The 70557-nt window shown below is 48.6% G+C and overlaps 4 protein-coding genes across 4 annotated transcripts; all 4 read left to right on the top strand.

Annotated features, from left to right (window-relative positions):
* The first annotated feature begins 29890 nt into the window (after positions 1 to 29890).
* LOC134363392 (melanoma inhibitory activity protein 2-like) lies at positions 29891 to 32727 on the top strand. Its single transcript, XM_063078993.1, is given in 4 exon segments — positions 29891 to 31406; positions 31518 to 31612; positions 32075 to 32699; positions 32702 to 32727. Coding segments are annotated over 4 exon segments (2262 nt in total).
* A 9757-nt stretch (positions 32728 to 42484) lies between these two features.
* Positions 42485 to 45321, top strand: LOC134363393 (melanoma inhibitory activity protein 2-like). Its single transcript, XM_063078994.1, is given in 4 exon segments — positions 42485 to 44000; positions 44112 to 44206; positions 44669 to 45293; positions 45296 to 45321. Coding segments are annotated over 4 exon segments (2262 nt in total).
* A 9708-nt stretch (positions 45322 to 55029) lies between these two features.
* Positions 55030 to 57866, top strand: LOC134363394 (melanoma inhibitory activity protein 2-like). Its single transcript, XM_063078995.1, is given in 4 exon segments — positions 55030 to 56545; positions 56657 to 56751; positions 57214 to 57838; positions 57841 to 57866. Coding segments are annotated over 4 exon segments (2262 nt in total).
* Positions 57867 to 67731: 9865 nt separating this feature from the next.
* On the top strand, positions 67732 to 69708 carry LOC134362713 (melanoma inhibitory activity protein 2-like; the record flags this gene model as incomplete). The annotated part of the gene is made up of 1 exon (XM_063077923.1): positions 67732 to 69708. A coding segment is annotated over one exon (1977 nt), but the record flags the coding sequence as incomplete, so codon positions are not given.
* Positions 69709 to 70557: the final 849 nt, after the last annotated feature.

Here is a 70557-nt window from a genome sequence, read left to right as displayed (position 1 = left end):
TGTCCAGAAGGATAGACAGCCAGCCCTCAGAGTCTTAATTACTAGTGGCTATTTCTGCTGAAATGAAAAGGAGGGGATGATTGACCAGGCTAGCGTGGCACTTGGCTTTCTTTCTATTAATTGGAAAGTCTCAATCAAATAATGGCATTGCTTTTGTTTTTCAGTGTTAATGAATATGCTACACTGTCTGCGTCTTCTGCATTTGTGAGTGTGAAATGCTTACAAGGCAGGAGAGCATCTGCAGGGCACCTCCCAACAGTAAGTGCGTTTTCATGTCTTCATGTTACTGACCAGATTCATGTTACTGATCAGGAGCTGGTTGCTTTCTGATTCTGTGGGAAATTGCTTTCAAGGTATGTGTTATGATGTTGTTTTATTCAAAGCATGGTGGAGGCTTTGGGTTGGGGGAAAGTATTGTTGACATAAGTTTTCATTCAGCAGAGTGAATTAAAAGAGAGCCGCATTAAAATTGCTGTGGGAGAATTAATGGTGGCATACTCGTATTGGCTGGTGCTAAAAGCACCGAGAACTTTTCAGTCCTCAACAGCTGCATGTTGGAAAGGGAAAGGCTTTTTAGCTTTATGAGTTTATGAGGGAAAGGTATGTAGATGGAAGGGAGGAGGTGTGAGGAGAAGGGGGAAAAGATCCAGAGTATTAATAATGTCCACAAAACCCAGTGAGTTGAATGCCGTGTCACGATTGTGAACTGACGTGGTGTGGTTAAATGTATTTGTTTTTATTTATATCTTGCTCCAGAAAGAATTTAAGGCAAATGTTTACTATCCAGGTTAGCCTATTGAGGTAACGAAACAGTTATGGATGTGGGCAGCTGCTGTCTTTACATTGTATTAGCTAAGAAAAGTCAGTGAGGATATCACCTTATTTGCTAGATTTGGGAACCACTAATCACTAAGAGAATAACAAGGTTTGTCAAGTGTTTTTTTAAAAAATTTAATTGGTTTTCATGCTTTTTGTTTTTTAAAGCAGAGTGAAAAATTCTCGTGTTCTGGGCTTAAATTCTTTAGTTTTCTTTTGGTCTTCCTAGTAAAGGCCCTTTGTCTGTTATGCAGACTCTGAATTCACGTGAGCAGTGCTGGGGAATAAGTAACTGCTTAAACACAGCAAAGGGAAAGCCTGGCCCATGTTCTTGCTCCTTTCATACTTGTTATTTCCCACCCCGAGGCCATGTCTCCGGTTATCCCTGACCCCAAAAGAAATTCTTCTGGAAGAAATCTTTACTGAAATTGGTGTGTGGAATGAGACAACTTTTGAAGGAACAGAAATTCCAGAAAATGATACTTTGAGTTTCATTTCTGTGTCTGATTAGAAGTTTTTGTTCTCTTTGTGTGTGCCCTACCCTCTCCACCCCCTGCTTTTTTTCCCCCTTTTTTGTGTTAATCCCAGCTGCTTCTCATGTGCCTCTTACATTTCTCCACTAAAGAGCTGTCCGTACTGTCCTTGGCATCGGTAGCTAATGTAGGTCGGCCCCGCCCTGTTGAATGCACTTGTCTTATGCGCTTTGTGCTGCTGCAGAGGGCAGTTTGTACAAACAGGTACTTGTGTTTCCTGCCTGTCTTTTCTTTCATTAAGTGACTTCAGTAAGTGCATATCTGACCGTAGTAACTTTACCACACTTTTGTGCAGGTAAGGAAAATTTATTCATAGTGTGAATTCTCGTGTGACGTGTTCTCTGAGTTAGTTTTCTTTTTTCTTGGCCAGTCTTTGCAAGTTGTACATTAGCTGCCTGTTGCTCCAGGACCACCATTCAGCTTATGCATTTTCCAGACACATTTTCTTTGCATCACCCTTCCATTTTTCCTTCTAAACAGTTTCAGATAAAGTGTTTATTTCTAATATAGTCTCTCTTATAAATCAATTTGCATTTTTGAGGGGGCCTTTAAAAATCACGTGAAGAATATGAAAGGGCTTAAAACTGACTTTTATACCTTAAATCAGATAGTAAATCTCTGAGCTTTGTCACTGATTTTTGAGAAGGATTTGTTTGCAGCATACTCTTACTTTACATCCCTTTTCTATGATGGGAAAGAGGTATTAAAATACAAGTCAGCCTTTTTATTGAAAGCAAAAATTTTTGCCATTATGAACACTGGAGCTTTCAACCATGAGCACATGCATGAAATAACTGTTCTTGGCCCTTTTCCTTAGCTTGTTGACTGAGGTAGACACAGTGATTCCAAGTAGTATTACTTTTCACGTTGCTTCACTGTAAAGTGGATTTAGTAATGTGCCATCTCAGCTTCAGTGCTAGGTACACTTTGTGGGTGGGGATTTGCCAGCTGTTGGACTTTGTTTGTCTTATAGGTTTTGTTTTGTTTTTGGTGGGAGTGGGTGAGAAGAGGCAGTTACATTGTGTTGATGAGGTTAACGTAAGCTCAATAAAGTAAATAGTTTTGAGTAGAAAGTTATATTCTCTTTCAGCCTATGGTATAAGCAGAATAACGAATACGCCTCTTTCTATTTCTGAGTTAGCTGTGTTTCAGGAAGTCACAAAGGCACCTTGATCTTAATGAACTCATGGGGTCCAAGTGTTGCTTCTCAAACCCTCCTACAAGATTTCAGTATGAATATTGATGGAAACCTTATTAAGCTAGGAGGGTGTCTGGAAGCACAGTAGGTGCCATCTAATCTAACCTGTTCCTGTTTTGCAGCTGGGAATACCAGTACCTGATCTGTGGTGGTTGAAAAATGCTCTTGAAGTAGCTTTGAAGGGCAGGATTGGAATCTGTTTCATCTTTACCACCGGTGCGTTTTATTACCAGAATGTCCTCCATCACTTAGAAAAAAATAACCCACTCAGCTATGAAAAGCTTTCAGCTAAGAATTCACCTGGGGGTTGTGTTTGGGTAAGGTCCTCAATGCCATGGTTACTGATTCTTCCATTTTACTTCATGCAGAGCACAGCGGTACTGGGTTTGTTGGACTTCTAAGGTCTCATTCAACTCTTGAGATCTCTTCCGAAGTATCTATGTGTAGCATTGAGGTTAGGGATTAGCAGGAGGGAAACATCTTTCATGTGGAAAGCTCAGGGCATAAAAGCCTTGGAACTTTGTTTTATGCAGTTACAGTTCCATTAGAAACTCATTGAAATAATGACAGTTGACCAGTGCTTTTTGGAATAATGACATGTTAACTTTATTCTTTTGGATCATCCTCTGTTGGTAACCCTGGAAGACTTGTTACAGGTTTCAAAAAAAAAAAAAAAAAACACTATACACATCTGTGCTTCTGTCTCTGTCTCTCTTTCTACAAAATTTGAGAACACCTTCCCAGCAAGTAATATAGCAAATTGATTGGATCTACCAAAAAATAATCTGTAGCTTAAAAATGGTAAAAATGAAGATTCAAACCCAGTCCAAAATTTCTTTCAGTTAATCCGACATACAGTAGTAGTGAGAAATCATTGAATACAAATTCTATGGTAAAGCAGTATTTTTAAAATAGTCTGTCTTATAGTAATGAATGTAGTCATGGAACCCTCCATTCTTGGAAGATGGTAAATCAGAGGTATCTGTGTGTCAGAAGTTGTGGTTACAATAGCTATTTTACATCCTTTATTTGAAAAGGGATGCTCCAGAGGCATTTAAGTCCACATTGAAAATTGTCAGTGACATCTTACTCTGCACTTATATGTGGCTCAGGTCAGGTCCGTGACCAAGGGCAATACGGTATACTGAAATTCTCCCAGGTTTTAGGTTTTCCAGCCACTCACCTTTGATAACCTTAACCCTGACTGATCCTATAGGGTTGCTTGTAGGAGGAAGCATGTAGTCTGAAGAAAGGAAAGAAAACACTTGAGAAGTTCGGCGGGAGTCAGGAATACAGGCATTAGCAATAATCACACTCCCAACTCAGGCGGCATGCCCTCTGGGAGTTAAAAAGAATTTTACAGTATAAACAAGGATTGTCGTTATATTTCTGGGTTCTTATTTTAGTTTTTAATAGACTGTAAAGGCTCATTAAATTAGTTTAGGCTTTTCTCTGTGTGCACAAAGTTTGCTTCCTTTGCTGTCCTTGGGCACATTTTCCCTAGAACCGGCTCTTACCTATTCTCTTGTTCTTTGAGGAGTCTTGCATGACACCATGTCCTTGGCATTTCCTCTGCATTTGCTGTTCCAAATTTCCCAGCCAAGCAGAGGGGGGGGTTGCTTGTGAAAGGGAACTGTAATATAAGCGAAAATTATCTTGCCTTTTCTTTAATTACCTTTTATTTTCTTTGTTTTTCTGAGATGTAGGCTACATTTAAATTAAGTCTTTTAAATATTTTCGTGTTTTTGTACTGTTTTGGTTCTTAAGCTGGTTCCCAGTTATACTGAGACATCTATGTATGAACATTAATAGGATGTTCTTTTGCTTAAAAAATATAAGGCAGTGGAGATGCAGAGGTCAAATATTATTTGTTAGGATAATATTAAACACTTTTAAAGGTCAGAACTGAGGGTTATAACAGTTAGATAAAAAAAGACCAAATTGAATCCAAAGAACCAATTTTTTACCTTCCGAATTGTAGGTCCTGTGGGAACAAAATGTTAGTCAATAGCAACTAGAGTTTTAAAGTGAAGCATTTGCCTTTGATGAACTTTGTGTCTAAGTTAAAGGTGTTCTCAATGGAATACTATGCTGCCATAAAAGAATGAAATTCTGCCATTTGCAGCCACATAGATGAACTTAGAGAAATGTACACTGAGTGAAATAAGCCAGGCACAGGAGGAGGAATACTACATGTCCTCACTCATAAGTGGGAGCTAATAAATAAATAGAAATGGGAAGAAAGATGCAAGCCAAAATAATTCATTCAACTTTCAAAAGGAGAGAACAGACTGAGGCCCCCAGAGGTGGCAAAGGGGGAGGGCTAAGGGGGTAGTGAGAAAGCGGTAAAGGGCCACAAAAAGTGATTGCACCGTGTAATGTCGAATGTACTAATGATATCGACATGAGCATCACATTGCACACTGCTGTGGATATTCAATGCTGTAACTCACAGATACGTACAATCAACCACGTTTCTTTCTTTTTTTAAAATTTTTATTTTGTCAATATACAGTGTGGTTGATTATTGTGGCCCATTACCGAAACCTCCCTCCCTCCTCCCTCCCACCCAACAATGTCCTTTCTGTTTGCTTGTCGTATCATCTTCAAGGAATTGTAGTTGTTATATCTTCTCCCCCCCACGTTTTGTGTGTGTGTGTGTGTCTGTGTGTGAATTTATTTATTTTTAGCTTCCACCAATAAGTGAGAACATGTGGTATTTCTCTTTCTGTGCCTGACTCATTTCACTTAATATAATTCTCTCAAGGTCCATCCATGTTGTTGCAAATGACAGTATTTCATTCGTTTTCATAGGTGAATGGTATTTCATTGTGTAGATATACCACATTTTCCGTATCCACTCATCCGATGATGGACATTTGGGCTGGTTCCAACTCTTGGCTATTGTAAAGAGTGCTGCAATGAACATTGGGGAACCAGGTATACCTTTGACTTGATGATTTCCATTCCTCTGGGTATATTCCCAACAGTGGGATAGCTGGGTCATATGGTAGATCTATCTTCAATTGTTTTATCTATCTTCAATTGTTTGAGGAACCTCCATACCATTTTCCATAGAGGCTGCACCATTTTGCAGTCCCACCAACAATATATGAGAGTTCCTTTTTCTCTGCAACCTCGCCAGCATTTATCGTTCAGAGTCTTTTGGAATTTAGCCATCCTAACTTGGGTGAGATGGTATCTCAGTGTAGTTTTGAATTGCATTTCCCAGATGCTGAGTGATGTTGAGCATTTTTTCATATGTCTGTTGGCCATTTGTATATTTTCCTTAGAGAAATGCCTACTTAGCTCTTTTGCCCATTTTTTAATTGAGTTGCTTGTTTTTTTCTTGTAAAGTTGTTTGAATTCCTTGTATGTTCTGGATATTAATCCTTTGTCAGATGTATATTTTGCAGATATTTTCTCCCACTCTGTTGGTTGTCTTTTAACTCTGTTAGTTGTTTCTTTTGCTGTGCAGAAGCTTTTTAGTTTGATATAATCCCATTTGTTTATTTTTCCTTTGGTTACCCGTGCCTTTGGGGTCGTATTCATGAAGTCTGTGTCCAGTCCTATTTCCTGAAGTTCAACCATGTTTCAATAAAAAAAAGTTAAAGCTGTTCTTGTGGCAGTGTAGTTTTTTTGGTTTTTTTTTTCCCACTTAGTTCTGGAGGTGCTTTTGTCCAAGTTGTAACTTGAGTTTCTGAGCAGCCTCTTCAGAGTAAGTGGAGAGGTATCCTAAAGTTTGACATTCTGATGTTTATTGCTCTTTTCATCATAACACCACAGAGGGACAGGCTCTTGGAAAATATGGGGATGTTCTTCCTGTTTTAAATTTGTTGCAGAAGAACCGTTTCCCACAAAGTCTGTAAGTAGATCAAGCTCAGGATGTCTGGGTGGCTCTTTGTTACTGGCCAGAGAAATGACCAGCAAGGTATTGCAAAGAGTGATTAAAGGGAAACAAGATTGACAGTCATTAAAGCTAATACTCCTCATCTGGGTGAGAGGAGAATGATAGCAAATTTTTTTGAAATGCCTAGTGATATGAATGGGCTGCAAATTTTTAGGTCCTATGTCAGGAATTAGAATATAGCTGTAATAGAGCTATCTACTCTTTCCCCCAAATCTCTTTCTGTACTCCCTTTATTCTGGATGATTCTCCAATCTCCCTCCACTGGGACTGCAAGAAAGCTCAAATAAGACTTTTAATGTGTAACTCTTGTGAAATCCAGTAATAGGTATTGGGAGCACACCAGGCAAAAATTACTGTTATCTGTGCATATCTAGAGTGTTTTCTTGTTGTTTAGTTTTTGCATGTGGAGTGTTAAGAAGGAAAGGGTGGTCAACCTGATGTGTAGAAGGAGACCTTATGTTGCTTGGAGGTAATGTCATGTAAATTAAACCTGTGAAAGAAAGAAGGAATTGTTGCTTTATCAAAACGTATTTGTTCTAATTGCTTTGTTTATTAAGTGGGGTTTATTGGTATTACAAACCATATTATTCTATTGGAAAGCACAGGACTATGTCAGGATCACTTTTGGTTAGTAAGAGAAAAGTATAAAAGAGACATGATTCGTTGGAACCTTCAACCATTCTGTTGTAATGATTGTGCAACACATTGGTGCTGATTGATCTTTTTTCCCCTCTGTTTTTCAGGGTAGACATGTTAAAACGGGTCAGCTGGCAGCTATCAAAGTTAAGGATGTCACTGAGGTAAGGTTGGATCGCACATGTCTTTAAAGAAATTGTTAAGTAAAAGACAGGGATCTTCTTCCCCAACTGCGCGCCCCCCCCCAATACAATGTGAGAGTCATTACTCTGGAGAATCTGTTCACTTGAACAAGTTGCCATCCTGTGACATCGTATGTTCAGAGGTCCAGCAGACTAGTTGGCTTAAATCGTTGCAGATGGCTCCCAAGTAACAAAGAATCATTAGCATTTTCTTGATGTCATCCTTGGCCACATAGTGGGCCATAATTTTAAACATCTTCTCTAATGGAAAAGATTTGAGAAGGGATCATGGAGGTCACACGAATAGAGACACTGAGGGGAGGGGGGTGGGGAAAGTTTTTATGCCCATTTGTGCCATTTCTTTTCTTTTTAACATGGGGGAAGAAAACAGATTCAGCCGAGTTCCCAGAGGTTGGAAATCAGAAACATTTGCTAGAATGCTGAGCAGGTTGTTGGCCAAATTTAGCAGCAAAAAAGTTCCTGAAATGGTCACATGAGGATTTACTGTGCAGCTTTAGATGGGAGAGAGGAGAATTTAACCCAAACAAAAAGTAATTGCATGTATGCTCATGTGCGTGTACGTACATATGTGCATGGGTCCATATTTAAATTTTAAAAACTAGCCATAGATTATAATGAACTAAGTCCTTTTTATTTTAATTTATTGTATTTTTATCCAAAATTTTACTTTAGGATCTGCTGATTGCTTCTGACTTGCCTAATTATGAGTAGGATTCAACATCATACTTTACAGATGCTAGAAAGTGAACCAGCAGCCTTGGGAATTTGTGATATCCTTAAGTCAAGCATAATTTCTGCAAATCAATGGTCCATCAAGGGAGATAACGGCTAAACCAATTTCATTTGTGCCAGCTAATAATCTAGTGAGAGTTCCTCCTCTGCCCTGCTCTCTGTACTTGGTCTCTAACAACACAGTCATCTCTAGTATGTATATTTTGTCAGTAAGAATGAGAAAGCATTGTTGTCTCTGGACTGCAGGACAAATGATAGAGCTTTATACAAGTATTTGCAGATGTGACATTTTATGAGGTGACCACTCTCTTTTCTCTTTCAAAGAGGATACAGGAGACTTTAAAATGAAAAAATATCATTGCTTGGTTGAATGCCCAAAAGATTCTCGTATTGTATTGTGACATGGACTCTGTTGTGTTATAGTGATCCTATATTCATGTACAGCTCAGTGGGATATTGGATGCTTTCCAGTTAAAATTGTTTAAAGATTATTTTAAAGAGTGGGGAATGAGCAGCAAATTCTAGCTTATTGTAATTTAAATACAGTAGTCTAGCTATGCATGAAGTGCTCTCTCTGTGAATGGAATGAGGAGTGGCACATTCCTTCCAAAATCAGTCTACCGTGCATCTTGCCAGGGCTGTGTCAGGAAACGCTGTTGCTGGAGCAGACTTGTTGGTACCATTTTAAATGTAATTTTTGGAATTTTTTGAACCAAGAGTTCACTTTCTTTCCTTGCGGTGCCCTTCAGCTTGTGCTTCCTCACCTGACAAAGGTGTTGTGGCCAGCCAGAGTATGCCTCCTTTCACATCTCAAATGGAATCTAAATGGGGTTCGTCTTTTCTGTAGAGGTCCTCTTCACTTAAGCCTGGCTCTGGTGATAAACGTACAGTACATGATCACTGCAAAAAATAAAGTCTAAAATACCGGAAACCATAAAGAAAAAGTGAAATCATTCTACTCCCACCACTTTACCGTGGCCATTATTGGTTCTTTGGAGTATTTCCTTTCAGTCATGTCTCTATGGGCAGAGGTATAAAAGACATACCTATGTGTGTAATCAGTGCTTTCGTATTCCACTTTTGTTGAGTTGTATACAAAAGGCATTTCTTTACCTGAAAAAATCAGACAGTGTTGGACAAATGCATGATATAAGTATTTTCAGGCCTCCTTAAATAATTAATGCAAACCCCACATATCCAGATAAAATTGAAAACTAGATGGTGGCAAGTCTTTGAAAAAATAGAAACCCAATCAGCCCTTTACCATATTGGCCTCTCAGTAATGTTTCCTGTGTGCTGTCTTCATGCAGTGACCTCTGCTGTAGCTTGGGGCACAGTCAGGACCAAGAGTAAGTGTTGATTATAGATAGAGGACTGTGTGCAGCTGGCAGCCCGGAAAACATGCCCTTGCCTACCCTCCATGTCAAGGGCCTCGGCTCTTGTGAAGTTGAAGGCATTGGCCTGGCTGGGACCTAGTGGCAGAAGGGAGTAGGTGAGTGAGAGAGATTTTGCAGCTGTTGCAACTCCAGTAGGAGGGGCTGTTGGAAAGGGTTCTCTTGAGCGCAGAATTCTGCATGGTTTCTGACTTCCACTCAGTTTTGTCCCAGCAGCAAAAAGGTACAAATGCTTATTCTTGGGAAAAATCACAGACTTGACCTGATCCTTACGTGAAATTGAGATGCAGTTATCAAGCTACTAGTCATTCCTCAGTCTGAGCAAGCAGGAACAGCAGAAGGTGTGGGCAGTTGCATGGTGTGGCTGCTCTTTGAATGAGTCAAGCTTTGGAGCTGGCTGCAGTGAGTGAGAAAATGTATTTAGAAACCAATATCTGGATACTAAGTGTGCTTATTGCTACCAAGATGTTATTGCTTCTCTATGTCCTTTTAGTAAACAGAGCATATTTTTTCAAGACTCAGAGTTTTCCTTTAATTTCTTCTATCTGTGTATCTTATATTTCTTTGTCTTTTCTCCTAGACCGAAGATGTTGTTTCCTAATAAAACAATACATTTGCTTCCTTGCCTGATCTTTTAATGAACATAAAATAATTTAACAGTTACATAATGTTATAACAGACATGGAGTGACGTTTAAGTTTTCCCTGAAGTTCTTTTTTTCCTTACAATATATCTGTTAAGGATTTATAGTCAGGGTTCTGTGTTCAGAAGTTATATGAAGTAATTATTTTCTCTGTATGGTTTATCAATTTGTTATATAGCCAGGTTCAGTTTCTATTTAGATTCAATTTTAGGGTTTGCTTTTTCTCTTGATTTAATTTAAATTTTGAATGTGTAAGCCATGTACATAGTTTAAAGTCAAAACTATATAAAATGGTATGCATTTTGAACACTACATTATATCCAAGTACTGTCGTGCAGTTTCAGTGACTGCATTTCTGTTTGTTGTTGCTTTAGGCACAGCAGAGCTAAACACGTCTTGGATTAGTGCAGAGAGAACAGAGGAAAACTTCATATGTTTTGTTTGATGTCAAATGGAGATGAAATGGTGTCTGTGGAATGGTCTGTCACTGCTGTTCATCACCTCTGAGTGAGAGACCTACATCTAATCTAATCTTTTATTCAGTCCAGTGGTCTTTCCTCCACTCGGCCCTTCTCTGCCATTCCAGTGTAAGATGATGTTAAAGCAGTTGGGTTCTTGAAGTGTGGTTGTTGGACCAGCAGCAGCAGCAGACACCTGGGAACTTGTTAGAAATGCATTCTCAGGCTGGCCCGTGGCTCACTCGGGAGAGTGTGGTGCTGATAACACCAAGGCCATGGGTTCGGATCCCATATAGGGATGGCCTATTAGCTCACTTCATAGTGTGTGGTGCCGACAACACCGAGACAAGGGTTAAGATCCCCTTACCAGTCATCTTTATATGGTAATTTTTAAAAAAAGAAAGAAAGAAATGCATTCTCAAGTTCTGTCCCAGACACTGCATCAGAAACTCTGGGTGGAGCCCTCCAGGGGATTCTGATGCACCCTCAAATTTGAAAACCATTGCTTTAATGGAACCTTAGGAAAGAGGCCACTTCCTCCTATCTACGAGTGAAGAACTCCAGCTCAGAGACACTAGTACCTCTTGCTCAGGAGTGCATTGCTAGTTAGAAATTGCAGGCCTTAGAACCCAAATCTTTGACTCCCAACTTACTGTACTTGTGTAAATATTAAGTTTCAAACATTGGGTTCTTTTATTATTATTATTTTACTTTAACTTCTTAGTATACATTGTAGTTGACTTTCATGACCCTTTACCCATTCCTCTTCCCCTCTCCCTCCCCCCCATCATATCTGTTCACTTGTCTTAACAAGTTCAAGGAATCAAACATTGGGTTCTGAGTAGGATTGTTGAGTGAGCAAATTTGAAATTTTCCTTAAAGGATAGATAGATCGTGCCCATTTTTCTCCTTTTTAGTTTATTTTTAGCAGATCACTCAGAGCATCTTGGGATGCTTGCTTTTGTACCCAACCACCATGCTGCGAGGAAGCCAAGCAGCCCACTAAAAATCCTAGTATGGAATTTTGATCCCTTCCCACAACTCCTATTGAATTCCTACCTGACAGCTCACACCAACTTGCCAGCCATCTCGAAAGCAGGTCTTCTAGCCTTCAATCAGACTGCTCCAGGTGACATTGTGTGGAGCAGAGATAAGCCATTTCCACCAGGCTCTGACTGAATTTCAGATTCAAGAGCAAAATAAATGATTGTTGTTTAAACTATCAACTTTTGGACTGGTTTATTATGAACAATATCTAAAGGTAAAGAGGTATGAAGCAGCCTGGTGGTTTTTTCTTTTTTGGTTTGGTTTGGGATTTTTTTGGCAGCTGGCCTGTATGAGGATCTGAACCCACAATCTTGGTGTTCTAAGGCTGTGCTCCAACCAACTGAGTTAACTGGCCACCCTGCCTGATGTTTGAAAATAGGACACAAATAAGGACATGTTTATGTATATCTCATTATGCATAACTCAGCTATTAGAAATAGAAACATAAAAATACGGGGCATGTTGAATTTGTGTTGTGGAAGGAAAAAAACTTAGTGTACATGTTATGAAGTTGTACTGTGTGGTCAACCCTGCCTGGGTTAATTATTATTCATGACTTTAATTAAATGTTCTAGATATAAATGTAAATATACTTACATAACAAAGTTTTCTTCCTGTAAAAAGTAAATTTTAATTGAAAAGAAAATACTAATAATCTGCTATTGTGTGTACTCAGGTAGACAATTTCCAAAAGAAATCAATTTATTGTTTTTACTATCAAAGTGGAAACGATATTATTTCAGAAACAAATAAAAAACCCAACCCAATTCTTCTACGGGAGATAAATTCGCATATTCTTGGGATAAAAGTACATAATTCTGACCTGTCATCAATCCCTTGTCTTTCCTCCTAAACACACATTTCTAAGGGAAGCAACCAGCACTTTCTGAAAAAGATAACATTTATTATTTTTTAAAGCTGACAACTTTAATTTCTACAACCCTTAGGAGTGTGCGTGTGTGCGGTGGGGGGGGGGTGCATGATAATTTAAGAGAGAGATTTAGAATGAAGGGAATTGACAGATTCGCCAAGATTATTTCCTGGGCTTGTGGGTTTCTTGAATTTATTTTTTAATCCTTTTGACCCTATTTTAACATGTGGTTGAAAAGCAGAATCTCCATGCAGCACAGGAATTCCTATTCCATAGAGCTTTGGGGCATCGAAGGTTCCTGGGATGGTGACAGCAGGTGACAACTCGCTTCCTCCCGCCCTGCGCTGAGCTGACTCCTGGAAACCCGCGCTTGGGTCCTGAACCCGCGTGTTAAGGGAGGGGCGGGGTGGGGGAGGGGGCCGCGGCCGACGTGGGGTCGCGCACGCGCGGACGGACCGGCAGAGGCGGCGGCGGCTCCGGAGGTGGTGGAGGTGGTGGCTTCTCTTTCCAGGACTCAGGAGCGGCCACAGTGGCAGCCGCGCGGGCAGCGGTCTCGGGAGTCGGAGCTAGAACGGCCGGGCGCGGGGGCGGCGGCTCTGAGGGTGAGTCGGGGCGGGCGCGGGTGCATTGGGGAGAGGCGTGGCGGGGCGCTCGGGTGCGGTGTGCGTGGGTCCGGCTGCGCCGCGTCCCAGTGGCCGGCCCAGGGAAGACCTTGCGGGGTCTATTTATATATGTCCTGGTGTGTGTGTGTGGGGGGGGGGTTGTGTTGGTCTTTTGTGATGCCTGGCGCTTGTGACAGTTGGGAACCGAAGCCCATTTCTCTCTGGTCTCTTCCCTGCAGCCCCCTCCGGCCTCGTTTGAAACCGGATTCTGTCTGTTCTCTGCCTCCCCCGCCCCCCTCCTCTCCTAACGTTTTGATCCCTTTGACCGTTACTATTTCTAACGAAGATAAAGCGCGGCTTCGCGTGTGGGTGTGGGTGTGGGTGTGGGTGTTCGTGTTCTCCCCACGACCAGCCGCAAATGTCCGATTCATCTTCTCTCCATGAAGCTAAGCCCGCCTGAGAAAGACCATCCCGTGGTCGCTGGCTGTTGTTCCTAGTTGCGTGTTTTCAGGATTCTTCGTTTTGTGCTGTGTTTCCTGGAGAGTTTACTCAGATGTTTTTATACGAAAGGAAGTGCTAGGAGTTACCCCCACATGATCTCGCGGTTCGGAAAGATTTTTAGCTCTTCTTAAGTTTTAATCCCTGACCCTTTAAAACGTATGTTTCTGAGTATGTGATGATTCAGCCTGGACCTTGGGAATCTAAATATTTGTCTTTCCTCAGACGGTTTGGATACTCCGTGGCTCTGGAGCTTTGTATGCGGGAGGATGCAGAAGATGAAGGCTTTCATATGTAATGCCTATCCCATGCTGTCTCCCCCAGGACACAGCGCCCTTTCCTCCCAAATCTGGTGTTTCACTGTTATTTCCCGCATAAATAGCTTTACAGTTAAAAGCTGAATATTGCTGGATGTTGTGCACATAAGTTGTTTTGCTTTACGTTTTAGAGATTAGAAAAGTGAGGAGGAAGACAGCAAGATACAGATGACAGAGTCAAAAGTTTTCCTGTTATAAAAGCCCAAACGAGCACTTCCTTTTGCAGTTTTATATGATCTAAGGCTTATCTGCATCGTAATCTGGATTTATGGAGTGACTATATTTGCTTTTATGTCATCAGTGATATTTATGGCCAGGGCATTTCATTTTTATGGAACATGTGAGTTTCATTCATTCTGTGTGGCTGATTTCTGGGACTGTAATTACAACATAGAGTACATAGCTAATACAGCTTAGACAATTCGTGTTGAAGGAACAGTATTTGAACTCATACCTTACTATTTTATGTTTAGAAACTAGGTTTTACTTTGAATATGAAGTAAAAACATTAATTTATATATCTCAGTATCTTTCAAACTATCATTGGAGAGTGGCCCTGTGTTTATAATCCTGAGATTTGTTTATCTTCCCTCTATATTAGATAATTACTGTTTAGGAATTAATTTTAAAATGTTAATTTAGAAGATAACGTTTAAAGAGTTTTAATTCAGGAACTTTTCTTCATTTATATTTTCGAGAAAACACCCAGTTTGTACTTATAACTAATTAAAATTATTTATAGGCTACTTTTTCTTCATAATAATCTGTCGCTCTGGAGTGGTACAATCATTTTTTTTCACACTTTTTCTGTAATTGGGCATTCAAAAAACAAAACCACAAATTCCCTTTGTTTTTGATATTTGAAAAATACATATGAAAACTTTATTTCTAAAAGCTTCTATAGGGGTTATCAGCGGCCTCAGATGAATCTATCATTTGTAGGTGAAGATTTGGATGAGATAAGTCATCTTAGGTTAAGAGTGGTAATACGTTTTTCTTGATTTTGAAACTATCGAAATTATGCTTCCATGTGGGCATTTTTAATAGTATTTTTAGTAGTTCTGTAGTGAGACTAATTTTTACTTTATTCTTCCTCTGGTGCTCTGGAATAGTTTATGAAATTGGGTTTCAGATTATGGTTCACATTACATCATTGGGTAGTCTGTTAAGTAATTGTGTCAGCACAGCGTTTTTAGATTGTTTGAGGATGTAAATGCACATTTATAATGAGAAGAATGTGTAACTTTATAACTAATGGGACACAAAGCTGAAGCTCTAGGCATAGTTTATTAAATTATGGAGTATTAAACTGAAGCTGCAACCTCAGTATAAAAAAACTTTATTTCATTTAAGCTCCTATATATTTGTCATGTAATGGATTGCTTCTGGTTTAAGATGTACACAATGATTCCTCAGTCATTTCACATTTCTTAAACTATTGCTGGCAGCATTTTGCTGTATATGAGAACCTTTCCCTGAGAATTGTTCTTTCTCACTCTCACGCACATGTGCTTTAGTTTAACACAGTTTGAGGTACATACCTACATGGTTTTAAACCTCTGGTAAATTTTAACTGAAAGGAGTAAGGTGAGAAAAACCAATGTTGAATCCTGGAATGAGAATTTAAAGTGAAATAGAAATGAAAAAAAAAAAAAAAAGCAAAAAATATGTTAGGACTTTTAGAGCTAAATGTGAAACGTACCGATATTAAATTTCAGTATTCTATGAAGTGACTTTCGTGCTCATAAAAGATGTCGCAGCTGTGGAGACTGATGCTGTCCATTCGCAGCATAGGTAGAAACGTCTTCAGATTTCCCATCAGTGTGTTTCAGAGCTGTTTGGGGCCGACCTATTTTTGTCTGGCATGGGGGAAGGGAGCCGTAGGGGTTTAGAGGGTGTTGGTGTGCGTGGTGTCTCGGTGAAGGCATTCAGTATTTGCTGTTGACTCTTCACCTCTCTGAGCTTCCTGATTCTTCCATTCCTTTGCAGTGCTTTTTGATTTGTCTTACCGCAAAAATTTCAATCCACTAAAGGTCTGTATTACAAAAATAGCTTTCTTTGGTTTAGAGCAAGCGGTGAGTTAAATGTTTAGTGATGATGATTTTTATCACTGTCAACTAGGCATTCATTTGGACTAAATTATGAAAAACTGTGCTTTAATTGAGGTGTCTTCATTTTACCTATTATTTCTTATTCTTGGTTGTATCAAAAACAGTTTCATTTCAAGTACTAATTTGATTAAGAGTAATCAAGAGTATCGTTTTCAAAAGGAATTTGTTCCATTTATCTATGATTTGTAAAGGTATATTTTGTATTGTTAATGGTACTTCTTAAACCTAGGTAGTTTTGCTTTTTAAGGAAGGAGCGTCTGAGAAGGTAACTTGATAGTGCTCAAAGTGATTATTAGGTGACAGTACCATGGTGAGCACAGGCTCTTCAAAGTCTGGGCATCGATTTTGTCCATTCAGTTCTGGATTTGTGACAACACTCTAAGCTAATTGGGTCATAAGGGCGGTATTCGTAATAATAAAACTGAGAAATTGATTATGATAGAATGACAGTTGAGAGGGGATATCCCTTTTCATTTACTGGAATTTTTGTGTCTGTTATCGAGGTTCTCACAGCTTCTGAGGTATCAAGGTATTGAGAAAATTGAGTTGTAATCAGAGCTGCTTGGGGACCATGAACTCTCAGAGCGAACGGAATTTGAAAGGCTTGAGGGATATTTCACCCAGACTATGAAAGAAATTCTTCAGTGGCTTAATACAGTCAATATCTGTTGTGAAACATGGTTCTTTCATGTATAGTTGGATCAATGTGCATACCATCATATGGTTCAGTTTTTATTTAGAATCATGCAGACCTCTGTGTTCTTCTGTTATTACAAAGGTGACTTAAATCGTTTTACTAGTTTAGAGGATTTTTAACCTTAGCCTAGCCATGAGGATATGTTAATTGGATATGGATGTGGAAATGTTGCCCCATTTCTTTGTTCCTGTTGCTATTCATACTAACCTCTGGCGTTTAGCAAGCTGGCTTAACATTTTCATCATCCCAAAAGGAAACTTCTTACCCATTAAACGTCATTCCCCACTCTAGCCTCACTCCTAGCCCCTGGCAACCACTTCTCAACTTTTATGTCTCTATGGATTTGCCTATTCTGGACATTTGCTATAATTAGAATCATATAGTTTGTGATCCTTTGTGACCGGCTTCTTTCATTTAGCATGATTCAAGGTTCATCCGTGTTGTTGCATGTAGTGACTGTACTTCTTTACTTTTTATGGCTGAGTAATGATCCATTGTGTAGATATACCTACCATGTTTTGTTTATTCATTCATATGTTAGTGGACATTTGAGTTGTTTCCACTTTTTGGCTATTATGAATAATGTTGCTTGGTAATAGCGTTTCCTGTATATGTTTTGGATGTTTTCATTTCTTAAAACATTTAAATGAGTGAAAGGAAAGTTTTGGCCAACTTACCCATTTTATATTGAATTTTACTTTTTCTACTTTGAGGCTCACTTTCTGTACCTTATTGTAGTCCTGTCCACAGCTGAATAAATTATTTTTGATTCTTCAATGCAGGATCTAAAATGTCCACCTAGGCACAAAGAGTTGATGACAGTCCAAGCACTCGTGGAGGAAGTTCTGATGGAGACCAGTGTGAAAGTGTTCAGCAAGAACCAGAAAGAGAGCAAGTTCAGCCCAAGAAAAAGGAGGGAAAAATATCCGGGAAAACAGCTGCTAAATTGTCAACTAGTGCTAAAAGGTACCTCGGCTATTACATTTAACCTCTTCATTTTTGGTGTCAATTTATTGCTTAAATTCTGTTTTTCTATTGCATTTATTCTTTTTTTCTGAGAGATGGGCCATGAAGTTCATGGACTTTTCTTTCCCCTTCAAAATGATCTCTTTGACATGGTTTTAATTGCAGGCAACTTTTGGTATTTAAAGTCAGTTAAACGGCATGACAAATTCATAAAATACATATCCGCAGTGTGTTTGCGTATGTTTATATACTGTGAGGAGAGGCATATGCAAGACATGCATGTGAAAGTATGATGGTTTGATTTATGGTTACTTGATCATAAGTATTTTTCTCTGTTCAGTAACACAGAATAGAGATTAGGAGGAACCTGTGGAAATAGTTATTGAGTTATTGTTTGTTTTCTATTACTCCATGTTGGTTAAGTCAGAAATGCTGGGGGTAGCAACAAATGCATCTTGGTTTCATGACATTATACAGTGGACAGTCTTGATACAGAATGTCTCTTTCCATAGAGAATAGATAGATTTGGAATATAGATATTTGAAAGATTCTCTATTGTTACATCAATCTTTTATGATGATTGGCATTTTAAATGGTCATTGGACTTGGAATCTGCTTTGATATTGTTACATGATAGAGTATCTCTTAGAAAATAATTTGAAAGGTAAATTTAGTTGAGTCTTTCCTGATCCTGTGATTTTATGTTCTTGCTTTGTTTTAATATCTTTTTAATCTCAAATAAGAAATGTAAGTAAAAGCAGTCTGTAACTTTTAGGCATAGCGGAATGTCTGAATGTTGAATGATAGCTTTATATATTATTGGATGATGTATGTTAGGGGAAACTCTTCTCCCAAATATCAGAAACCATTATGGACTAGTAGACTTTGTTTCCCTCTGTCTTAGTCAATTCATAGCATTGGGAAGAACGTTCTTCCAGGCCCCTTGGTGAGAGGTGCTGGAGTGATGGTGAGTGTAAGCATCCCATCCCATGGGACTAGAGTAGTTGATTTTTTCTTCCCAGGGGTGTGTTGCTAATGCTTGATCTCTGTTGAAGGAGTGGTGTGAAAGTTAGATAGCCCTGAACTTTAAACCTCTGAGCGTCTGTACTACAACGTGCTAGAGTATGGGGGAAAGGGTTCAGTTTGCTTTTTGCTATCACACTGCAAGACCAGGGCGACTCAGCTGGCTGACTGCCTGGCCATAACACAAAATGACCTGCTGCTGGGAGATGGGCGTGAGGTGAGGATGGATAAGAAAGTGGGAAGTGGAGAAAATATGCTATTTGGGTGAAAGAAAGGAGGTTTTGGGTGAGGAGTAGGAGACGTTCAAGTACAGGTTGTAGCTCCATGTAGATGAGGAAACTTGAATTCATTCCTCAGCTTCAGATAGCGAGGATTTTTACAGGACCTCTCCAGATCGTCAGAAAAAGGGAATGGGGGGCTGGCCAGGTCTGTGGGGTGTAGGGTTCAGCTTTGCCCGTGCTCTGCTATCCTGTGACTGCTAGTTAACAAGACTTCTGTCTACCTTGGTGAGGCCCTGTCTTTTTCCCTAGCTGGGAGCACCACTACAAAATACCTCAAAATCATGTTTTTAGAATGATATATCATTGCTTTTTTTTTTTTTGGGTGGCTGGCCGGTATGGGGATACAAACCCTTGACCTTGGGGTTATAAGGTTGCTCTTTAACCAGCTGATCTAATTGTCCAGCCCAATTTGGTGGTATATAAAAGACCAAATTCTGCTTATGAAAGAGGGTGCACAGTTAAATGCGTGAATGTGAATTTTTCAAATACGTGGGTCATCTGTCACTTCATTTTGTTACAGTGTATATAGAAAGTACAGGTTATACATTCAAACGTAGTGACAGATTTCATGAGGTAAAAATGTAGAAAGAAGATTTTTATTCACATGAGAAGTCTTTCCCAAATAGTGCCATTTTATGAGATAGTAGCAGTGAAGAGTTGGAACTCTTGAGACAGAATCTGGGTTTGAATCTGCATTCTAGTACTTGGTAGCTCTGTGATCTTGGGTACGTAATTTAAGGTCTCTAAGTCTTAGTTTTCTCTTTGTAAAATGATGATAATAATAATGAAACATAAAATAATAATAAAAGAGCCTTTTCACAGGCTGTTGTGGGGACTAAATGTAATAAATGTAATAAAACACTTATTTCTCATAAACTGAAGCTGTCAATTTTAGACTTTGTGCCGGTTAAAGTCTATGATGATATATTTCAAGTTCCTCTGGTACAGACTTTGGGAAAATGAGGTATATGTTAACCTCAGAGGACTTAGTGCTAGTATTGAGGCTATTGTTAAATTAGAAAAACTCAGATGGTGTAATAAGATACATTTTCTAGTAACTCAGGAAAACTTTGCACATAGGTGCTCAGTTATATGACACGTGCTATAATTGTAGAATGAACAGTTGTTAATTATAGAATTAGTAATTTGGTGTAGAAACATTTTCTTGAAAATTCTCATTTTTGAGGTATTACAGAATAGTGACGTGTGATGTCGAAGATATTTAAGTGAATATTTAAACAGTCGTATAAATTAATTTCTACCTTTTTTAGAGGTAGGAGGGAAGATTGTAAGTACACCTTTGATTCATTTTTGCTTTTCTTTGGCGAGAGTTTGTTTCTTGTTATGGCCTGTTCTCTTTATATGTCTGTATCACTCTTGTTATATTTGCAAGTACATAGTTAAACCATATCTGTGGTGACAAATTTAGATGATTTAGATTAAGTTGACTAGTCAGTTCAATAAGACATCTATTTTGAGATCTTCATTGAATCAATTCTGCTGCCATTTTCACGTGTTGACACATCTGTAAATGTGAATTTTGAATCACATTTATTCCAAGTTAACTTTGCTCAGAGTAGACATTGTGATTTGATTGGATACTCAGTATGATATTGTTCTAGGAATAGTATTTGATTGCAGACTTTAAATTTTTGTCAGGCTGAAAGGTTGATTCTAGTGTGTTCCATTGTGAATTCTTATTGTATAGGCTCATCTAAGTTTGTTTCCACATGAGAATGAAGTAGTACTGTTTATAGATAATTAATGGAGTTTGGATGTGTTGTCCCCTCCAAAACTTATGTGGAAATTTGATCCCCAGCGTGGCAGTGTTGGAAACTGATTGAGTCATGGGGGCGGATCCCTCATGAATGGATTCATGCTCTCCCTGGGGGAGGGGGGAGTAATGAGTGATTTCTCGCTCCATTAGTTCCCACGAAAGCTTGTTGTTTATAAGACCCTGGCACCTCCTCTCTGTCTCTCTTGCTTGCTCTCACCATGTGATCTGCTTGTACCCGCCAGCTGCCTGCCACTTTCTGCCATGAGTAGAAGCAGCCTGAGGCACGTGCCAGATGCAGGTGTCCCAGACTCGTAAGCCAAATAAACCTCTTTTCCTTATAAATTACCTAGTCTCGGGTATTTCTGTTATAGCAACACAAAACGGACTAATAACAGTAATCTTTGGTGATTACTGTGTTTTCTTGATTCTAAACATACATTTTAAAACTTTTTAATGTTTTTGAAATCGGGATGCATCTTTGCATAATTGATGGTGTGTCTTCGAATCACAGATATATAACATATATCACTGTTCAGAATTAAACTCTAGGCTTATTATTTGCAATGGCACTGTGTATCCTAGAGACTGTTTTGACATTTAAAAAAGTTAATAATTAGTTGCATGATGCTTTCTTGAGAATAATAAGTTCATTTTGGAAGGTTTTGGCCAATTGATTGAACTGGTTAGAGTAGATTCAATTCAACTAGTTCTTAGGTGATTGAGGAATGCAGTCCATACAGGAATATAGAAAGTAATCTAGATGGGATGTAGGGTTTAAAAAAACAAAAACTGCTAAGAAATCAACTTTGTGAATCTCCATGTCTACATAGTCATGTTCTACTTGGCTCTGAGTGAGTTATTGAATTTTCTTTAACCGAAGTTATGTGTTTTAAATATGTCAGTACATATCATATGCACTGCTTCATTTTTCTGAACCATTAATCCAATATGTTGATATTAAAATGAGTGCTTCAGATCTTCTTCATTCTGTATAATTTCAGTACCATATTTTTCAGTTTAGTCTGAATGAATCATGGTTGTTATTATCACCCCTGGCTCCCCTCCGCCCCCCCTTCATTTAGCAGATAAAAGTCCTGGACAGTTAAGGTATTAGGTGAAGTCAAACAAACTGAAATTTAGTGTATATTTTTTGCTCCTGACTTGTCTCAGTAGCTATGTGCAGATGCTGACTTCTGTATCATAATAACCTAAGAAGTAACATGGCCTGATGGACATTGGATATTCAGGCAGTTGTCTAGTTGATTTACGTCTAAAATACATCTGTCTTAAAAGTTCTGATAAGAGAGAGGTCTTTTTGTTTGTTTCACTTAGCAAGACAATTGCCTATGCAATTCCCTATGCAGCCGCTGCCCCTTTCCAGCCTCTGCCCCTTTCCAGCCGCTGCCTGTGCGCACCCGCTCCCGAAGCAGCCGCTGCCCCGCTGCAGCCGCTGCATGCACGCTCCCGCTCCCGATCGCGCTGCAGCCTCTGCCTGGCTCGAGCTGCTGCCCTGGCGCTCCCGATCCCGCTGCAGCCTCTGCCACTCTCCCGCCACTGCCCCTCTCCCACCCCTGCCCCCACGCTCACGCTCCCGCTCCCGCCTCCCCCTTTGCCCAGCTCCAGCTGTTGCCCGCGCCCTCCTGCTCCCGCTCCAGCCTCTGCTCGGCTAGAGCTGCTGCCCGCTTGCTCCCGATCCCGCTGCAGCTTTTGCCCTGCTGGAGCCGCTGCCCGTGCTCACTATCCCGCTGCAGCCCCTGCCTCGCTCCAGCGACTGCCCGCACGCTCCTGATCGCGCTGCAGCCTCTGCCCGGCTGGAGCCACTGACCCTGCGCTCCGATCCCGCTGCAGCCTCTGTCGCGCTTGAGCCGCTGCCTGCGCGCTCCCGATCACGCTGCAGCCTCTGCCCTGCTCGAGCCACTGCCTGCGCGCTCCCGATCCCGCTGCAGCCTCTGCCACTCTCCCGCCATTGCCCCTCTCCCGCCCCTGCCCCCACGCTCACGCTCCCGCTCCCGCCTCCGCCTTTGCCCAGCTCCAGCTGTTGCCCGCGCCCTCCTGCTCCCGCTCCAGCCTCTGCTCCGCTAGAGCTGCTGCCCACTTGCTCCTGATCCCGCTGCAGCTTTTGCCCTGCTGGAGCGAAGGCCCGCGCTCACGATCCTGCTGCAGCTTCTGCCCCGCTCCAACAGCTGCCTGCACGCTCCTGATCTGGCTGCAGCCTCTGCCCTGCTCTAGGCGCTGCCCGCGTGTTCCCGATCCCGCCGCAGCCTCTGCCCCGCTCGAGCTTCTGCCCGCACGCTAGCGCTCCAGCTCCCGCCGCAGTCTTTGCCCAGCTCGAGCTGTTTCCCACCCCCTCCTGCTCCCGTCCCACCGCAGCCTTTGCCCAGCTCCAGCTGTTGCCCACGCCCTCCCGCTCCCGCTGCAGCCTCTGCCCTGCTGCAGCCGCTGCCCTGGCTCTCCCGATCACGCTGCAGCCTCTGCCTGGCTGGAGCTGCTGCCCTGGCGCTCCCGATCCTGCTGCAGCCTCTGCCCCTCTCCCGCCGCTGCCCCCACACTCACGCTCCAGCTCCCGCCTCCGCCTTGGCCCAGCTCCAGCTGTTGCCCGAGCCCTCCTGCTCCCGCTCCAGCCTCTGCTCCGCTAGAGCTGCTGCCCGCTTGCTCCCGATCCCGCTGCAGCTTTTGCCCTCCTGGAGCCGCTGCCCGTGCTCACGATCCCACTGCAGCCCCTGCCTCGCTCCAGCGGCTGCCCGCACGCTCCCGATCTCGCTGCAGCCTCTGCCCGCCTGGAGCCGCTGCCCGCGCGCTCCAGAACCCGCTGCAGCCTCTGCCTCACTGGAGCCACTGCCCGCGCGCTCCCGATCTCGCTGCAGCCTCTGCCCTGCTCGAGCCGCTGCCTGCGCGCTCCCGATCCTGCTGCAGCCTCTGCCCGGCTGGAGCCGCTGCCCGTGTGCTCCCGCTCCCCCTGCAGGCTCTGCCCGGCTCGAGCTGATCCCCACCCGCTCCTGATCCCACAGCAGCCTCTGCCCCGCTCGAGCCGCTGCCTGCGCGTTCCCGATCCCGCCGCAACCTCTGCCCCGCTCGAGCTTCTGCCCGCACGCTAGCGCTCCAGCTCACGCAGCAGTCTTTGCCCAGCTCCAGCTGTTTCCCACTCCCTCCTGCTCCCGCCCCACCGCAGCCTTTGCCCAGCTCCAGCTGTTGCCCACGCCCTCCCGCTCCCGCTGCAGCCTCTGCCCCGCTAGAGCCGCTGCCCGCCCACTCCCGATCTAGCTGCAGCCTCTGCCCCTCTCGAGCCTCTGCCCCTCTCCCGCCGCTGCCCCGACGCTCACGCTCCCGCTCCCGCCTCCGCCTTTGCCCAGCTCCAGCTGTTGCCTGCGCCCTCCTGCTCCCGCTCCAGCCTCTGTCCCGCTCGATCCGCTGCCTGCGCGCTCCCGATCCCCCTGCAGGCTCTGCCCGGCTCCGGCCGCTGCCCGCCCGCTCCTGATCCCGCTGCAGCCTCTGCCCCGCTTGAGCCGCTGCCCGCGTGCTCCCGCTCCCGCCACAGCCTCTCCCCAGCCAGTGCACCTAAAAGGAGGGCGGAGGTTCTGGATCCCAGGGAAAGAGAGCGAGAAAGCGGAATGACACGGGGTCTTGAGGCTGCACTTTCCTGTCCCTCAGCTCAGGTCCCGTTGCGCTGTCCGAACACCTGTGTTTAAATCTGCTCTGATATCTAGAAACCTGCAGACCTCTATTTCCATGTCAGGGTAGAGAGGACCGTCTCATTCTTTTTTAAAGCTGCATCCATTATGATTTTACCATCATGTATTTACCCCGTGCCCCACGGGTGGACACTCAGGTTGTGTCCAGGTTGTGCTGTCCTACACAATGCTGCAGTGAGCATCCTGGTGTCCTTCAGAGATTTCTCTGGGTTTGGGCCTAGAGGTGACACTGATGGGACAAAGAATATCCACATGGAAAATACTGAAAGATAGGACCAGATTATCTTCCAAAGGCTGCAGTTTTATTGCTACCAAGAGTATGTGAGGCAATTTTAAATTGAGTTGAATTGTGGATGTGTTGAGTCTAATCAAAATTCTAGTGTTGGTCTCTTCATTGTCTGAGGTATTGCGTCAGGCCTCTGGAGACAGGTGCGTGCATGAGATGACTCCTGGCTTCCAGCTGTCTACACCATGTGTAACATGGCTGTCGGATGACTCTGGCGGCCTGCGGTCCCACAGTCAACTTTGTCATTCTCTTCTCCCCATTAAAATACAGATTGAGTACCCCTTATCCAAAATGCTTGGAAAGTATTTTGGATTTAGGATGTTTTCAGATTTGGGAATATTTGGAGAATACATTTGCAGAATGCTCCAATGAGCATTTCCTTTGAGTGTCATGTTAGCACTCAAAAAGTTTAGGAGTTTGGATTTTTGGATTAGAGACTCTTAACCTGTATATAAATATCCCAGACATTCTGTTTTCTACTATTCTTGGAGTTTCAGGTCCTCAAAGGAGCACAAAAATATTTTGCCAAACCACAGTTCTAATTTGTGATGTTTAAGATGTGGCTTTTGTATTTGCAAACTCGAATTGTTGTGCCGGACGCTCCAGCCTTGCCACCCAGCAAAAGGCCCCATGGAAGATTCTGCCAAAGAAATGCCAGATGGGCCAAGGCATCCAAGGTCTCAGGTGACTGGCCAGGGCAGCTCCAGTTGGCCGAGTTGTGCTAAGAGAGGGTCGCCTGGTGGGCGAGAGCCTGCCCATGCTACCCGAAGGGACAAGCAGTGTGAGTTAACATTTATTTATCGAGCTATGAGTATCAACGGGGAAGCGTGTTATACGCTTTACAAGGATCAACCAAGAGACAGGACTTGTTGCTTATCTACCTGAGGGCTGAGAAACTAGGATGCAGAGACTGGATGTGGGCTGCATAGCAAAGGCAATACTTACCCAAAGGAGTCAACGTATGATGGTGGCATTTCAGGACATAACTGAGTTCCCTGGAGTCAGCCTGAGGCCCTGCTCTGGGTGGTGGTGGCCAGTGTCCCTCCCCACCCTCTGGGCCTCCCATCTTACCTCCTAGCACCCTGTCTCTCTGAGCCTAAATGCCAGGGACCAAACCAGGAGGCTGGCAGCCAGCCTGGTCCACACCATGGGCCCCTCCTCCAAGGTCCCAAATGCTTCCTTGCACTTTCTGGACAAGCATGGAGCAGTTAGCTTCCAACCCTCGTACAAACACTGATGATCACAGCCCCATGTGGGGAGGGAGGCCGGTGTGTGCCGTGAGATGACCCCGCCCAGCCCCTGACCCCTGCCCACATTGATGCCGCATTTAGAGAAGAGATGGCCTGACCCCTCACCCACACCAAGGGTACCAAGGAGTCAAGTGTTGAGGTTAGAGGCGGGGATATCAGGGAGGTGAGCTGAGACCAGAGGGTGAGGTGAGATGCCCTCGTTCACATCAAGCCAGAGGAAGAGGGCTTTAAAGAGAGCTTTAGGCTTTGAGGTGTCCTCCGCAGGTGGAGAAATCCAGTGGACTGATGCCTCACCCCCACCCCCACCCCAAAGTCTAGAGGGCAAGAGACAGGCTGGCTGCTTTGATGGCGGAGCTGAGGAGAGGGCCGACGGCCCAGGTGAGGGCCTCGTGTGAGAGAGTCGGCGTGGAATCTCACAGGCCCAGTCCCAGGAGGCAGCCTGGGCAGTGAACAGACGCAGGCCAAGAGAAGGTGGGGCTGCCGCTACCCGTCAGGGGCTCCTTGGTTCTCTGAGGCCCACACAAAATATTCTAGTCAGGGGGACAGTGGGGACCATGTCCGGGCTCTGAAGACCCTTGGAGATGCCGATGAGAGAAAGAGGCGTAGCTTTCAACCTCCGCCAAGCCCAGAGCACAGTTCAGCTGGAGGCTGACCACGCCTGCTGCCCGGCCGAGGCTTCCCACCCCACCAGGCCGGGGCAGCAGGAGCGGCCTCCACTTCAAAGCAGGGGACTTGACGATGACGTCAGGCCCTTTTTATTGTTGGGCCTGGACGTGAGCCGAGCGGTGCTGTGTGACGTGAAGTGGTGGAGACCACGGGTATTTCCCTACCAAGAAGCAGCCTGGGCCTGTCAGGTTTCCATCTGGCCGTGGGAGGACTGGCCAGCAGAAGAGGTTTCAAGGGCCAGAGGTGGACACAAATAAAGCTGCTTTAAGTGGTTTCCAGTTCCACAGCTGTGCTGGCTCAGTGTCCTGGTGACATCCCTGAGTTCTGTGGCAACCAGAGGAGGGCTTTGGGGGGGCAACAGGTGTTTATTGACCTTCTTTAAAGAGCGGGCACCACATGCATGGTGAGACGCACCCCCCTCCCAGAGGGGCCTTGGTCTCAGGCAGGGGCTCTTGGTGGGGCAGGGCCCAAACCCCGAGGGGGAATTTCTCTGTCTCTGCCCCTCAGCCAGGCCCAAGAGTAGAAAGGGCCTGAGGGAAAGGTACGGAAGAGCTCCACCTGCCGGCTTGGGGTCCTGGGGAGGAGGGATTGAACTTGGGCCTGGAGTGGAGGGGGTCATGAGGAAGGTCCAGGAGACCCCAAGACTTGTGGGTGGGGCTTGCCAAGCCCCTCCCCTGCCTGGGATGAGAGTAAGAGACCCTGGTCAGCTAACGCGTCTCATCACCGCCGCCTCCAGTGTGAAGTGCTCAGTAACTGCAACATAAGGAAACGCAGCCTTCATCCAGACTTGAAACGATTCCTTCCCTTTCCACTTCCAAACTGCCCTGCCCTCGGGCTCCTGCCACCGTGGGAGGAAAAGCACAGTTCCAACCCATCAGGCTCAAGCTCGTAGCTAACAGGGCAGGCACTCCTGCAGCCTTCCGCCCCTTTTCTGGGTCTGATAGCTGCCAGAGACTCTTGCAAAACTGACTCTCTCTTGGGGAGTTTGCTAATGGCCACGTGCCCACAGCACGGCCACCGCTGAGGCCCATGCAAGGAGCCAACTCAGGCGTCCTCGGTCCCCATTCCCTCCTGCCTGGGGAAGGACCCAGTGGCAGAGGGGGGTCGTGGCAGCGGGCAGGAACATTCACATCTGTGTTGCATGAGGGGAACCCTCCAGGTTGGCTGCTGCAGTGGGAGGTTCCCAAGGCCCCGGGGCCTGGGGGGCCCAGTGGGCAGGGCAGTCGTCCTGACCTGTTTGGTTGCACAGCTTGTTAACTTCGAAGAAAGCACCTCTGAGCAGTGGGAGGGTGACTCACCAGAGGGCAGCACTGGTTTGGGGGTGGGCTTCTCTGGTCCTACCTTTTCAGTTCACACAGTAAGGAAGGCCAGGCCTGTCCTGGGCAGTGTGATCAGCAAGTCTCCAAGCTGACGTATGAAACATGGGTGTGTCATCGGTTGGGGTGCATCTTGACCGCCATGCTCGCTTTGGGATGAAAGGAACAGGCTTTATGTCCCGGCTTTGTCACTTTCTAGCCTGTGACTTGGGCAAACCCTTTTACTTTTCTGGGTCTCACTGTCATCATCCATAGAGTGAGATAAAGACACCTTCCTCCCAAGTCCACCGTGAAGACTCAAAACGCTCAGCGCGTCCCTGCTCCTGGAAGTGTGCTGGGAGCCAAAGGAGCAGGGCTGTCCTGGCCTTGAAAGGCCGAGGGGCTCCTGGGGAGCTGTGCCCTGACCTGAGGCTTGCCCCCCCTTTCCCCAGGGGGCAGGGTGGGCTGGGAGCTTGGGCCAGACACCTGGGCAGCTGCCTCCCCTCTGGAACAGTCCTCATTTTATTCCCCTGGGGTCCTGAAAGTTGGAACTAACTGGCTGGCTAAAAAAACAAAAAAGAAAAGGCAAAGGGCGAGCAAGCGCTTTGTGCGTGCTGCAAGGCAGGGTGTGTCTCAGGGATCTGTTTCCATGGGAACCAGCGGCACAGGCTGGCTCCTATGGGCACCAAAAAGAGAAACTTGGCAGAGGTTTCAGGCACCTGAAGTGGGATTCATGCCAGGGATACAAGGATGGTTCAACATATGAAAGTCAATAAGGGTGATACAATAAAATGTAACGGTCATGTGGCCAGTATGAATCTGGCCATCACAGCTTGGGTATGAACGGTGACAATCAGCCTTGCATCCCGTGAATATTCATAACCAATAAAATTGGGGGGGAAAAAGAATAAATGGGTACAGGAGATCTTATTGGTGTGGTGAAAATGTTCTAAAACTGATTTGTGGTGATGGCTGCACAACTTGATGAACTTACTAGAACTCATTGAATTGCATACCTGAAATGGGTGGATTACAAGGTATCTAAAATATTCCTCAATAAAGTGTTTTTTAAACAAAGAGCATTTCACTGACATCCAGCAGATCCCGAAATACAACACACTTCTGCCACTAAATAGCTAAACAGCCCTGGACAAGTAGTGCACTTACTGTAGACCTTTGCTTCATTACCTATAAAGAAAGCGTTGGGCCAGCTGAAGCCCAGAGTGTCTCAGGCCTCTTCCCATTGCCACATTCTACGGCTATTTTGGCAAAGTTAGTCCAAAGAAAACACTTTTGTTCCTTGGCAGATATCTAAGGAAGGATGCTCCTCTGAAAGAAATTAAAATCGCAAAATTTCCTTTAAAAAATTGCCAAAGGAAAAGTTGATCTCCTAGAAGTAGCAGAATAGTGGTCACTAGAGGCTGGGAAGGGTAGGGCGAGGAGGGGAAAGGCAGAGGTTACAGATACAAAGTTGCAGCTGGACAGGAGGAACTATTTGTACTGATCTACAGCTTTGTAAGGTGGCTAGAGTCAGCACGCATTTATTAGATAATTTCAAATAGCTAAAAGAGAGGATTTTGAATTTTCCCAGCACAAAGAAATGACAAATATTTGAGTGATGAGTATGCTGATTACCCAGATTTGATCATTATAAACATGGATTCAAATCCAGCGGTGGCCCGGCCAAAACCAAGCCGAGGTGGGGGTGGCTAGGACAGCGTGTGTCACAGGCTGGCGCGGGGCAGGCTCCGGAACCGCGTGGCGGAAGTGACGTCACAAAGGGGCCTGGTTACCATGGTGCGCGGTGGGGGACGCTTGAGGCCGGTGGGCGCCAGTGCTCCCCGGCTCCCCTCAAGGCCGGCTGCGCTGTGTCTGCTGCTGTCGCCGGGGCCGGTTCGCGTTCCCGACAGAACGCAGAGCTGTCTCAGCTGCTGGTGGTGGCCCGGCCAGGCCGTGGCTACTGTGGCCACAGCCGGAGCAGCCTCGGCGCCATGGAGGTGCCCGGGGCTGCCCCTCAGCCGTACTTGGGGTTGGTCCTGGGAAAGCTGTGCAGGACTGTGGCAGCATTGCCTGAAGACCTGAGACCGGGCCCTGGTTTTCCGTGGGAACTGGTGACATGTGCGGCTCTTACTGGATTTTTGATTCTCTTGTTTTTGTGGAGAAGTGTTCGATCGGTGAGAAGCCGGCTTTATGTAAGAAGAGAGAAAAAGCTTGCTGAAAAGCTTTCTGGACTAATTGAAGAAAAATGTAAACTACTTGACAAACTTTGCGTTGTTCAAGAGGAGTATGAAGGCTTGGAGTCAGCTGTGAAGGATGCCAGCTTTGAGAAGGGGTCAACAGAAGCACAAAGCTTGGAGGCAACCTATGAAAAGCTGAGCAGCTCCAAATCTAAACTTGAGGATGAAATAGTCTTTCTAGCAAAAGAATTAAAGGAACAGAAATCTAAACATTGTGAGCAAGATGAATTGATGGCGGATATTTCAAAAAGGATACAGTCCCTAGAAGATGAATCGAAATCCATCCAGTCACAAGTAGCTGAAGCCAAACTAATCTGCAAAATATTTCAAATGAATGAAGAACGTCTGAAGGTGGCAATAAAAGACGCCTTGAATGAAAATTCCCAACTTCAGGAAAGCCAGAAACAGCTTTTACAAGAAGCGGAAGTATTGAAAGAACAAGTGAGTGAACTTAATAAACAGAAAATAATATTTGAAAACTCCAAAGTCCAGGCAGAACGAGTTCTGAGTGATAAAGAAAATCACATCAAGTCTCTGGCTGAACGCTTGCTCAAGATGACAGACTGGGCTGCTGTGCTTAGAGAAGACATGATGGCTGATGACTTGGAATTGGAGATGAAGAGCGAATCACAAAATGGTGCTCGCTTAGATGATCCGCCAGAAGGAGCTTTGAAGAAACTGATTCACACTGCTAAGTTAAATGCTTCTTTCAAAACCCTAGAAGGAGAAAGAAACCAAATTTACACTGAGTTGTCTGAAGTAGATAAAACAAAGGAAGAGCTTATAGAGCATATTACAAATCTCCAGACTGAACAAGCATCTTTACAGTCAGAAAACACACAGTTGGAAAGTGAAAATCAGAAGCTTCGGCAGAAACTTAAAGGAATGACTGAACTGTATCAAGAAAATGGAATGAAACTCCACAGGAAGTTAATAGCAGAGGAAAAGGACCGGTTAGAGAAGGAGGAGAAACTTTCCAAAGTAGAAGAGAAGATGAGCCATGCAGCTGAGGAACTGGAGACCTACAGAAGGAGAGCCAGAGATGCAGAAGAAGAATTGGAGAGAAGCGTTCGTTCTTATCAAGGGCAGATGACTTCCTATGAGAAAGAAGCGCATGGCAGCTGGGTGGCAGCTGAGACTGCTGAAAGACACCTCAGGTATTTAAGGAAAGTAAATGTTTCCAAGAGACAAAAATTAGCTGAAAAAGAGTTTAAATTTGAACTTTTCAAAAAAGATCCATATGTAGTTGATGTTCCAAAGACAGCATTTGGCGGAGAGCATTCCCCATGTGGTGCCTCACCAGTGGGTCGACCTTCATCCGAAACGAGAGCTTTTCTCTCTCCACTCAGACTCGCACCTTTGACTCCAGGGCGAGGAGGAGGAAGAGGCTCAAGAGGCCCAGAGAATACTCTGGATCACCAGATGACCAATGAAAGAGGAGAATCGGGCTGTGATAGGTTAACCGATTCTCATGGAGCACCATGTGGGTACCTGTCACCTCCGTGGGAACAGCACCGGAGGATGAGGATCCCTCCACCAGGCCACCCATGTTCTGATCCAGCTCTTCTTCCACAAAGGCAAGACGGATTTGATCCTGATCCTGGTGGACCGTCTGGCCCAGCAGAGCTCAGAAGTTTTAACCTGGCTTCTTTGGATAAAGTGGATGGGCCAAAGCCCTCACAAACGGAATCCAGCAGAAATGATACCAAAGACGACCTTGGTAATGTAAATGTGCCTCATTCATCTGTGCCTGCTGAAAGGGAAGCAAGTGGCCCTGGCTTTGCTCCTCCACCTTTTCCTGCAATCAGAGGTCCATTGTTTCCAGTGGATAGGAGGGGTCCATTCATGAGAAGAGAACCTCCTTTTCCTCCACCTCCTCCAGGAAGCATGTATGGAGCTCCTCAAAATTATTATCTCCCAAGGGATTTCCCTGTGCAGCCACCACCTCCATCTGGGTTCCTGTCACCTCCGTGGGAACAACACCGAAGGATGATGATTCCTCCACCAGGCCACCCATGTTCTGATCCAGCTCTTCTTCCACAAAGGCAAGACGGCTTTGATCCTAATCCTGGTGGACCGTCTGGCCCAGCAGAACTGAGAAGTTTTCACCTGGCTTCTTTGGATAAAGTGGATGGGCCAAAGCCCTCACAAACGGAATCCAGCAGAAATGATACCAAAGACGACCTTGGTAATGTAAATGTGCCTCATTCATCTGTGCCTGCTGAAAGGGAAGCAAGTGGCCCTGGCTTTGCTCCTCCACCTTTTCCTGCAATCAGAGGTCCATTGTTTCCAGTGGATAGGAGGGGTCCATTCATGAGAAGAGAACCTCCTTTTCCTCCACCTCCTCCAGGAAGCATGTATGGAGCTCCTCAAAATTATTTTCTACCAAGGGATTTCTCTGTCCAGCCACCACCTCCATTTGCAATGAGAAATGTCTATTCACTGAGGGGATTTCCTCCTTATGTTCCTCTAGGAGCTGGATTGTCACCTCCACCCCCACATTCTGAAAGTAGGGGTGAGTTCCCTTCAGGGTCGATTCCGTGCTCAAATGAGCCTGCTCCTGAAATCCAGAAGCACAGCAAGAAACCTGATGATATTTTTGGTCTCTCTTCATAAATAGTTTTGACTTATCTTTCATTTTCAGTTTAAGTAACTACAATTTTTGCTCAAATTGAAGCTTAATGGAATTATAATTCTCAGGATACTATTTTGTAAATAAAGATGATTTAAATATGAATTTCGTGAGTAAATTATTTCCATTTTATTTTATCCTAGATTGTATAATTATTTTAATTTGATTAACTAACCCACTATTACATAAACAATAATGGGAAATTTATTTAGGTTATCTTGCAGTTGGGGATGTTTTAAACTCCAAGGGCTGTGTCTTTATGCCAAGAACTGTATTTACTACGGTTGTAGACAAATGTGAAAGTAACTTTATGCTTAATTAAATTTTCATTGATTTAAAGACTTGCTTGGTATTGATAATAATAATAAAATCAGCTAGGTTTTTAATTAAAAAAATCACAATGTACCCCATAAATATGTACAGTTATTAGGTGTCCGTTAAAAATAATAATAATCTTTTAAAATTACCAAAAGAAATTGTGGATCTAAGACCCTTCAAGACCCTCTATTTATAAAAACTTGCTGTCGATGGATATTTTTATGCTCTTAAAACATGAAATCTAAGCCTCTGTCCATGCTGCAATGAAAAAGTCTGTGGTGAGAAGATATGATAAGAAGATGAAGCATATTATTAACCAGTGTTTGTGTGTTTCATAGACCTTTACTATCTAGAAAGAAACCTGTAAGGAGGGTATAATGATGCTTCTATGGTTCTAATTTAAATTTTTTATGAATAGAAAACAGTGAGCACTGTATACAGGTAAAAAGCCATATAACATCCTGCATATATGGGTATCTGAGAACTTCAAAATGTTTGTGGAAAAATAGAATTGAAAGATAATATGAATCTTCCCTGAGCTTTGTGAAGTGCCGCCGTACATGGAGATGTGTGTATTATATAATTATGCATGTGTGTGTGTAATTGACAGTTAACGTTTTTCTGATGATAAAAATAATACATTACTGCTAAGTTTTGCTTGAAATATCTGAAGAATATGCACCAGTCAATCTTTAGGTTAAAATTAAGGATGATTTCCATGTGACCGCAACGTTAAGAACTTTAATCCTTGGGGGAAAAAAAATCATTCAACTCTATAGCGCCTATATGGGTGGTATGCATTAACAAAATAAATGAGATTTTCTTCTCAGTTTTTGCAAAAAAAAAAAATTCTTTTTTTGTAAAATAGGGGAAATTCTCTAGAAAATTCTTTGATATTTCTTATCTAGAAAATAATTTGGTAAGTCTCATATTTATGCCTTAGAAAAAAGACAGTATGTGGCATTACACTCTGGTGCTTTGTACTCTGTCAGTGCAGCTAAGCTGGGAATTAATTACATTTTCCACAGTTTCCTTCCGTCTCTTCTTCCAGATTAGAATTGGCCAAGAAAGAAACTTGCAGAATATTGGAAACTGGAAATGAGGCAGTGGCCATAACCATCTGCAGATCTTTTCTCAGGCAGATTCAGAGACAGACAGAAGAAGAGGCCGGGCCCATGTGGGTAAAAACCTCCAGCCGCGTCTGTGAAGTGACGTATCCCGAGGTTGTCCTGAGGGGAGTGCTTCCGTTTTTCTTTGTTCACGGGTGTTCTCCTCAAACCAAAGCCATTTTTCTGGAAATTTTCTTCTCTAAAGCTTCTTGGCCTTTAAAAACCTAGTATTTGTCAGTTGAGTTTTGGTGCAGCATCAAAGACCCTCCACAGTCATCTGAAGTGGCTGCTGAAGCACTTCTTCTGCAGTTAGTGTCTCTGTGAAGCTCAACTTGCTTCACATTCTTCCACCAAAGCAACGTGTTGCCACAGATTCCTGCAGCAGCAGGTAGGAGAGTCCAGCTGCTTCTGAGGAGCGTCAGCGCTGCAGCGGCCTCCTCAGCGCTCCAGCGCTCCCGCTCAGCTGCAGCCTCTGCCCCGCTAGAGCCGCTGCCCGCGTGCTCCCGATCTCACTGCAGCGTCGGCCCATTGGAGCTGCTGCCGCCAGCTCCCGCTCCCTATGCAGCCCCCCTTTCCAGCCTCTGCCCCTTTCCAGCCGCTGCCCCGCTGCAGCCGCTGCATGCACGCTCCCGCTCCTGCTCCCGCTGCAGCCTCTGCCCCGTTCGAGCTGCTGCCGTGCGCTCCCGATCGCGCTGCAGCCTCTGCCTGGCTCGAGCCGCTGCCCTGGCGCTCCCGATCCCGCTGCAGCCTCTGCCCTGTTTGAGTCGCTGCCCGCGCCCTCCCGATCCCGCTGCAGCCCGTGCCCCTCTCGAGCTTCTGCCCCTCTCGAGCAGCTTCCCCCCCGCTCACGCGCCCGCTCCCGCCTCCGCCTTTGCCCAGCTCCAGCTATTGCCCGCGCCCTCCTGCTCCGGCTCCAGCCTCTGCTCCGCTACAGCTGCTGCCCGCTTGCTTCCGATCCCGCTGCAGCGTTTGCCCTGCTGGAGCCGCTGCCCGCGCTCACGATCCCGCTGCAGCCTCTGCCTCTCTAGAGCGGCTGCCCGCGCGCTCCCGCTCAGGCTGCAGCCTCTGCCCAGCTGGAGCCACTGCCCGCGCGTTCCCGATCCCGCTGCAGCCTCTGCCCCGCTCGAGCAGCTGCCCGCACGCTCCCGATCTGGCTGCAGCCTCTGCACCGCTTGAGCCGCTGCCCCCGCGCTCCCGATCTGGCTGCAGCCTCTGCCCTGCTCGAGCCGCTGCCTGCGCGCTCCCGATCCCGCTGCAGCCTCTGCCTGGCTGGAGCCGCCGCCCGTGCGCTCCCGCTCCCCCTGCAGGCTCTGCCCGGCTCGAGCCGCTGCCCACCCGCTCCTGATCCCGCAGCAGCCTCTGCCCCGCTCGAGCCGCTGCCTGCGCGCTCCCGATCGCGCTGCAGCCTCTGCCCCGCTCGAGCTTCTGCCCGCACGCTAGCGCTCCAGCTCCCGCTGCAGTCTTTGCCCAGCTCGAGCTGTTTCCCACCCCCTCCTGCTCCCGCCCCACCGCAGCCTTTGCCCAGCTCCAGCTGTTGCCCACGCCCTCCCGCTCCCGCTGCATCCTCTGCCCTGCTGCAGCCGCTGCCCTGGCTCTCCCGATCACGCTGCAGCCTCTGCCCCTCTCGAGCCTCTGCCCCTCTCCCGCCGCTGCCCCCACACTCACGCTCCCGCTCCCGCCTCCGCCTTGGCCCAGCTCCAGCTGTTGCCCGAGCCCTCCTGCTCCCGCTCCAGCCTCTGCTCCGCTAGAGCTGCTGCCCGCTTGCTCCCGATCCCGCTGCAGCTTTTGCCCTGCTGGAGCCGCTGCCCGTGCTCACGATCCCACTGCAGCCCCTGCCTCACTCCAGCGGCTGCCCGCACGCTCCCGATCTCGCTGCAGCCTCTGCCCGCCTGGAGCCGCTGCCCGCGCGCTCCCGATCTGGCTGCAGCCTCTGCCCTGCTCGAGCCGCTGCCTGCGCGCTCCCGATCCCGCTGCAGCCTCTGCCTGGCTGGAGCCGCCGCCCGTGCGCTCCCGCTCCCCCTGCAGGCTCTGCCGGGCTCGAGCCGCTCCCCACCCGCTCCTGATCCCACAGCAGCCTCTGCCCCGCTCGAGCCGCTGCCTGCGCGCTCCCGATCACGCTGCAGCCTCTGCACCGCTCGAGGCGCTGCCTGCGCGTTCCCGATCCCGCCGCAACCTCTGCCCCGCTGGAGCTTCTGCCCGCACGCTAGCGCTCCAGCTCACGCAGCAGTCTTTGCCCAGCTCCAGCTGTTTCCCACTCCCTCCTGCTCCCGCCCCACCGCAGCCTTTGCCCAGCTCCAGCTGTTGCCCACGCCCTCCCGCTCCCGCTGCAGCCTCTGCCCGGCTAGAGCCGCTGCCCGCCCACTCCCGATCTAGCTGCAGCCTCTGCCCCTCTCGAGCCTCTGCCCCTCTCCCGCCGCTGCCCCGACGCTCACGCTCCCGCTCCCGCCTCCGCCTTTGCCCAGCTCCAGCTGTTGCCTGCGCCCTCCTGCTCCCGCTCCAGCCTCTGTCCCGCTCGATCCGCTGCCTGCGCGCTCCCGATCCCCCTGCAGGCTCTGCCCGGCTCAGGCCGCTGCCCGCCCGCTCCTGATCCCGCTGCAGCCTCTGCCCCGCTTGAGCCGCTGCCCGCGTGCTCCCGCTCCCGCCACAGCCTCTCCCCAGCCAGTGCACCTAAAAGGAGGGCGGAGGTTCTGGATCCCAGGGAAAGAGAGCGAGAAAGCGGAATGACACGGGGTCTTGAGGCTGCACTTTCCTGTCCCTCAGCTCAGGTCCCGTTGCGCTGTCCGAACACCTGTGTTTAAATCTGCTCTGATATCTAGAAACCTGCAGACCTCTATTTCCATGTCAGGGTAGAGAGGACCGTCTCATTCTTTTTTAAAGCTGCATCCATTATGATTTTACCATCATGTATTTACCCCGTGCCCCACGGGTGGACACTCAGGTTGTGTCCAGGTTGTGCTGTCCTACACAATGCTGCAGTGAGCATCCTGGTGTCCTTCAGAGATTTCTCTGGGTTTGGGCCTAGAGGTGACACTGATGGGACAAAGAATATCCACATGGAAAATACTGAAAGATAGGACCAGATTATCTTCCAAAGGCTGCAGTTTTATTGCTACCAAGAGTATGTGAGGCAATTTTAAATTGAGTTGAATTGTGGATGTGTTGAGTCTAATCAAAATTCTAGTGTTGGTCTCTTCATTGTCTGAGGTATTGCGTCAGGCCTCTGGAGACAGGTGCGTGCATGAGATGACTCCTGGCTTCCAGCTGTCTACACCATGTGTAACATGGCTGTCGGATGACTCTGGCGGCCTGCGGTCCCACAGTCAACTTTGTCATTCTCTTCTCCCCATTAAAATACAGATTGAGTACCCCTTATCCAAAATGCTTGGAAAGTATTTTGGATTTAGGATGTTTTCAGATTTGGGAATATTTGGAGAATACATTTGCAGAATGCTCCAATGAGCATTTCCTTTGAGTGTCATGTTAGCACTCAAAAAGTTTAGGAGTTTGGATTTTTGGATTAGAGACTCTTAACCTGTATATAAATATCCCAGACATTCTGTTTTCTACTATTCTTGGAGTTTCAGGTCCTCAAAGGAGCACAAAAATATTTTGCCAAACCACAGTTCTAATTTGTGATGTTTAAGATGTGGCTTTTGTATTTGCAAACTCGAATTGTTGTGCCGGACGCTCCAGCCTTGCCACCCAGCAAAAGGCCCCATGGAAGATTCTGCCAAAGAAATGCCAGATGGGCCAAGGCATCCAAGGTCTCAGGTGACTGGCCAGGGCAGCTCCAGTTGGCCGAGTTGTGCTAAGAGAGGGTCGCCTGGTGGGCGAGAGCCTGCCCATGCTACCCGAAGGGACAAGCAGTGTGAGTTAACATTTATTTATCGAGCTATGAGTATCAACGGGGAAGCGTGTTATACGCTTTACAAGGATCAACCAAGAGACAGGACTTGTTGCTTATCTACCTGAGGGCTGAGAAACTAGGATGCAGAGACTGGATGTGGGCTGCATAGCAAAGGCAATACTTACCCAAAGGAGTCAACGTATGATGGTGGCATTTCAGGACATAACTGAGTTCCCTGGAGTCAGCCTGAGGCCCTGCTCTGGGTGGTGGTGGCCAGTGTCCCTCCCCACCCTCTGGGCCTCCCATCTTACCTCCTAGCACCCTGTCTCTCTGAGCCTAAATGCCAGGGACCAAACCAGGAGGCTGGCAGCCAGCCTGGTCCACACCATGGGCCCCTCCTCCAAGGTCCCAAATGCTTCCTTGCACTTTCTGGACAAGCATGGAGCAGTTAGCTTCCAACCCTCGTACAAACACTGATGATCACAGCCCCATGTGGGGAGGGAGGCCGGTGTGTGCCGTGAGATGACCCCGCCCAGCCCCTGACCCCTGCCCACATTGATGCCGCATTTAGAGAAGAGATGGCCTGACCCCTCACCCACACCAAGGGTACCAAGGAGTCAAGTGTTGAGGTTAGAGGCGGGGATATCAGGGAGGTGAGCTGAGACCAGAGGGTGAGGTGAGATGCCCTCGTTCACATCAAGCCAGAGGAAGAGGGCTTTAAAGAGAGCTTTAGGCTTTGAGGTGTCCTCCGCAGGTGGAGAAATCCAGTGGACTGATGCCTCACCCCCACCCCCACCCCAAAGTCTAGAGGGCAAGAGACAGGCTGGCTGCTTTGATGGCGGAGCTGAGGAGAGGGCCGACGGCCCAGGTGAGGGCCTCGTGTGAGAGAGTCGGCGTGGAATCTCACAGGCCCAGTCCCAGGAGGCAGCCTGGGCAGTGAACAGACGCAGGCCAAGAGAAGGTGGGGCTGCCGCTACCCGTCAGGGGCTCCTTGGTTCTCTGAGGCCCACACAAAATATTCTAGTCAGGGGGACAGTGGGGACCATGTCCGGGCTCTGAAGACCCTTGGAGATGCCGATGAGAGAAAGAGGCGTAGCTTTCAACCTCCGCCAAGCCCAGAGCACAGTTCAGCTGGAGGCTGACCACGCCTGCTGCCCGGCCGAGGCTTCCCACCCCACCAGGCCGGGGCAGCAGGAGCGGCCTCCACTTCAAAGCAGGGGACTTGACGATGACGTCAGGCCCTTTTTATTGTTGGGCCTGGACGTGAGCCGAGCGGTGCTGTGTGACGTGAAGTGGTGGAGACCACGGGTATTTCCCTACCAAGAAGCAGCCTGGGCCTGTCAGGTTTCCATCTGGCCGTGGGAGGACTGGCCAGCAGAAGAGGTTTCAAGGGCCAGAGGTGGACACAAATAAAGCTGCTTTAAGTGGTTTCCAGTTCCACAGCTGTGCTGGCTCAGTGTCCTGGTGACATCCCTGAGTTCTGTGGCAACCAGAGGAGGGCTTTGGGGGGGCAACAGGTGTTTATTGACCTTCTTTAAAGAGCGGGCACCACATGCATGGTGAGACGCACCCCCCTCCCAGAGGGGCCTTGGTCTCAGGCAGGGGCTCTTGGTGGGGCAGGGCCCAAACCCCGAGGGGGAATTTCTCTGTCTCTGCCCCTCAGCCAGGCCCAACAGTAGAAAGGGCCTGAGGGAAAGGTACGGAAGAGCTCCACCTGCCGGCTTGGGGTCCTGGGGAGGAGGGATTGAACTTGGGCCTGGAGTGGAGGGGGTCATGAGGAAGGTCCAGGAGACCCCAAGACTTGTGGGTGGGGCTTGCCAAGCCCCTCCCCTGCCTGGGATGAGAGTAAGAGACCCTGGTCAGCTAACGCGTCTCATCACCGCCGCCTCCAGTGTGAAGTGCTCAGTAACTGCAACATAAGGAAACGCAGCCTTCATCCAGACTTGAAACGATTCCTTCCCTTTCCACTTCCAAACTGCCCTGCCCTCGGGCTCCTGCCACCGTGGGAGGAAAAGCACAGTTCCAACCCATCAGGCTCAAGCTCGTAGCTAACAGGGCAGGCACTCCTGCAGCCTTCCGCCCCTTTTCTGGGTCTGATAGCTGCCAGAGACTCTTGCAAAACTGACTCTCTCTTGGGGAGTTTGCTAATGGCCACGTGCCCACAGCACGGCCACCGCTGAGGCCCATGCAAGGAGCCAACTCAGGCGTCCTCGGTCCCCATTCCCTCCTGCCTGGGGAAGGACCCAGTGGCAGAGGGGGGTCGTGGCAGGGGGCAGGAACATTCACATCTGTGTTGCATGAGGGGAACCCTCCAGGTTGGCTGCTGCAGTGGGAGGTTCCCAAGGCCCCGGGGCCTGGGGGGCCCAGTGGGCAGGGCAGTCGTCCTGACCTGTTTGGTTGCACAGCTTGTTAACTTCGAAGAAAGCACCTCTGAGCAGTGGGAGGGTGACTCACCAGAGGGCAGCACTGGTTTGGGGGTGGGCTTCTCTGGTCCTACCTTTTCAGTTCACACAGTAAGGAAGGCCAGGCCTGTCCTGGGCAGTGTGATCAGCAAGTCTCCAAGCTGACGTATGAAACATGGGTGTGTCATCGGTTGGGGTGCATCTTGACCGCCATGCTCGCTTTGGGATGAAAGGAACAGGCTTTATGTCCCGGCTTTGTCACTTTCTAGCCTGTGACTTGGGCAAACCCTTTTACTTTTCTGGGTCTCACTGTCATCATCCATAGAGTGAGATAAAGACACCTTCCTCCCAAGTCCACCGTGAAGACTCAAAACGCTCAGCGCGTCCCTGCTCCTGGAAGTGTGCTGGGAGCCAAAGGAGCAGGGCTGTCCTGGCCTTGAAAGGCCGAGGGGCTCCTGGGGAGCTGTGCCCTGACCTGAGGCTTGCCCCCCCTTTCCCCAGGGGGCAGGGTGGGCTGGGAGCTTGGGCCAGACACCTGGGCAGCTGCCTCCCCTCTGGAACAGTCCTCATTTTATTCCCCTGGGGTCCTGAAAGTTGGAACTAACTGGCTGGCTAAAAAAACAAAAAAGAAAAGGCAAAGGGCGAGCAAGCGCTTTGTGCGTGCTGCAAGGCAGGGTGTGTCTCAGGGATCTGTTTCCATGGGAACCAGCGGCACAGGCTGGCTCCTATGGGCACCAAAAAGAGAAACTTGGCAGAGGTTTCAGGCACCTGAAGTGGGATTCATGCCAGGGATACAAGGATGGTTCAACATATGAAAGTCAATAAGGGTGATACAATAAAATGTAACGGTCATGTGGCCAGTATGAATCTGGCCATCACAGCTTGGGTATGAACGGTGACAATCAGCCTTGCATCCCGTGAATATTCATAACCAATAAAATTGGGGGGGAAAAAGAATAAATGGGTACAGGAGATCTTATTGGTGTGGTGAAAATGTTCTAAAACTGATTTGTGGTGATGGCTGCACAACTTGATGAACTTACTAGAACTCATTGAATTGCATACCTGAAATGGGTGGATTACAAGGTATCTAAAATATTCCTCAATAAAGTGTTTTTTAAACAAAGAGCATTTCACTGACATCCAGCAGATCCCGAAATACAACACACTTCTGCCACTAAATAGCTAAACAGCCCTGGACAAGTAGTGCACTTACTGTAGACCTTTGCTTCATTACCTATAAAGAAAGCGTTGGGCCAGCTGAAGCCCAGAGTGTCTCAGGCCTCTTCCCATTGCCACATTCTACGGCTATTTTGGCAAAGTTAGTCCAAAGAAAACACTTTTGTTCCTTGGCAGATATCTAAGGAAGGATGCTCCTCTGAAAGAAATTAAAATCGCAAAATTTCCTTTAAAAAATTGCCAAAGGAAAAGTTGATCTCCTAGAAGTAGCAGAATAGTGGTCACTAGAGGCTGGGAAGGGTAGGGCGAGGAGGGGAAAGGCAGAGGTTACAGATACAAAGTTGCAGCTGGACAGGAGGAACTATTTGTACTGATCTACAGCTTTGTAAGGTGGCTAGAGTCAGCACGCATTTATTAGATAATTTCAAATAGCTAAAAGAGAGGATTTTGAATTTTCCCAGCACAAAGAAATGACAAATATTTGAGTGATGAGTATGCTGATTACCCAGATTTGATCATTATAAACATGGATTCAAATCCAGCGGTGGCCCGGCCAAAACCAAGCCGAGGTGGGGGTGGCTAGGACAGCGTGTGTCACAGGCTGGCGCGGGGCAGGCTCCGGAACCGCGTGGCGGAAGTGACGTCACAAAGGGGCCTGGTTACCATGGTGCGCGGTGGGGGACGCCTGAGGCCGGTGGGCGCCAGTGCTCCCCGGCTCCCCTCAAGGCCGGCTGCGCTGTGTCTGCTGCTGTCGCCGGGGCCGGTTCGCGTTCCCGACAGAACGCAGAGCTGTCTCAGCTGCTGGTGGTGGCCCGGCCAGGCCGTGGCTACTGTGGCCACAGCCGGAGCAGCCTCGGCGCCATGGAGGTGCCCGGGGCTGCCCCTCAGCCGTACTTGGGGTTGGTCCTGGGAAAGCTGTGCAGGACTGTGGCAGCATTGCCTGAAGACCTGAGACCGGGCCCTGGTTTTCCGTGGGAACTGGTGACATGTGCGGCTCTTACTGGATTTTTGATTCTCTTGTTTTTGTGGAGAAGTGTTCGATCGGTGAGAAGCCGGCTTTATGTAAGAAGAGAGAAAAAGCTTGCTGAAAAGCTTTCTGGACTAATTGAAGAAAAATGTAAACTACTTGACAAACTTTGCGTTGTTCAAGAGGAGTATGAAGGCTTGGAGTCAGCTGTGAAGGATGCCAGCTTTGAGAAGGGGTCAACAGAAGCACAAAGCTTGGAGGCAACCTATGAAAAGCTGAGCAGCTCCAAATCTAAACTTGAGGATGAAATAGTCTTTCTAGCAAAAGAATTAAAGGAACAGAAATCTAAACATTGTGAGCAAGATGAATTGATGGCGGATATTTCAAAAAGGATACAGTCCCTAGAAGATGAATCGAAATCCATCCAGTCACAAGTAGCTGAAGCCAAACTAATCTGCAAAATATTTCAAATGAATGAAGAACGTCTGAAGGTGGCAATAAAAGACGCCTTGAATGAAAATTCCCAACTTCAGGAAAGCCAGAAACAGCTTTTACAAGAAGCGGAAGTATTGAAAGAACAAGTGAGTGAACTTAATAAACAGAAAATAATATTTGAAAACTCCAAAGTCCAGGCAGAACGAGTTCTGAGTGATAAAGAAAATCACATCAAGTCTCTGGCTGAACGCTTGCTCAAGATGACAGACTGGGCTGCTGTGCTTAGAGAAGACATGATGGCTGATGACTTGGAACTGGAGATGAAGAGCGAATCACAAAATGGTGCTCGCTTAGATGATCCGCCAGAAGGAGCTTTGAAGAAACTGATTCACACTGCTAAGTTAAATGCTTCTTTCAAAACCCTAGAAGGAGAAAGAAACCAAATTTACACTGAGTTGTCTGAAGTAGATAAAACAAAGGAAGAGCTTATAGAGCATATTACAAATCTCCAGACTGAACAAGCATCTTTACAGTCAGAAAACACACAGTTGGAAAGTGAAAATCAGAAGCTTCGGCAGAAACTTAAAGGAATGACTGAACTGTATCAAGAAAATGGAATGAAACTCCACAGGAAGTTAATAGCAGAGGAAAAGGACCGGTTAGAGAAGGAGGAGAAACTTTCCAAAGTAGAAGAGAAGATGAGCCATGCAGCTGAGGAACTGGAGACCTACAGAAGGAGAGCCAGAGATGCAGAAGAAGAATTGGAGAGAAGCGTTCGTTCTTATCAAGGGCAGATGACTTCCTATGAGAAAGAAGCGCATGGCAGCTGGGTGGCAGCTGAGACTGCTGAAAGACACCTCAGGTATTTAAGGAAAGTAAATGTTTCCAAGAGACAAAAATTAGCTGAAAAAGAGTTTAAATTTGAACTTTTCAAAAAAGATCCATATGTAGTTGATGTTCCAAAGACAGCATTTGGCGGAGAGCATTCCCCATGTGGTGCCTCACCAGTGGGTCGACCCTCATCCGAAACGAGAGCTTTTCTCTCTCCACTCAGACTCGCACCTTTGACTCCAGGGCGAGGAGGAGGAAGAGGCTCAAGAGGCCCAGAGAATACTCTGGATCACCAGATGACCAATGAAAGAGGAGAATCGGGCTGTGATAGGTTAACCGATTCTCATGGAGCACCATGTGGGTACCTGTCACCTCCGTGGGAACAGCACCGGAGGATGAGGATCCCTCCACCAGGCCACCCATGTTCTGATCCAGCTCTTCTTCCACAAAGGCAAGACGGATTTGATCCTGATCCTGGTGGACCGTCTGGCCCAGCAGAGCTCAGAAGTTTTAACCTGGCTTCTTTGGATAAAGTGGATGGGCCAAAGCCCTCACAAACGGAATCCAGCAGAAATGATACCAAAGACGACCTTGGTAATGTAAATGTGCCTCATTCATCTGTGCCTGCTGAAAGGGAAGCAAGTGGCCCTGGCTTTGCTCCTCCACCTTTTCCTGCAATCAGAGGTCCATTGTTTCCAGTGGATAGGAGGGGTCCATTCATGAGAAGAGAACCTCCTTTTCCTCCACCTCCTCCAGGAAGCATGTATGGAGCTCCTCAAAATTATTATCTCCCAAGGGATTTCCCTGTGCAGCCACCACCTCCATCTGGGTTCCTGTCACCTCCGTGGGAACAACACCGAAGGATGATGATTCCTCCACCAGGCCACCCATGTTCTGATCCAGCTCTTCTTCCACAAAGGCAAGACGGCTTTGATCCTAATCCTGGTGGACCGTCTGGCCCAGCAGAACTGAGAAGTTTTCACCTGGCTTCTTTGGATAAAGTGGATGGGCCAAAGCCCTCACAAACGGAATCCAGCAGAAATGATACCAAAGACGACCTTGGTAATGTAAATGTGCCTCATTCATCTGTGCCTGCTGAAAGGGAAGCAAGTGGCCCTGGCTTTGCTCCTCCACCTTTTCCTGCAATCAGAGGTCCATTGTTTCCAGTGGATAGGAGGGGTCCATTCATGAGAAGAGAACCTCCTTTTCCTCCACCTCCTCCAGGAAGCATGTATGGAGCTCCTCAAAATTATTTTCTACCAAGGGATTTCTCTGTCCAGCCACCACCTCCATTTGCAATGAGAAATGTCTATTCACTGAGGGGATTTCCTCCTTATGTTCCTCTAGGAGCTGGATTGTCACCTCCACCCCCACATTCTGAAAGTAGGGGTGAGTTCCCTTCAGGGTCGATTCCGTGCTCAAATGAGCCTGCTCCTGAAATCCAGAAGCACAGCAAGAAACCTGATGATATTTTTGGTCTCTCTTCATAAATAGTTTTGACTTATCTTTCATTTTCAGTTTAAGTAACTACAATTTTTGCTCAAATTGAAGCTTAATGGAATTATAATTCTCAGGATACTATTTTGTAAATAAAGATGATTTAAATATGAATTTCGTGAGTAAATTATTTCCATTTTATTTTATCCTAGATTGTATAATTATTTTAATTTGATTAACTAACCCACTATTACATAAACAATAATGGGAAATTTATTTAGGTTATCTTGCAGTTGGGGATGTTTTAAACTCCAAGGGCTGTGTCTTTATGCCAAGAACTGTATTTACTACGGTTGTAGACAAATGTGAAAGTAACTTTATGCTTAATTAAATTTTCATTGATTTAAAGACTTGCTTGGTATTGATAATAATAATAAAATCAGCTAGGTTTTTAATTAAAAAAATCACAATGTACCCCATAAATATGTACAGTTATTAGGTGTCCGTTAAAAATAATAATAATCTTTTAAAATTACCAAAAGAAATTGTGGATCTAAGACCCTTCAAGACCCTCTATTTATAAAAACTTGCTGTCGATGGATATTTTTATGCTCTTAAAACATGAAATCTAAGCCTCTGTCCATGCTGCAATGAAAAAGTCTGTGGTGAGAAGATATGATAAGAAGATGAAGCATATTATTAACCAGTGTTTGTGTGTTTCATAGACCTTTACTATCTAGAAAGAAACCTGTAAGGAGGGTATAATGATGCTTCTATGGTTCTAATTTAAATTTTTTATGAATAGAAAACAGTGAGCACTGTATACAGGTAAAAAGCCATATAACATCCTGCATATATGGGTATCTGAGAACTTCAAAATGTTTGTGGAAAAATAGAATTGAAAGATAATATGAATCTTCCCTGAGCTTTGTGAAGTGCCGCCGTACATGGAGATGTGTGTATTATATAATTATGCATGTGTGTGTGTAATTGACAGTTAACGTTTTTCTGATGATAAAAATAATACATTACTGCTAAGTTTTGCTTGAAATATCTGAAGAATATGCACCAGTCAATCTTTAGGTTAAAATTAAGGATGATTTCCATGTGACCGCAACGTTAAGAACTTTAATCCTTGGGGGAAAAAAAATCATTCAACTCTATAGCGCCTATATGGGTGGTATGCATTAACAAAATAAATGAGATTTTCTTCTCAGTTTTTGCAAAAAAAAAAATTTTTTTTTTGTAAAATAGGGGAAATTCTCTAGAAAATTCTTTGATATTTCTTATCTAGAAAATAATTTGGTAAGTCTCATATTTATGCCTTAGAAAAAAGACAGTATGTGGCATTACACTCTGGTGCTTTGTACTCTGTCAGTGCAGCTAAGCTGGGAATTAATTACATTTTCCACAGTTTCCTTCCGTCTCTTCTTCCAGATTAGAATTGGCCAAGAAAGAAACTTGCAGAATATTGGAAACTGGAAATGAGGCAGTGGCCATAACCATCTGCAGATCTTTTCTCAGGCAGATTCAGAGACAGACAGAAGAAGAGGCCGGGCCCATGTGGGTAAAAACCTCCAGCCGAGTCTGTGAAGTGACGTATCCCGAGGTTGTCCTGAGGGGAGTGCTTCCGTTTTTCTTTGTTCACGGGTGTTCTCCTCAAACCAAAGCCATTTTTCTGGAAATTTTCTTCTCTAAAGCTTCTTGGCCTTTAAAAACCTAGTATTTGTCAGTTGAGTTTTGGTGCAGCATCAAAGACCCTCCACAGTCATCTGAAGTGGCTGCTGAAGCACTTCTTCTGCAGTTAGTGTCTCTGTGAAGCTCAACTTGCTTCACATTCTTCCACCAAAGCAACGTGTTGCCACAGATTCCTGCAGCAGCAGGTAGGAGAGTCCAGCTGCTTCTGAGGAGCGTCAGCGCTGCAGCGGCCTCCTCAGCGCTCCAGCGCTCCCGCTCAGCTGCAGCCTCTGCCCCGCTAGAGCCGCTGCCCGCGTGCTCCCGATCCCACTGCAGCGTCGGCCCATTGGAGCTGCTGCCGCCAGCTCCCGCTCCCTATGCAGCCCCCCTTTCCAGCCTCTGCCCCTTTCCAGCCGCTGCCCCGCTGCAGCCGCTGCATGCACGCTCCCGCTCCTGCTCCCGCTGCAGCCTCTGCCCCGTTCGAGCTGCTGCCGTGCGCTCCCGATCGCGCTGCAGCCTCTGCCTGGCTCGAGCCGCTGCCCTGGCGCTCCCGATCCCGCTGCAGCCTCTGCCCTGTTTGAGTCGCTGCCCGCGCCCTCCCGATCCCGCTGCAGCCCGTGCCCCTCTCGAGCTTCTGCCCCTCTCGAGCAGCTTCCCCCCCCGCTCACGCGCCCGCTCCCGCCTCCGCCTTTGCCCAGCTCCCGCTATTGCCCGCGCCCTCCTGCTCCGGCTCCAGCCTCTGCTCCGCTACAGCTGCTGCCCGCTTGCTTCCGATCCCGCTGCAGCGTTTGCCCTGCTGGAGCCGCTGCCCGCGCTCACGATCCCGCTGCAGCCTCTGCCTCTCTAGAGCGGCTGCCCGCGCGCTCCCGCTCAGGCTGCAGCCTCTGCCCAGCTGGAGACACTGCCCGCGCGATCCCGATCCCGCTGCAGCCTCTGCCCCGCTCGAGCAGCTGCCCGCACGCTCCCGATCTGGCTGCAGCCTCTGCCCTGCTCGAGCCGCTGCCTGCGCGCTCCCGATCCCGCTGCAGCCTCTGCCTGGCTGGAGCCGCCGCCCGTGCGCTCCCGCTCCCCCTGCAGGCTCTGCCCGGCTCGAGCCGCTGCCCACCCGCTCCTGATCCCGCAGCAGCCTCTGCCCCGCTCGAGCCGCTGCCTGCGCGCTCCCGATCGCGCTGCAGCCTCTGCCCCGCTCGAGCTTCTGCCCGCACGCTAGCGCTCCAGCTCCCGCTGCAGTCTTTGCCCAGCTCGAGCTGTTTCCCACCCCCTCCTGCTCCCGCCCCACCGCAGCCTTTGCCCAGCTCCAGCTGTTGCCCACGCCCTCCCGCTCCCGCTGCAGCCTCTGCCCTGCTGCAGCCGCTGCCCTGGCTCTCCCGATCACGCTGCAGCCTCTGCCCCTCTCGAGCCTCTGCCCCTCTCCCGCCGCTGCCCCCACACTCACGCTCCCGCTCCCGCCTCCGCCTTGGCCCAGCTCCAGCTGTTGCCCGAGCCCTCCTGCTCCCGCTCCAGCCTCTGCTCCGCTAGAGCTGCTGCCCGCTTGCTCCCGATCCCGCTGCAGCTTTTGCCCTGCTGGAGCCGCTGCCCGTGCTCACGATCCCACTGCAGCCCCTGCCTCACTCCAGCGGCTGCCCGCACGCTCCCGATCTCGCTGCAGCCTCTGCCCGCCTGGAGCCGCTGCCCGCGCGCTCCCGATCTGGCTGCAGCCTCTGCCCTGCTCGAGCCGCTGCCTGCGCGCTCCCGATCCCGCTGCAGCCTCTGCCTGGCTGGAGCCGCCGCCCGTGCGCTCCCGCTCCCCCTGCAGGCTCTGCCGGGCTCGAGCCGCTCCCCACCCGCTCCTGATCCCACAGCAGCCTCTGCCCCGCTCGAGCCGCTGCCTGCGCGCTCCCGATCACGCTGCAGCCTCTGCACCGCTCGAGGCGCTGCCTGCGCGTTCCCGATCCCGCCGCAACCTCTGCCCCGCTGGAGCTTCTGCCCGCACGCTAGCGCTCCAGCTCACGCAGCAGTCTTTGCCCAGCTCCAGCTGTTTCCCACTCCCTCCTGCTCCCGCCCCACCGCAGCCTTTGCCCAGCTCCAGCTGTTGCCCACGCCCTCCCGCTACCGCTGCAGCCTCTGCCCCGCTAGAGCCGCTGCCAGCCCACTCCCTATCTAGCTGCAGCCTCTGCCCCTCTCGAGCCTCTGCCCCTCTCCCGCCGCTGCCCCGACGCTCACGCTCCCGCTCCCGCCTCCGCCTTTGCCCAGCTCCAGCTGTTGCCTGCGCCCTCCTGCTCCCGCTCCAGCCTCTGTCCCGCTCGATCCGCTGCCTGCGCGCTCCCGATCCCCCTGCAGGCTCTGCCCGGCTCAGGCCGCTGCCCGCCCGCTCCTGATCCCGCTGCAGCCTCTGCCCCGCTTGAGCCGCTGCCCGCGTGCTCCCGCTCCCGCCACAGCCTCTCCCCAGCCAGTGCACCTAAAAGGAGGGCGGAGGTTCTGGATCCCAGGGAAAGAGAGCGAGAAAGCGGAATGACACGGGGTCTTGAGGCTGCACTTTCCTGTCCCTCAGCTCAGGTCCCGTTGCGCTGTCCGAACACCTGTGTTTAAATCTGCTCTGATATCTAGAAACCTGCAGACCTCTATTTCCATGTCAGGGTAGAGAGGACCGTCTCATTCTTTTTTAAAGCTGCATCCATTATGATTTTACCATCATGTATTTACCCCGTGCCCCACGGGTGGACACTCAGGTTGTGTCCAGGTTGTGCTGTCCTACACAATGCTGCAGTGAGCATCCTGGTGTCCTTCAGAGATTTCTCTGGGTTTGGGCCTAGAGGTGACACTGATGGGACAAAGAATATCCACATGGAAAATACTGAAAGATAGGACCAGATTATCTTCCAAAGGCTGCAGTTTTATTGCTACCAAGAGTATGTGAGGCAATTTTAAATTGAGTTGAATTGTGGATGTGTTGAGTCTAATCAAAATTCTAGTGTTGGTCTCTTCATTGTCTGAGGTATTGCGTCAGGCCTCTGGAGACAGGTGCGTGCATGAGATGACTCCTGGCTTCCAGCTGTCTACACCATGTGTAACATGGCTGTCGGATGACTCTGGCGGCCTGCGGTCCCACAGTCAACTTTGTCATTCTCTTCTCCCCATTAAAATACAGATTGAGTACCCCTTATCCAAAATGCTTGGAAAGTATTTTGGATTTAGGATGTTTTCAGATTTGGGAATATTTGGAGAATACATTTGCAGAATGCTCCAATGAGCATTTCCTTTGAGTGTCATGTTAGCACTCAAAAAGTTTAGGAGTTTGGATTTTTGGATTAGAGACTCTTAACCTGTATATAAATATCCCAGACATTCTGTTTTCTACTATTCTTGGAGTTTCAGGTCCTCAAAGGAGCACAAAAATATTTTGCCAAACCACAGTTCTAATTTGTGATGTTTAAGATGTGGCTTTTGTATTTGCAAACTCGAATTGTTGTGCCGGACGCTCCAGCCTTGCCACCCAGCAAAAGGCCCCATGGAAGATTCTGCCAAAGAAATGCCAGATGGGCCAAGGCATCCAAGGTCTCAGGTGACTGGCCAGGGCAGCTCCAGTTGGCCGAGTTGTGCTAAGAGAGGGTCGCCTGGTGGGCGAGAGCCTGCCCATGCTACCCGAAGGGACAAGCAGTGTGAGTTAACATTTATTTATCGAGCTATGAGTATCAACGGGGAAGCGTGTTATACGCTTTACAAGGATCAACCAAGAGACAGGACTTGTTGCTTATCTACCTGAGGGCTGAGAAACTAGGATGCAGAGACTGGATGTGGGCTGCATAGCAAAGGCAATACTTACCCAAAGGAGTCAACGTATGATGGTGGCATTTCAGGACATAACTGAGTTCCCTGGAGTCAGCCTGAGGCCCTGCTCTGGGTGGTGGTGGCCAGTGTCCCTCCCCACCCTCTGGGCCTCCCATCTTACCTCCTAGCACCCTGTCTCTCTGAGCCTAAATGCCAGGGACCAAACCAGGAGGCTGGCAGCCAGCCTGGTCCACACCATGGGCCCCTCCTCCAAGGTCCCAAATGCTTCCTTGCACTTTCTGGACAAGCATGGAGCAGTTAGCTTCCAACCCTCGTACAAACACTGATGATCACAGCCCCATGTGGGGAGGGAGGCCGGTGTGTGCCGTGAGATGACCCCGCCCAGCCCCTGACCCCTGCCCACATTGATGCCGCATTTAGAGAAGAGATGGCCTGACCCCTCACCCACACCAAGGGTACCAAGGAGTCAAGTGTTGAGGTTAGAGGCGGGGATATCAGGGAGGTGAGCTGAGACCAGAGGGTGAGGTGAGATGCCCTCGTTCACATCAAGCCAGAGGAAGAGGGCTTTAAAGAGAGCTTTAGGCTTTGAGGTGTCCTCCGCAGGTGGAGAAATCCAGTGGACTGATGCCTCACCCCCACCCCCACCCCAAAGTCTAGAGGGCAAGAGACAGGCTGGCTGCTTTGATGGCGGAGCTGAGGAGAGGGCCGACGGCCCAGGTGAGGGCCTCGTGTGAGAGAGTCGGCGTGGAATCTCACAGGCCCAGTCCCAGGAGGCAGCCTGGGCAGTGAACAGACGCAGGCCAAGAGAAGGTGGGGCTGCCGCTACCCGTCAGGGGCTCCTTGGTTCTCTGAGGCCCACACAAAATATTCTAGTCAGGGGGACAGTGGGGACCATGTCCGGGCTCTGAAGACCCTTGGAGATGCCGATGAGAGAAAGAGGCGTAGCTTTCAACCTCCGCCAAGCCCAGAGCACAGTTCAGCTGGAGGCTGACCACGCCTGCTGCCCGGCCGAGGCTTCCCACCCCACCAGGCCGGGGCAGCAGGAGCGGCCTCCACTTCAAAGCAGGGGACTTGACGATGACGTCAGGCCCTTTTTATTGTTGGGCCTGGACGTGAGCCGAGCGGTGCTGTGTGACGTGAAGTGGTGGAGACCACGGGTATTTCCCTACCAAGAAGCAGCCTGGGCCTGTCAGGTTTCCATCTGGCCGTGGGAGGACTGGCCAGCAGAAGAGGTTTCAAGGGCCAGAGGTGGACACAAATAAAGCTGCTTTAAGTGGTTTCCAGTTCCACAGCTGTGCTGGCTCAGTGTCCTGGTGACATCCCTGAGTTCTGTGGCAACCAGAGGAGGGCTTTGGGGGGGCAACAGGTGTTTATTGACCTTCTTTAAAGAGCGGGCACCACATGCATGGTGAGACGCACCCCCCTCCCAGAGGGGCCTTGGTCTCAGGCAGGGGCTCTTGGTGGGGCAGGGCCCAAACCCCGAGGGGGAATTTCTCTGTCTCTGCCCCTCAGCCAGGCCCAACAGTAGAAAGGGCCTGAGGGAAAGGTACGGAAGAGCTCCACCTGCCGGCTTGGGGTCCTGGGGAGGAGGGATTGAACTTGGGCCTGGAGTGGAGGGGGTCATGAGGAAGGTCCAGGAGACCCCAAGACTTGTGGGTGGGGCTTGCCAAGCCCCTCCCCTGCCTGGGATGAGAGTAAGAGACCCTGGTCAGCTAACGCGTCTCATCACCGCCGCCTCCAGTGTGAAGTGCTCAGTAACTGCAACATAAGGAAACGCAGCCTTCATCCAGACTTGAAACGGTTCCTTCCCTTTCCACTTCCAAACTGCCCTGCCCTCGGGCTCCTGCCACCGTGGGAGGAAAAGCACAGTTCCAACCCATCAGGCTCAAGCTCGTAGCTAACAGGGCAGGCACTCCTGCAGCCTTCCGCCCCTTTTCTGGGTCTGATAGCTGCCAGAGACTCTTGCAAAACTGACTCTCTCTTGGGGAGTTTGCTAATGGCCACGTGCCCACAGCACGGCCACCGCTGAGGCCCATGCAAGGAGCCAACTCAGGCGTCCTCGGTCCCCATTCCCTCCTGCCTGGGGAAGGACCCAGTGGCAGAGGGGGGTCGTGGCAGGGGGCAGGAACATTCACATCTGTGTTGCATGAGGGGAACCCTCCAGGTTGGCTGCTGCAGTGGGAGGTTCCCAAGGCCCCGGGGCCTGGGGGGCCCAGTGGGCAGGGCAGTCGTCCTGACCTGTTTGGTTGCACAGCTTGTTAACTTCGAAGAAAGCACCTCTGAGCAGTGGGAGGGTGACTCACCAGAGGGCAGCACTGGTTTGGGGGTGGGCTTCTCTGGTCCTACCTTTTCAGTTCACACAGTAAGGAAGGCCAGGCCTGTCCTGGGCAGTGTGATCAGCAAGTCTCCAAGCTGACGTATGAAACATGGGTGTGTCATCGGTTGGGGTGCATCTTGACCGCCATGCTCGCTTTGGGATGAAAGGAACAGGCTTTATGTCCCGGCTTTGTCACTTTCTAGCCTGTGACTTGGGCAAACCCTTTTACTTTTCTGGGTCTCACTGTCATCATCCATAGAGTGAGATAAAGACACCTTCCTCCCAAGTCCACCGTGAAGACTCAAAACGCTCAGCGCGTCCCTGCTCCTGGAAGTGTGCTGGGAGCCAAAGGAGCAGGGCTGTCCTGGCCTTGAAAGGCCGAGGGGCTCCTGGGGAGCTGTGCCCTGACCTGAGGCTTGCCCCCCCTTTCCCCAGGGGGCAGGGTGGGCTGGGAGCTTGGGCCAGACACCTGGGCAGCTGCCTCCCCTCTGGAACAGTCCTCATTTTATTCCCCTGGGGTCCTGAAAGTTGGAACTAACTGGCTGGCTAAAAAAACAAAAAAGAAAAGGCAAAGGGCGAGCAAGCGCTTTGTGCGTGCTGCAAGGCAGGGTGTGTCTCAGGGATCTGTTTCCATGGGAACCAGCGGCACAGGCTGGCTCCTATGGGCACCAAAAAGAGAAACTTGGCAGAGGTTTCAGGCACCTGAAGTGGGATTCATGCCAGGGATACAAGGATGGTTCAACATATGAAAGTCAATAAAGGTGATACAATAAAATGTAACGGTCATGTGGCCAGTATGAATCTGGCCATCACAGCTTGGGTATGAACGGTGACAATCAGCCTTGCATCCCGTGAATATTCATAACCAATAAAATTGGGGGGGAAAAAGAATAAATGGGTACAGGAGATCTTATTGGTGTGGTGAAAATGTTCTAAAACTGATTTGTGGTGATGGCTGCACAACTTGATGAACTTACTAGAACTCATTGAATTGCATACCTGAAATGGGTGGATTACAAGGTATCTAAAATATTCCTCAATAAAGTGTTTTTTAAACAAAGAGCATTTCACTGACATCCAGCAGATCCCGAAATACAACACACTTCTGCCACTAAATAGCTAAACAGCCCTGGACAAGTAGTGCACTTACTGTAGACCTTTGCTTCATTACCTATAAAGAAAGCGTTGGGCCAGCTGAAGCCCAGAGTGTCTCAGGCCTCTTCCCATTGCCACATTCTACGGCTATTTTGGCAAAGTTAGTCCAAAGAAAACACTTTTGTTCCTTGGCAGATATCTAAGGAAGGATGCTCCTCTGAAAGAAATTAAAATCGCAAAATTTCCTTTAAAAAATTGCCAAAGGAAAAGTTGATCTCCTAGAAGTAGCAGAATAGTGGTCACTAGAGGCTGGGAAGGGTAGGGCGAGGAGGGGAAAGGCAGAGGTTACAGATACAAAGTTGCAGCTGGACAGGAGGAACTATTTGTACTGATCTACAGCTTTGTAAGGTGGCTAGAGTCAGCACGCATTTATTAGATAATTTCAAATAGCTAAAAGAGAGGATTTTGAATTTTCCCAGCACAAAGAAATGACAAATATTTGAGTGATGAGTATGCTGATTACCCAGATTTGATCATTATAAACATGGATTCAAATCCAGCGGTGGCCCGGCCAAAACCAAGCCGAGGTGGGGGTGGCTAGGACAGCGTGTGTCACAGGCTGGCGCGGGGCAGGCTCCGGAACCGCGTGGCGGAAGTGACGTCACAAAGGGGCCTGGTTACCATGGTGCGCGGTGGGGGACGCCTGAGGCCGGTGGGCGCCAGTGCTCCCCGGCTCCCCTCAAGGCCGGCTGCGCTGTGTCTGCTGCTGTCGCCGGGGCCGGTTCGCGTTCCCGACAGAACGCAGAGCTGTCTCAGCTGCTGGTGGTGGCCCGGCCAGGCCGTGGCTACTGTGGCCACAGCCGGAGCAGCCTCGGCGCCATGGAGGTGCCCGGGGCTGCCCCTCAGCCGTACTTGGGGTTGGTCCTGGGAAAGCTGTGCAGGACTGTGGCAGCATTGCCTGAAGACCTGAGACCGGGCCCTGGTTTTCCGTGGGAACTGGTGACATGTGCGGCTCTTACTGGATTTTTGATTCTCTTGTTTTTGTGGAGAAGTGTTCGATCGGTGAGAAGCCGGCTTTATGTAAGAAGAGAGAAAAAGCTTGCTGAAAAGCTTTCTGGACTAATTGAAGAAAAATGTAAACTACTTGACAAACTTTGCGTTGTTCAAGAGGAGTATGAAGGCTTGGAGTCAGCTGTGAAGGATGCCAGCTTTGAGAAGGGGTCAACAGAAGCACAAAGCTTGGAGGCAACCTATGAAAAGCTGAGCAGCTCCAAATCTAAACTTGAGGATGAAATAGTCTTTCTAGCAAAAGAATTAAAGGAACAGAAATCTAAACATTGTGAGCAAGATGAATTGATGGCGGATATTTCAAAAAGGATACAGTCCCTAGAAGATGAATCGAAATCCATCCAGTCACAAGTAGCTGAAGCCAAACTAATCTGCAAAATATTTCAAATGAATGAAGAACGTCTGAAGGTGGCAATAAAAGACGCCTTGAATGAAAATTCCCAACTTCAGGAAAGCCAGAAACAGCTTTTACAAGAAGCGGAAGTATTGAAAGAACAAGTGAGTGAACTTAATAAACAGAAAATAATATTTGAAAACTCCAAAGTCCAGGCAGAACGAGTTCTGAGTGATAAAGAAAATCACATCAAGTCTCTGGCTGAACGCTTGCTCAAGATGACAGACTGGGCTGCTGTGCTTAGAGAAGACATGATGGCTGATGACTTGGAACTGGAGATGAAGAGCGAATCACAAAATGGTGCTCGCTTAGATGATCCGCCAGAAGGAGCTTTGAAGAAACTGATTCACACTGCTAAGTTAAATGCTTCTTTCAAAACCCTAGAAGGAGAAAGAAACCAAATTTACACTGAGTTGTCTGAAGTAGATAAAACAAAGGAAGAGCTTATAGAGCATATTACAAATCTCCAGACTGAACAAGCATCTTTACAGTCAGAAAACACACAGTTGGAAAGTGAAAATCAGAAGCTTCGGCAGAAACTTAAAGGAATGACTGAACTGTATCAAGAAAATGGAATGAAACTCCACAGGAAGTTAATAGCAGAGGAAAAGGACCGGTTAGAGAAGGAGGAGAAACTTTCCAAAGTAGAAGAGAAGATGAGCCATGCAGCTGAGGAACTGGAGACCTACAGAAGGAGAGCCAGAGATGCAGAAGAAGAATTGGAGAGAAGCGTTCGTTCTTATCAAGGGCAGATGACTTCCTATGAGAAAGAAGCGCATGGCAGCTGGGTGGCAGCTGAGACTGCTGAAAGACACCTCAGGTATTTAAGGAAAGTAAATGTTTCCAAGAGACAAAAATTAGCTGAAAAAGAGTTTAAATTTGAACTTTTCAAAAAAGATCCATATGTAGTTGATGTTCCAAAGACAGCATTTGGCGGAGAGCATTCCCCATGTGGTGCCTCACCAGTGGGTCGACCTTCATCCGAAACGAGAGCTTTTCTCTCTCCACTCAGACTCGCACCTTTGACTCCAGGGCGAGGAGGAGGAAGAGGCTCAAGAGGCCCAGAGAATACTCTGGATCACCAGATGACCAATGAAAGAGGAGAATCGGGCTGTGATAGGTTAACCGATTCTCATGGAGCACCATGTGGGTACCTGTCACCTCCGTGGGAACAGCACCGGAGGATGAGGATCCCTCCACCAGGCCACCCATGTTCTGATCCAGCTCTTCTTCCACAAAGGCAAGACGGATTTGATCCTGATCCTGGTGGACCGTCTGGCCCAGCAGAGCTCAGAAGTTTTAACCTGGCTTCTTTGGATAAAGTGGATGGGCCAAAGCCCTCACAAACGGAATCCAGCAGAAATGATACCAAAGACGACCTTGGTAATGTAAATGTGCCTCATTCATCTGTGCCTGCTGAAAGGGAAGCAAGTGGCCCTGGCTTTGCTCCTCCACCTTTTCCTGCAATCAGAGGTCCATTGTTTCCAGTGGATAGGAGGGGTCCATTCATGAGAAGAGAACCTCCTTTTCCTCCACCTCCTCCAGGAAGCATGTATGGAGCTCCTCAAAATTATTATCTCCCAAGGGATTTCCCTGTGCAGCCACCACCTCCATCTGGGTTCCTGTCACCTCCGTGGGAACAACACCGAAGGATGATGATTCCTCCACCAGGCCACCCATGTTCTGATCCAGCTCTTCTTCCACAAAGGCAAGACGGCTTTGATCCTAATCCTGGTGGACCGTCTGGCCCAGCAGAACTGAGAAGTTTTCACCTGGCTTCTTTGGATAAAGTGGATGGGCCAAAGCCCTCACAAACGGAATCCAGCAGAAATGATACCAAAGACGACCTTGGTAATGTAAATGTGCCTCATTCATCTGTGCCTGCTGAAAGGGAAGCAAGTGGCCCTGGCTTTGCTCCTCCACCTTTTCCTGCAATCAGAGGTCCATTGTTTCCAGTGGATAGGAGGGGTCCATTCATGAGAAGAGAACCTCCTTTTCCTCCACCTCCTCCAGGAAGCATGTATGGAGCTCCTCAAAATTATTTTCTACCAAGGGATTTCTCTGTCCAGCCACCACCTCCATTTGCAATGAGAAATGTCTATTCACTGAGGGGATTTCCTCCTTATGTTCCTCTAGGAGCTGGATTGTCACCTCCACCCCCACATTCTGAAAGTAGGGGTGAGTTCCCTTCAGGGTCGATTCCGTGCTCAAATGAGCCTGCTCCTGAAATCCAGAAGCACAGCAAGAAACCTGATGATATTTTTGGTCTCTCTTCATAAATAGTTTTGACTTATCTTTCATTTTCAGTTTAAGTAACTACAATTTTTGCTCAAATTGAAGCTTAATGGAATTATAATTCTCAGGATACTATTTTGTAAATAAAGATGATTTAAATATGAATTTCGTGAGTAAATTATTTCCATTTTATTTTATCCTAGATTGTATAATTATTTTAATTTGATTAACTAACCCACTATTACATAAACAATAATGGGAAATTTATTTAGGTTATCTTGCAGTTGGGGATGTTTTAAACTCCAAGGGCTGTGTCTTTATGCCAAGAACTGTATTTACTACGGTTGTAGACAAATGTGAAAGTAACTTTATGCTTAATTAAATTTTCATTGATTTAAAGACTTGCTTGGTATTGATAATAATAATAAAATCAGCTAGGTTTTTAATTAAAAAAATCACAATGTACCCCATAAATATGTACAGTTATTAGGTGTCCGTTAAAAATAATAATAATCTTTTAAAATTACCAAAAGAAATTGTGGATCTAAGACCCTTCAAGACCCTCTATTTATAAAAACTTGCTGTCGATGGATATTTTTATGCTCTTAAAACATGAAATCTAAGCCTCTGTCCATGCTGCAATGAAAAAGTCTGTGGTGAGAAGATATGATAAGAAGATGAAGCATATTATTAACCAGTGTTTGTGTGTTTCATAGACCTTTACTATCTAGAAAGAAACCTGTAAGGAGGGTATAATGATGCTTCTATGGTTCTAATTTAAATTTTTTATGAATAGAAAACAGTGAGCACTGTATACAGGTAAAAAGCCATATAACATCCTGCATATATGGGTATCTGAGAACTTCAAAATGTTTGTGGAAAAATAGAATTGAAAGATAATATGAATCTTCCCTGAGCTTTGTGAAGTGCCGCCGTACATGGAGATGTGTGTATTATATAATTATGCATGTGTGTGTGTAATTGACAGTTAACGTTTTTCTGATGATAAAAATAATACATTACTGCTAAGTTTTGCTTGAAATATCTGAAGAATATGCACCAGTCAATCTTTAGGTTAAAATTAAGGATGATTTCCATGTGACCGCAACGTTAAGAACTTTAATCCTTGGGGGAAAAAAAATCATTCAACTCTATAGCGCCTATATGGGTGGTATGCATTAACAAAATAAATGAGATTTTCTTCTCAGTTTTTGCAAAAAAAAAAAATTCTTTTTTTGTAAAATAGGGGAAATTCTCTAGAAAATTCTTTGATATTTCTTATCTAGAAAATAATTTGGTAAGTCTCATATTTATGCCTTAGAAAAAAGACAGTATGTGGCATTACACTCTGGTGCTTTGTACTCTGTCAGTGCAGCTAAGCTGGGAATTAATTACATTTTCCACAGTTTCCTTCCGTCTCTTCTTCCAGATTAGAATTGGCCAAGAAAGAAACTTGCAGAATATTGGAAACTGGAAATGAGGCAGTGGCCATAACCATCTGCAGATCTTTTCTCAGGCAGATTCAGAGACAGACAGAAGAAGAGGCCGGGCCCATGTGGGTAAAAACCTCCAGCCGCGTCTGTGAAGTGACGTATCCCGAGGTTGTCCTGAGGGGAGTGCTTCCGTTTTTCTTTGTTCACGGGTGTTCTCCTCAAACCAAAGCCATTTTTCTGGAAATTTTCTTCTCTAAAGCTTCTTGGCCTTTAAAAACCTAGTATTTGTCAGTTGAGTTTTGGTGCAGCATCAAAGACCCTCCACAGTCATCTGAAGTGGCTGCTGAAGCACTTCTTCTGCAGTTAGTGTCTCTGTGAAGCTCAACTTGCTTCACATTCTTCCACCAAAGCAACGTGTTGCCACAGATTCCTGCAGCAGCAGGTAGGAGAGTCCAGCTGCTTCTGAGGAGCGTCAGCGCTGCAGCGGCCTCCTCAGCGCTCCAGCGCTCCCGCTCAGCTGCAGCCTCTGCCCCGCTAGAGCCGCTGCCCGCGTGCTCCCGATCTCACTGCAGCGTCGGCCCATTGGAGCTGCTGCCGCCAGCTCCCGCTCCCTATGCAGCCCCCCTTTCCAGCCTCTGCCCCTTTCCAGCCGCTGCCCCGCTGCAGCCGCTGCATGCACGCTCCCGCTCCTGCTCCCGCTGCAGCCTCTGCCCCGTTCGAGCTGCTGCCGTGCGCTCCCGATCGCGCTGCAGCCTCTGCCTGGCTCGAGCCGCTGCCCTGGCGCTCCCGATCCCGCTGCAGCCTCTGCCCTGTTTGAGTCGCTGCCCGCGCCCTCCCGATCCCGCTGCAGCCCGTGCCCCTCTCGAGCTTCTGCCCCTCTCGAGCAGCTTCCCCCCCGCTCACGCGCCCGCTCCCGCCTCCGCCTTTGCCCAGCTCCAGCTATTGCCCGCGCCCTCCTGCTCCGGCTCCAGCCTCTGCTCCGCTACAGCTGCTGCCCGCTTGCTTCCGATCCCGCTGCAGCGTTTGCCCTGCTGGAGCCGCTGCCCGCGCTCACGATCCCGCTGCAGCCTCTGCCTCTCTAGAGCGGCTGCCCGCGCGCTCCCGCTCAGGCTGCAGCCTCTGCCCAGCTGGAGCCACTGCCCGCGCGTTCCCGATCCCGCTGCAGCCTCTGCCCCGCTCGAGCAGCTGCCCGCACGCTCCCGATCTGGCTGCAGCCTCTGCACCGCTTGAGCCGCTGCCCCCGCGCTCCCGATCTGGCTGCAGCCTCTGCCCTGCTCGAGCCGCTGCCTGCGCGCTCCCGATCCCGCTGCAGCCTCTGCCTGGCTGGAGCCGCCGCCCGTGCGCTCCCGCTCCCCCTGCAGGCTCTGCCCGGCTCGAGCCGCTGCCCACCCGCTCCTGATCCCGCAGCAGCCTCTGCCCCGCTCGAGCCGCTGCCTGCGCGCTCCCGATCGCGCTGCAGCCTCTGCCCCGCTCGAGCTTCTGCCCGCACGCTAGCGCTCCAGCTCCCGCTGCAGTCTTTGCCCAGCTCGAGCTGTTTCCCACCCCCTCCTGCTCCCGCCCCACCGCAGCCTTTGCCCAGCTCCAGCTGTTGCCCACGCCCTCCCGCTCCCGCTGCATCCTCTGCCCTGCTGCAGCCGCTGCCCTGGCTCTCCCGATCACGCTGCAGCCTCTGCCCCTCTCGAGCCTCTGCCCCTCTCCCGCCGCTGCCCGCACACTCACGCTCCCGCTCCCGCCTCCGCCTTGGCCCAGCTCCAGCTGTTGCCCGAGCCCTCCTGCTCCCGCTCCAGCCTCTGCTCCGCTAGAGCTGCTGCCCGCTTGCTCCCGATACCGCTGCAGCTTTTGCCCTGCTGGAGCCGCTGCCCGTGCTCACGATCCCACTGCAGCCCCTGCCTCGCTCCAGCGGCTGCCCGCACGCTCCCGATCTCGCTGCAGCCTCTGCCCGCCTGGAGCCGCTGCCCGCGCGCTCCCGATCTGGCTGCAGCCTCTGCCCTGCTCGAGCCGCTGCCTGCGCGCTCCCGATCCCGCTGCAGCCTCTGCCTGGCTGGAGCCGCCGCCCGTGCGCTCCCGCTCCCCCTGCAGGCTCTGCCGGGCTCGAGCCGCTCCCCACCCGCTCCTGATCCCACAGCAGCCTCTGCCCCGCTCGAGCCGCTGCCTCCGTGCTCCCGATCACGCTGCAGCCTCTGCACCGCTCGAGGCGCTGCCTGCGCGTTCCCGATCCCGCCGCAACCTCTGCCCCGCTCGAGCTTCTGCCCGCACGCTAGCGCTCCAGCTCACGCAGCAGTCTTTGCCCAGCTCCAGCTGTTTCCCACTCCCTCCTGCTCCCGCCCCACCGCAGCCTTTGCCCAGCTCCAGCTGTTGCCCACGCCCTCCCGCTCCCGCTGCAGACTCTGCCCGGCTAGAGCCGCTGCCCGCCCACTCCCGATCTAGCTGCAGCCTCTGCCCCTCTCGAGCCTCTGCCCCTCTCCCGCCGCTGCCCCGACGCTCACGCTCCCGCTCCCGCCTCCGCCTTTGCCCAGCTCCAGCTGTTGCCTGCGCCCTCCTGCTCCCGCTCCAGCCTCTGTCCCGCTCGATCCGCTGCCTGCGCGCTCCCGATCCCCCTGCAGGCTCTGCCCGGCTCCGGCCGCTGCCCGCCCGCTCCTGATCCCGCTGCAGCCTCTGCCCCGCTTGAGCCGCTGCCCGCGTGCTCCCGCTCCCGCCACAGCCTCTCCCCAGCCAGTGCACCTAAAAGGAGGGCGGAGGTTCTGGATCCCAGGGAAAGAGAGCGAGAAAGCGGAATGACAGGGGGTCTTGAGGCTGCACTTTCCTGTCCCTCAGCTCAGGTCCCGTTGCGCTGTCCGAACACCTGTGTTTAAATCTGCTCTGATATCTAGAAACCTGCAGACCTCTATTTCCATGTCAGGGTAGAGAGGACCGTCTCATTCTTTTTTAAAGCTGCATCCATTATGATTTTACCATCATGTATTTACCCCGTGCCCCACGGGTGGACACTCAGGTTGTGTCCAGGTTGTGCTGTCCTACACAATGCTGCAGTGAGCATCCTGGTGTCCTTCAGAGATTTCTCTGGGTTTGGGCCTAGAGGTGACACTGATGGGACAAAGAATATCCACATGGAAAATACTGAAAGATAGGACCAGATTATCTTCCAAAGGCTGCAGTTTTATTGCTACCAAGAGTATGTGAGGCAATTTTAAATTGAGTTGAATTGTGGATGTGTTGAGTCTAATCAAAATTCTAGTGTTGGTCTCTTCATTGTCTGAGGTATTGCGTCAGGCCTCTGGAGACAGGTGCGTGCATGAGATGACTCCTGGCTTCCAGCTGTCTACACCATGTGTAACATGGCTGTCGGATGACTCTGGCGGCCTGCGGTCCCACAGTCAACTTTGTCATTCTCTTCTCCCCATTAAAATACAGATTGAGTACCCCTTATCCAAAATGCTTGGAAAGTATTTTGGATTTAGGATGTTTTCAGATTTGGGAATATTTGGAGAATACATTTGCAGAATGCTCCAATGAGCATTTCCTTTGAGTGTCATGTTAGCACTCAAAAAGTTTAGGAGTTTGGATTTTTGGATTAGAGACTCTTAACCTGTATATAAATATCCCAGACATTCTGTTTTCTACTATTCTTGGAGTTTCAGGTCCTCAAAGGAGCACAAAAATATTTTGCCAAACCACAGTTCTAATTTGTGATGTTTAAGATGTGGCTTTTGTATTTGCAAACTCGAATTGTTGTGCCAGACGCTCCAGCCTTGCCACCCAGCAAAAGGCCCCATGGAAGATTCTGCCAAAGAAATGCCAGATGGGCCAAGGCATCCAAGGTCTCAGGTGACTGGCCAGGGCAGCTCCAGTTGGCCGAGTTGTGCTAAGAGAGGGTCGCCTGGTGGGCGAGAGCCTGCCCATGCTACCCGAAGGGACAAGCAGTGTGAGTTAACATTTATTTATCGAGCTATGAGTATCAACGGGGAAGCGTGTTATACGCTTTACAAGGATCAACCAAGAGACAGGACTTGTTGCTTATCTACCTGAGGGCTGAGAAACTAGGATGCAGAGACTGGATGTGGGCTGCATAGCAAAGGCAATACTTACCCAAAGGAGTCAACGTATGATGGTGGCATTTCAGGACATAACTGAGTTCTCTGGAGTCAGCCTGAGGCCCTGCTCTGGGTGGTGGTGGCCAGTGTCCCTCCCCACCCTCTGGGCCTCCCATCTTACCTCCTAGCACCCTGTCTCTCTGAGCCTAAATGCCAGGGACCAAACCAGGAGGCTGGCAGCCAGCCTGGTCCACACCATGGGCCCCTCCTCCATGGTCCCAAATCCTTCCTTGCACTTTCTGGACAAGCATGGAGCAGTTAGCTTCCAACCCTCGTACAAACACTGATGATCACAGCCCCATGTGGGGAGGAAGGCCGGTGTGTGCCGTGAGATGACCCCGCCCAGCCCCTGACCCCTGCCCACATTGATGCCGCATTTAGAGAAGAGATGGCCTGACCCCTCACCCACACCAAGGGTACCAAGGAGTCAAGTGTTGAGGTTAGAGGCGGGGATATCAGGGAGGTGAGCTGAGACCAGAGGGTGAGGTGAGATGCCCTCGTTCACATCAAGCCAGAGGAAGAGGGCTTTAAAGAGAGCTTTAGGCTTTGAGGTGTCCTCCGCAGGTGGAGAAATCCAGTGGACTGATGCCTCACCCCCACCCCCACCCCAAAGTCTAGAGGGCAAGAGACAGGCTGGCTGCTTTGATGGCGGAGCTGAGGAGAGGGCCGACGGCCCAGGTGAGGGCCTCGTGTGAGAGAGTCGGCGTGGAATCTCACAGGCCCAGTCCCAGGAGGCAGCCTGGGCAGTGAACAGACGCAGGCCAAGAGAAGGTGGGGCTGCCGCTACCCGTCAGGGGCTCCTTGGTTCTCTGAGGCCCACACAAAATATTCTAGTCAGGGGGACAGTGGGGACCATGTCCGGGCTCTGAAGACCCTTGGAGATGCCGATGAGAGAAAGAGGCGTAGCTTTCAACCTCCGCCAAGCCCAGAGCACAGTTCAGCTGGAGGCTGACCACGCCTGCTGCCCGGCCGAGGCTTCCCACCCCACCAGGCCGGGGCAGCAGGAGCGGCCTCCACTTCAAAGCAGGGGACTTGACGATGACGTCAGGCCCTTTTTATTGTTGGGCCTGGACGTGAGCCGAGCGGTGCTGTGTGACGTGAAGTGGTGGAGACCACGGGTATTTCCCTACCAAGAAGCAGCCTGGGCCTGTCAGGTTTCCATCTGGCCGTGGGAGGACTGGCCAGCAGAAGAGGTTTCAAGGGCCAGAGGTGGACACAAATAAAGCTGCTTTAAGTGGTTTCCAGTTCCACAGCTGTGCTGGCTCAGTGTCCTGGTGACATCCCTGAGTTCTGTGGCAACCAGAGGAGGGCTTTGGGGGGGCAACAGGTGTTTATTGACCTTCTTTAAAGAGCGGGCACCACATGCATGGTGAGACGCACCCCCCTCCCAGAGGGGCCTTGGTCTCAGGCAGGGGCTCTTGGTGGGGCAGGGCCCAAACCCCGAGGGGGAATTTCTCTGTCTCTGCCCCTCAGCCAGGCCCAAGAGTAGAAAGGGCCTGAGGGAAAGGTACGGAAGAGCTCCACCTGCCGGCTTGGGGTCCTGGGGAGGAGGGATTGAACTTGGGCCTGGAGTGGAGGGGGTCATGAGGAAGGTCCAGGAGACCCCAAGACTTGTGGGTGGGGCTTGCCAAGCCCCTCCCCTGCCTGGGATGAGAGTAAGAGACCCTGGTCAGCTAACGCGTCTCATCACCGCCGCCTCCAGTGTGAAGTGCTCAGTAACTGCAACATAAGGAAACGCAGCCTTCATCCAGACTTGAAACGGTTCCTTCCCTTTCCACTTCCAAACTGCCCTGCCCTCGGGCTCCTGCCACCGTGGGAGGAAAAGCACAGTTCCAACCCATCAGGCTCAAGCTCGTAGCTAACAGGGCAGGCACTCCTGCAGCCTTCCGCCCCTTTTCTGGGTCTGATAGCTGCCAGAGACTCTTGCAAAACTGACTCTCTCTTGGGGAGTTTGCTAATGGCCACGTGCCCACAGCACGGCCACCGCTGAGGCCCATGCAAGGAGCCAACTCAGGCGTCCTCGGTCCCCATTCCCTCCTGCCTGGGAAAGGACCCAGTGGCAGAGGGGGGTCGTGGCAGCGGGCAGGAACATTCACATCTGTGTTGCATGAGGGGAACCCTCCAGGTTGGCTGCTGCAGTGGGAGGTTCCCAAGGCCCCGGGGCCTGGGGGGCCCAGTGGGCAGGGCAGTCGTCCTGACCTGTTTGGTTGCACAGCTTGTTAACTTCGAAGAAAGCACCTCTGAGCAGTGGGAGGGTGACTCACCAGAGGGCAGCACTGGTTTGGGGGTGGGCTTCTCTGGTCCTACCTTTTCAGTTCACACAGTAAGGAAGGCCAGGCCTGTCCTGGGCAGTGTGATCAGCAAGTCTCCAAGCTGACGTATGAAACATGGGTGTGTCATCGGTTGGGGTGCATCTTGACCGCCATGCTCGCTTTGGGATGAAAGGAACAGGCTTTATGTCCCGGCTTTGTCACTTTCTAGCCTGTGACTTGGGCAAACCCTTTTACTTTTCTGGGTCTCACTGTCATCATCCATAGAGTGAGATAAAGACACCTTCCTCCCAAGTCCACCGTGAAGACTCAAAACGCTCAGTGCGTCCCTGCTCCTGGAAGTGTGCTGGGAGCCAAAGGAGCAGGGCTGTCCTGGCCTTGAAAGGCCGAGGGGCTCCTGGGGAGCTGTGCCCTGACCTGAGGCTTGCCCCCCCTTTCCCCAGGGGGCAGGGTGGGCTGGGAGCTTGGGCCAGACACCTGGGCAGCTGCCTCCCCTCTGGAACAGTCCTCATTTTATTCCCCTGGGGTCCTGAAAGTTGGAACTAACTGGCTGGCTAAAAAAACAAAAAAGAAAAGGCAAAGGGCGAGCAAGCGCTTTGTGCGTGCTGCAAGGCAGGGTGTGTCTCAGGGATCTGTTTCCATGGGAACCAGCGGCACAGGCTGGCTCCTATGGGCACCAAAAAGAGAAACTTGGCAGAGGTTTCAGGCACCTGAAGTGGGATTCATGCCAGGGATACAAGGATGGTTCAACATATGAAAGTCAATAAAGGTGATACAATAAAATGTAACGGTCATGTGGCCAGTATGAATCTGGCCATCACAGCTTGGGTATGAACGGTGACAATCAGCCTTGCATCCCGTGAATATTCATAACCAATAAAATTGGGGGGGGGAAAGAATAAATGGGTACAGGAGATCTTATTGGTGTGGTGAAAATGTTCTAAAACTGATTTGTGGTGATGGCTGCACAACTTGATGAACTTACTAGAACTCATTGAATTGCATACCTGAAATGGGTGGATTACAAGGTATCTAAAATATTCCTCAATAAAGTGTTTTTTAAACAAAGAGCATTTCACTGACATCCAGCAGATCCCGAAATACAACACACTTCTGCCACTAAATAGCTAAACAGCCCTGGACAAGTAGTGCACTTACTGTAGACCTTTGCTTCATTACCTATAAAGAAAGCGTTGGGCCAGCTGAAGCCCAGAGTGTCTCAGGCCTCTTCCCATTGCCACATTCTACGGCTATTTTGGCAAAGTTAGTCCAAAGAAAACACTTTTGTTCCTTGGCAGATATCTAAGGAAGGATGCTCCTCTGAAAGAAATTAAAATCGCAAAATTTCCTTTAAAAAATTGCCAAAGGAAAAGTTGATCTCCTAGAAGTAGCAGAATAGTGGTCACTAGAGGCTGGGAAGGGTAGGGCGAGGAGGGGAAAGGCAGAGGTTACAGATACAAAGTTGCAGCTGGACAGGAGGAACTATTTGTACTGATCTACAGCTTTGTAAGGTGGCTAGAGTCAGCACGCATTTATTAGATAATTTCAAATAGCTAAAAGAGAGGATTTTGAATTTTCCCAGCACAAAGAAATGACAAATATTTGAGTGATGAGTATGCTGATTACCCAGATTTGATCATTATAAACATGGATTCAAATCCAGCGGTGGCCCGGCCAAAACCAAGCCGAGGTGGGGGTGGCTAGGACAGCGTGTGTCACAGGCTGGCGCGGGGCAGGCTCCGGAACCGCGTGGCGGAAGTGACGTCACAAAGGGGCCTGGTTACCATGGTGCGCGGTGGGGGACGCCTGAGGCCGGTGGGCGCCAGTGCTCCCCGGCTCCCCTCAAGGCCGGCTGCGCTGTGTCTGCTGCTGTCGCCGGGGCCGGTTCGCGTTCCCGACAGAACGCAGAGCTGTCTCAGCTGCTGGTGGTGGCCCGGCCAGGCCGTGGCTACTGTGGCCACAGCCGGAGCAGCCTCGGCGCCATGGAGGTGCCCGGGGCTGCCCCTCAGCCGTACTTGGGGCTGGTCCTGGGAAAGCTGTGCAGGACTGTGGCAGCATTGCCTGAAGACCTGAGACCGGGCCCTGGTTTTCCGTGGGAACTGGTGACATGTGCGGCTCTTACTGGATTTTTGATTCTCTTGTTTTTGTGGAGAAGTGTTCGATCGGTGAGAAGCTGGCTTTATGTAAGAAGAGAGAAAAAGCTTGCTGAAAAGCTTTCTGGACTAATTGAAGAAAAATGTAAACTACTTGACAAACTTTGCGTTGTTCAAGAGGAGTATGAAGGCTTGGAGTCAGCTGTGAAGGATGCCAGCTTTGAGAAGGGGTCAACAGAAGCACAAAGCTTGGAGGCAACCTATGAAAAGCTGAGCAGCTCCAAATCTAAACTTGAGGATGAAATAGTCTTTCTAGCAAAAGAATTAAAGGAACAGAAATCTAAACATTGTGAGCAAGATGAATTGATGGCGGATATTTCAAAAAGGATACAGTCCCTAGAAGATGAATCGAAATCCATCCAGTCACAAGTAGCTGAAGCCAAACTAATCTGCAAAATATTTCAAATGAATGAAGAACGTCTGAAGGTGGCAATAAAAGACGCCTTGAATGAAAATTCCCAACTTCAGGAAAGCCAGAAACAGCTTTTACAAGAAGCGGAAGTATTGAAAGAACAAGTGAGTGAACTTAATAAACAGAAAATAATATTTGAAAACTCCAAAGTCCAGGCAGAACGAGTTCTGAGTGATAAAGAAAATCACATCAAGTCTCTGGCTGAACGCTTGCTCAAGATGACAGACTGGGCTGCTGTGCTTAGAGAAGACATGATGGCTGATGACTTGGAATTGGAGATGAAGAGCGAATCACAAAATGGTGCTCGCTTAGATGATCCGCCAGAAGGAGCTTTGAAGAAACTGATTCACACTGCTAAGTTAAATGCTTCTTTCAAAACCCTAGAAGGAGAAAGAAACCAAATTTACACTGAGTTGTCTGAAGTAGATAAAACAAAGGAAGAGCTTATAGAGCATATTACAAATCTCCAGACTGAACAAGCATCTTTACAGTCAGAAAACACACAGTTGGAAAGTGAAAATCAGAAGCTTCGGCAGAAACTTAAAGGAATGACTGAACTGTATCAAGAAAATGGAATGAAACTCCACAGGAAGTTAATAGCAGAGGAAAAGGACCGGTTAGAGAAGGAGGAGAAACTTTCCAAAGTAGAAGAGAAGATGAGCCATGCAGCTGAGGAACTGGAGACCTACAGAAGGAGAGCCAGAGATGCAGAAGAAGAATTGGAGAGAAGCGTTCGTTCTTATCAAGGGCAGATGACTTCCTATGAGAAAGAAGCGCATGGCAGCTGGGTGGCAGCTGAGACTGCTGAAAGACACCTCAGGTATTTAAGGAAAGTAAATGTTTCCAAGAGACAAAAATTAGCTGAAAAAGAGTTTAAATTTGAACTTTTCAAAAAAGATCCATATGTAGTTGATGTTCCAAAGACAGCATTTGGCGGAGAGCATTCCCCATGTGGTGCCTCACCAGTGGGTCGACCCTCATCCGAAACGAGAGCTTTTCTCTCTCCACTCAGACTCGCACCTTTGACTCCAGGGCGAGGAGGAGGAAGAGGCTCAAGAGGCCCAGAGAATACTCTGGATCACCAGATGACCAATGAAAGAGGAGAATCGGGCTGTGATAGGTTAACCGATTCTCATGGAGCACCATGTGGGTACCTGTCACCTCCGTGGGAACAGCACCGGAGGATGAGGATCCCTCCACCAGGCCACCCATGTTCTGATCCAGCTCTTCTTCCACAAAGGCAAGACGGATTTGATCCTGATCCTGGTGGACCGTCTGGCCCAGCAGAGCTCAGAAGTTTTAACCTGGCTTCTTTGGATAAAGTGGATGGGCCAAAGCCCTCACAAACGGAATCCAGCAGAAATGATACCAAAGACGACCTTGGTAATGTAAATGTGCCTCATTCATCTGTGCCTGCTGAAAGGGAAGCAAGTGGCCCTGGCTTTGCTCCTCCACCTTTTCCTGCAATCAGAGGTCCATTGTTTCCAGTGGATAGGAGGGGTCCATTCATGAGAAGAGAACCTCCTTTTCCTCCACCTCCTCCAGGAAGCATGTATGGAGCTCCTCAAAATTATTATCTCCCAAGGGATTTCCCTGTGCAGCCACCACCTCCATCTGGGTTCCTGTCACCTCCGTGGGAACAACACCGAAGGATGATGATTCCTCCACCAGGCCACCCATGTTCTGATCCAGCTCTTCTTCCACAAAGGCAAGACGGCTTTGATCCTAATCCTGGTGGACCGTCTGGCCCAGCAGAACTGAGAAGTTTTCACCTGGCTTCTTTGGATAAAGTGGATGGGCCAAAGCCCTCACAAACGGAATCCAGCAGAAATGAAACCAAAGACGACCTTGGTAATGTAAATGTGCCTCATTCATCTGTGCCTGCTGAAAGGGAAGCAAGTGGCCCTGGCTTTGCTCCTCCACCTTTTCCTGCAATCAGAGGTCCATTGTTTCCAGTGGATAGGAGGGGTCCATTCATGAGAAGAGAACCTCCTTTTCCTCCACCTCCTCCAGGAAGCATGTATGGAGCTCCTCAAAATTATTTTCTACCAAGGGATTTCTCTGTCCAGCCACCACCTCCATTTGCAATGAGAAATGTCTATTCACTGAGGGGATTTCCTCCTTATGTTCCTCTAGGAGCTGGATTGTCACCTCCACCCCCACATTCTGAAAGTAGGGGTGAGTTCCCTTCAGGGTCGATTCCGTGTTCAAATGAGCCTGCTCCTGAAATCCAGAAGCACAGCAAGAAACCTGATGATATTTTTGGTCTCTCTTCATAAATAGTTTTGACTTATCTTTCATTTTCAGTTTAAGTAACTACAATTTTTGCTCAAATTGAAGCTTAATGGAAT

The sequence above is a fragment of the Cynocephalus volans genome, chromosome 14 (assembly GCF_027409185.1).
Source record: "Cynocephalus volans isolate mCynVol1 chromosome 14, mCynVol1.pri, whole genome shotgun sequence".
NCBI classification, from domain to species: Eukaryota; Metazoa; Chordata; class Mammalia; order Dermoptera; family Cynocephalidae; genus Cynocephalus; species Cynocephalus volans.
Note: the sequence above shows the minus strand (reverse complement) of the source record. Positions and strands in the feature narration are given on the sequence as shown.